At 45.5% G+C, this 70,809-nt stretch overlaps 2 protein-coding genes and 1 pseudogene across 8 annotated transcripts; 2 read left to right on the top strand and 1 right to left on the bottom strand.

Moving 5' to 3' along the window:
• Positions 1-2,500: 2,500 nt before the first annotated feature.
• NSDHL (NAD(P) dependent steroid dehydrogenase-like) lies at positions 2,501-27,550 on the bottom strand. Of its 6 annotated transcripts, none has more exons than XM_036305152.1 (10): positions 27,366-27,550; positions 25,665-25,775; positions 23,775-23,912; positions 21,618-21,753; positions 15,800-16,036; positions 12,548-12,694; positions 10,630-10,758; positions 7,794-7,936; positions 5,617-5,719; positions 2,501-3,865 (listed from the first exon to the last, which is right to left on the bottom strand). In XM_036305152.1, the coding sequence occupies exons 4-10, from the start codon at positions 21,687-21,689 to the stop codon at positions 3,533-3,535; spliced, it is 1,164 nt and encodes a 387-aa protein (XP_036161045.1). In that variant the 5' UTR covers positions 21,690-21,753; positions 23,775-23,912; positions 25,665-25,775; positions 27,366-27,550; the 3' UTR covers positions 2,501-3,532. The 6 variants fall into 6 exon arrangements, with proteins under 6 accessions (XP_036161045.1, XP_036161048.1, XP_036161043.1 ...); XM_036305155.1 differs by having other exon boundaries at positions 15,878-16,036; positions 25,665-25,778; XM_036305150.1 differs by having other exon boundaries at positions 25,665-25,778.
• Positions 27,551-27,704: 154 nt separating this feature from the next.
• Positions 27,705-30,993, top strand: CETN2 (centrin 2). Of its 2 annotated transcripts, XM_036305813.1 has the most exons (6): positions 27,705-27,777; positions 27,911-28,051; positions 28,815-28,976; positions 29,240-29,368; positions 29,872-30,009; positions 30,414-30,993. In XM_036305813.1, the coding sequence occupies exons 1-6, from the start codon at positions 27,775-27,777 to the stop codon at positions 30,501-30,503; spliced, it is 663 nt and encodes a 220-aa protein (XP_036161706.1). In that variant the 5' UTR covers positions 27,705-27,774; the 3' UTR covers positions 30,504-30,993. The 2 variants fall into 2 exon arrangements, with proteins under 2 accessions (XP_036161706.1, XP_036161707.1); XM_036305814.1 differs by lacking the exon at positions 27,705-27,777 and having other exon boundaries at positions 27,827-28,051.
• A 27,685-nt stretch (positions 30,994-58,678) lies between these two features.
• Positions 58,679-59,580, top strand: LOC118653280 (annotated as a pseudogene).
• The last annotated feature ends 11,229 nt before the right edge of the window (positions 59,581-70,809 follow it).

The raw sequence follows: 70,809 nt of genomic DNA on the forward strand, positions 1-70,809 counted from the left end.
ACTGGCCCCCACTCCACTGGCTCAAATGTTGATTGGGCCACATGTCTGAAAAGCAGATGACAGCTATGTGCCTTTCTTTTCCTGCCAAAAGAAACACACTCACAGGTGACTCAAGGGCTGCATCCAATTTATGTGGTTCACAGACCTCCCAAACCACACATGAATGCCGGGCCCAGAACCTCTGCTCCAACCAGTCCCACTGGCTGCTCCATTCCCCAGGCCTTGCATTGTTTCCTTCTGTTGCTGTGGTTACTCTAGGATTCCAGGCCAGTAGGTGGTTGCACGTGTTTCCTAAATGCCCATTCTGTGCTGTGGGGACATTGGTTGGCTCTGCCATAAGAGCTCCTGGGCTGGTGGGGGTGGGAGAAAGTACACAGAGGGAATACACTAAATGAGGCAAACCAGGACAACCTGAGTAAAGGGATGTATGACAGGGTATGAGCAGTTTGGGTGGAGCACAGCAGGTGTGAAGCCCAATAGAAGAGGCTGGAAAGGTGTGCTGAGCACAGGCCATGATGGATTGGCTGTGGAATGTGTTCAGGAGAAAATCAGGAACCTTTTCAGTAGAAGAGAGGGAGGGTCTAGGTCTGTTTTAGGAAGGACTCCTGGATGTGCATAGAGGCTGGATCAGAGGAGACAGACAGATCAGCTGGGCTGTCCCAGTACACCTGACCCAGGTGCGGACAGAGCCAGGTGCTAAATGAACTAGGTCGACTGTCAATGAGGTGGAGAGATGACTGAAATGAGAGATCTCCCCAATGAATGCGCAGAACTGGGCATGGACTTTCTTTCAGCTGTCTCCTTTCCCTTGGCCCTGATTTTACAGATGGATGTGCCACAGGAGGGGCACAGGCCCTTGTAGGTTCTCCAGGAAGTCATTTTAGGGAGGTGTGCTTCAAGGCTATTGTCCTTCAGCAAAGGAACAGGTCGGGTGGCCCAGGGACTTGGGCCTGTGAGGGGGCAAGTTCAGTCTTGCAGTGGCTGAGGCAAGGTTCTAGTTAGACTCAATGACCTGGTGGGAGGCCACTTCAGTGGTTCAGACTATTGGCAGGGCTTGGGAACAATGTGCCAGGCCCACCCCCAGAGTGTCGGTTCAGTAGGTATGGGGTGGGGCGCCACAGTTTCTAACAAGCTCTCAGGGGGAGGGACTGGAGGCTGTGGTTTCCTGGCAGTCAGACTTTCTACACACAGGTTGGGGGGCAGATTACTTGGGTCTGGGTCAGGGCTGCAGGGCAGAGCAAGGAAGGGCAGCAAAAGCCCTCACCAGGTGGGGAGGGCAGCCCTTTGCCCACTTGGGGCTCAGGGTCTGTCTGGAGGGCTCTCTCAGCCACTTAATGATCTGTCTCACCTTTCTGATCTGCATGGACAATGCTTCCTTCGGAAACCTTTGATGGCAGTTCTGCCCCATTTCCAACCTGGCCATGTTCACTTTCAGTCACTCCCACACCTTTCCTTCTTGGAACTTTCAAGTTTCCAATTATGTATTGATTTGTACGAGGCCACTAGAATGTCAGCTGTGGGCTGTGTCTATTTATTCACTCACCACTGAAGCCCAGACAGCGCCCAACAAACATGTGGAAACATGTACAGTTCAAGTTTGACGAGGGACATCTTTGGTCAAGGCGGCTGCTAGCATTTCCCCAGGGAAGCGGAGAGGACAAAGCTGAGGACACTTTGGCCCTAGATGCTTCTTGGTGAGGCCTGCCAGCCTCAGTCTTCCAAGCAGAGACCCTCCTCCCGGCAGCTCTGAAAGCGGAGTCCTCCCATTCCATGCCTCAGTCTCCTCACTCCCTCTCATCTCCCCGAGGAAATCAGGTAGGGAGCTCTGATTCTTTTCTAGTTGCTTCCATGAAGGCTTCATTTCTATTTCCAGGGCTGCATCACTTCCTAATCTGACCTCCCAGGCTCCATGCAGAGTGGCTAAAATGAATTTCTTGATTTTAGCCCGCCATGGTTAAACTGGCAATGGTTTCCCCTGCCTACAGGGTAAATAAAGTTCAGTCCCCTTGGCTTTGCATCTGAGGCCCTACCTACCTCTCCAGCCTGACTGACCGACCTCCCACTGCTCCACACCTCCCACCCCAATCCAGGCTGGTCACTTCTGTACTTCACTAAATCTGAGGAAGACCACACACTACTAATGAAACTATGACAAGCCAATGACTGTGAACCTGACCTTTAAGCCTGAAATGCCACCTACTGGCCTCTACCTACTGACTCTTATCCATCCTTCAAGGTCCAACTCAATACTGTTCCCTCCTTCACAAAGGTGTTTTGGATGGTCTTGGCTAGAAGCCATGTCTCCTTCCTCTGAATTTACACCACCTTGTCTCCAGTGTATCATTTCCTGCCGGGTATTACACAGGATTGTATCTTAACTCCCCTATTTTTAAAGTGCCTTTGGGTAAAGACTGTCTTATTTCTGTTTATACTCCCCCTACTCTTTCGGCTTAGCAGTTTCTCCACAGGTGGGTGTCATGCTCATATTACACAAACCAAATGGCACGTGCAATGTCTTTATTCCAGCCTCCCCAACTTTGGACAAAAGGAGAAAAGAAAATAGGTCTTGAAGATTACATGTCAATTAGTCTTAGAAGAAACCAGGTTCTGTAAGCAGAACATCACCAGGAAAGAGAGAACGCTGAGTCATTATGTGTGCTAGGCCTTCTGGAAATTGGCCGGAAGGGTTCTGCGTGAGGGGTTCTATGAGTGAAGTGCCCTTTCTGCCCAAACTCCAAGCAGATAAAGGAGACTCTTTTCTGTCTGACCTTTCCCATACCACACTATCAAGCAGTCTGATGTCAGGAGATTCGCTAAACAGCTGAAAGAGCATGCCACGGGTCAGGCCACTGCTGTGTCACTAAGGACAACAGGAATCTGTTGATAAAGTGAAATGTGACCATGACAGAATGTTTTATGAAGAAAAAAACAAAACAATGCAGACAGGCACTGCAACTGGGCCTTGGAGAACTTGGAAGCATGTAAGGAGGGAAACCATGAGGGATGGAGGGGGAGGGTTACAGTTGCTTAAGCTTTTTGGAAGTGTTTGCTTGCTCTAAACTCTATTTAAAATGTACACTTGCAGTCTCACCATGTGTTTCTGTTTCTCCTCTAGGATGTTTGTAATATGTGGCTCCTTGAACAGTCTGTGGCTTCTACTCTTGTATTGGTTTGCATGGAAATGAATCTAGTTCTCCATCCTCAATTAGCAAAGGGATCGGTTCTTTGCTACAGCTTCCTTGATTATGTACAAGGACAGTGGGATGATAAGGACCCCAGGATAGAGGGGGGGATGGGAGAGAGAACACAAAACAGAAGAATACAAAGCTGAATACAAAGCTAAAAGTCCAAGTCTGATCCCGTGCTTCCACTAAGGCTTTACTTGTGGTCATGGAAAGGCCGGGTGTGCTCCTATCTAACTGGCAGGAGGTACCTGAGCTCAGAAGAAAGTCACTTGAAGGAGGTTAGTTTCTTGATCCACGAGGAGAGGTATTGGAGGCGGAATGTGGTGAGAGGGCCCAGTCTCGGAGCCTCACTTGACCCTCCGCAGGTGGTGGAAGCTCTGCACAGTTCTTTCCACAGCGTCATCCATGGTGACCAGTGGCTGGTAGCCCAAGGCCTTTTTGGCTCTCTCACAGCTGTAGTAGTGGAATGTGCCAGCCAGCGCGACCCGCATCGGAGTGAATGTGGGCTGGAGCTGGATGACAGGACTGATCACCATCACCAGGAGGGATAGCAGGAGGGCCAGGTAGTAGGCCACCCAGTAGGGAATGTGGTACTTGGGGGCTTCGTAATTGAGGCCTATCAGGATGCGGGACAGGAATGTCCAGAAGGGGATGGGTTCGTCATTGGTGATGTGGAATGCCTGAAGACAGAACAAGAAGTTAGAGACTGCTCCGCAGCTGGAGGGGTGAGCGGGCCATGCTCAGAGCTCAGCCATAGCTGTTGGCTTAGCCTAGGACCAGTGGCCACTCCTTGTTCGCCTGCTCACCCCAGCTCCTTTGCAGGGCAGCTCAAAAGTGAGGTGAATATTAAGTGCATGCAGATTGCAGCATTTCCCTGGTCCTCTAATCCACAAGTGTCAGCCGCTGGCAGACAACCTTTGGATTCGCAGCTATGGGCCCCTTTAGGAGCAGAGGGAAGGCAGTGAAAATTTCCTCTGTAAGTCAGGTTTTTCAGTGAAGTTTAGATTGCATTCGGGAAGGCACGTTTGTTAATTTCATTTGGTAACTGTGTTAAGCATGGTGACACTCATCTTCTTATCTTCAGGCACAACAAATGGGTCATATTAAGTTTCTCAAATGTGCTGTGTTTGGTCTAAACCAAGCATGCCAAACTCACGGCCCGCGGGCCACATGCGGCCCACAACGAATATTTTTGCAGCCTAGCCAATGTAACGGTATGTAAGAAACGTTTTAATAAAAATTTCACCTTAATTTTTACAATATCCTTTATACATAATTATTAATAACGAACTACAATGTTCACTAATGACTGATTACTATAATCGTGTTGCATTCATTTCCCTTAGGTGCCTTACACGCAGGCGCACCATTTCTCTCCACTAATACTAGCAGTGAATATTTTAGCAGCAGGTTGCCAAGTTAGTCTTGTACTGACTTGTTTGGTGTGTGCAACAGGAAGTATTTCGCTTTAGGGGAACAAGAAAAATAGGTTTATTTGTGTTATGCTTATTAACGTGTGCAGTTATTCAGTGTCTGGTAAGTTAATGCTCAAGAAAAATATTACTTTTTATTAAAGTATTCTATTATTTTATGTGAATGATTGCTCATTTATTTTAGCCCTTTGTATTCAGCATGTCTCTACAGAAATAAACCAACGTTTCAATGAAAATTAAAGCTTTTGTTTTTTTGCGGCCCACATAAACTTAAATCTTGTTTATTTGGCCCGTGTTAGCTTTTGAGTTTGACTTGCTTGGTCTAAACCAAAAGCCACCCTAAGAGTTATATGAGTGGGAAAATGGAACAAGTCCAAGAGAAACAAATGAAGCCCAAATAGGAGGGATACCAAGGCAGGAATGAGAGGAAAGGATGAGGGGTCAAATGTGCTCTCCCATCTCCGGGTGAGTTCACCTCCCCCACATGCCCAGCCTGCCCACTGGATGCCAGACACCAGGAGATTCAGATACATCTGCACCTCAGGTCGGGTGAGAGGCATGAGCATGGCTGGACGATGAGAGGAAAATGGAGACACTTGGAATGAGTGGGAGGAAGGGTGAATAGCACACACTCTGGCCAATGTTCACGGGACCCTGCCTGGAGTAGCCACGTCCATGGTAGGTAGTCAGGTTACGTTCATGGAGAACCAGGCCCTAAAATCAGAGTACCAGGTCCTGAATCTCTCAACCACAGTCCACACCTCTGGACTTGGGCTGCCCTGTGCGATATGGTACTGTCATGACGCCATACACCTGACCATAGGGGCTTAATCTCAAGACCACGGGATCCTAAAGCAGGTCTACCAGGATACAGAATCACGGAGGGAACGTGCCAGTGCATCCAATCACACAGAGAAGAAATCTGAAGATGGGAAAACGTTCAGGGGGAGCATGTGGTGGGCCAGCCATTTCCGAGTTGAGAGAAGCAGGTGCCTTACCTTCCCACCCAAGGCCGTGTCTTGGGAGAGGTGCTCTGCAGCCAGAATGTGTCCGTGAACCACATTCTCCACGAAGGTGAAGTCCACCAAGTTCTCCCCGTTCCTGTGGGCATACAGATGTGGTTACACTGGGCTGGGAGCACTCAGCTGCACGCTGAGACACTGCACAGGGACCTGGGGTTGCTTCCAAGTCCCAGCACTTTATTTTATTTTATTTTAATGAATCCTTACCCCAGGGTATTTTCCCGTTGATTTTTAAAGAGTAGAAGGGAGGGGGAGAGACACAGAGAGAGAAACACGGATGTATGAGAGACATATTGATTGGTTGTCTCCTGACCAGGGCCGGGGATCGAGCCTGCAATCAAGGTACATGCCCTTGACCAGAATCAAATTCGGGACCTATCAGTCCACGAGCCAACACTCTTCCACTGAGCCAAACCGGCTAGTCTCAGCATTTTAAAAGACTGCTACCTGCCTTGGCAATGCCAGTCCCTGACACCTTGACATCTGTAACAGTTAAAGATGTGCAAGGGGCCAGGGCTCCTGGGGCCCTCAGGGATACTTAAGGGCCAACTAATGTATCAGAAAGCCTGGTGCCCTGCCTGCCCCATCCCAGCGTGGCCAACATCGGTGTTGTCTGCTCTCAGCTCCACTTTGGGCAGCAGCCCTTCACTCCTTCTGGGACACTCTGGGTTAATGCCTTGCTCTGGCCTCATGTGTTTCTACCATCTCTGTGTAATCCCTCAAAGCAATAGGACAGGGCAGCCAAGTGAAAGACAGGGAGGCAAGGTAGCAAGAAAAAGACAGGAAGAAAAGGGGAAAAAGGAAGGAAGGAAGGAAAAGTAAATGTATTGGGGAAGACAGCCAGCCACACTGCCACCACCTGCTAGGCCCCGCCACCAGCACCTTGCTCAGAAAGGTATGTTAAAGCCTCCTCCTATCTTCATGGATGCAAAAAAAGCTGAGGGCCTGCTTGGCCCCTGACCGTGGGTCAGGCTTTCCCCTCTGAGCCTGTTCCCTCAATTTCCAAACAGGGACACCAATATTTTCCCAGCCTGTCAGAGAGAGTGCATCAGGTTGAATAGTGTCCTCCCCAAATTCATGCCCACTTGGAACTTGTAGATGCGTCCTTATTTGGAAATAGGGTTTTGGCAGATGTAATCAAGGTTAGGTGAGGTCATACTGGAGTAGAATGGGCTCTAAATCCAATGGCTGCTGTTCTTTTTTAAAAATATATATATTTTATTGATCTTTTACAGAGAGGAAGGGAGAGGGATAGAAAGTTAGAAACATCCACGAGAGAGAAACATTGATCAGCTTCCTCCTGCACAACCCCTACTGGGTATGTGCCTGCAACCAAGGTACATGCCCTTGACTGGAATCGAACCTGGGACCCTTCAGTCTGCAGGCCAACGCTCTATCCACTGAGCCAAACCAGTCAGGGCGTGGCTGCTGGTCTTACAACCCAAGGGAAATCTGGACAAAGACACACAGAAAAAGAAGATCATGCAAAGACGGAGTCAGAGACTGCAGTGATGCATCTATCTAAGCCAAGAAATTCCAAGGACTGCCAGCCACCACCACCAGCTGGGAGAGAGGCCTGGATGAGACTGTCCCTCAGAATCTTCTGAAGGAACCAATCCTGCCCATGGCTGGATTTCAGACTTCTGGTCTCCAGAACTGGGAGAGGATTCCTTTCTGTTGCTGTAAGCCACCCGCCCGCCCCCTCCGCACGCCCCTCACCCCCTGCCCCCGGTCTGGGTCATTTGCTATGGGAGTCTCAGCAAATGAACGTAGAGGGCAGTAGAGAAGGCCACATAAGAAGAGAACTGGCCCTAGCCAGTCTGGCTCAGTGGATAGAGCATCCGGCCTATGGACTTAAGGGTCCTGGGTTCGATCCTGGTCAAGGGAATGTACCTCAGTTGTAGGCTCAATCCCCAGCCCTGGTCTGGGCATGTGCGGGAGGCAACCAATCGATGTGTCTCTCTCACATCGATGTTTCTCTCTCTGTGTCTCTCCCTCTCTCTTTCACTCTCTCTAAAAATCAATGGAAAAATATCCTTTGGTGAGGAATAACAAAAAAAAAAAACAACAAAAAAAGAAGAGAGCTGAATGTAACTGATCTTTGTTACATGGGTTCAGGGGATCTTGCAGAAAAGCAACATTGGCCGACTTACCCAATCATGAACTTCATCTTGCCTTTTCTGGCTGCCTCAATGAGGATGGGGACCAGCTGGGGGTCCCTCGGGCCGAAAATGCCATGGGGGCGGATGGCTGTGGTTAAGAAATTCCTCTCAGGATCATTGGCACCCAGGACTTCCTGAAGGAGAGCAGAAGGAGCAGTGGATATACCGTACTGGCTAAGCAGCACCTCCCACAGGGGACAAGGGTACTGTGTACTGCCCACTGCCCGCGGCTGAAGACCTGCATCAATGAGTGGTATAATTCTGGCTACTTCTCTACCCCTCCACCCCCACCATCCAAAGTGGAAAATGCAAGAGACAGCAGGGTCAAAACCAGTGAGATCAAACAGAAAGGCCTGGGTTTGGGTTCAAGACTAAAATGCACAAATGCATTTAGGGGAAGATGAGCCTTGGCAGCCTTTTGTGGGAAAGATCCGGGGGTTCCGGTGAGCCAGTCAACCCTGAGCCTCCCACGAGGCTGCTGCCACCTAAGGGGCTCTGGCTTTAATCTCTATGTGCTGACAGCACGTTTCTGCCAGTCGTGGGCTGCCCTGGCTAGTGCTGAGCACCACCTCCCAGTAAGGGGCTCTGATGAATCCACGTGGGTCACGAAGAAGGGCCTGAGAAGGTGAAGGGTATGGGAGAAACAGGGCAGCCAGTACAGGTCAAGTCCTCAGAGCAGTGCCTAGTACCTAGTAAGCACTCAAGAGGAGACAGCCACTATTCCTGTCATCCACTGTCAGCAGGAGAGGAAAGCTACATTCTGTGTGGCTTAACGGACAAACTAGAACTTAAGGGAATAAGTACAGAGAAACAGGTTTCGCCTCAAAAGTTACACAACTTCCTGAAGGATTTGTTATGTTATTGGTAAAAATAGGGAACGTGCCAGTGCCTACCCTGACAGGGCTGCGTGCTAATGAAATGGGATGCCCTGCCAATTGTTTCTGTAAGTATGCTTGGTAAGTATCGTTATCACCTCACCGAGGATCTCTACTCTGCAGTGGCAAAATTTTTGTATATATGTGGGTGCCAGAGAGTTGACGTGACTTATTGAGTTTAGAACCATTGTAGCTGCCCAACAGTGAAGAATTGGCCTCGCATCAGATTCCCAGAGCTGTCTCTCCTCTTCCCGCCAGGCCCCTAGTCCCCATGGCAATGGGGGAAATGACTAAATAAGCCTTCCAATGCCCTCTACCAAGGCTCATCTCTGTTACTAAAAAGAAGAGAGGTGAAGGGGTCCTAAATCAACACCACATTCATTTTCTATGTTGGGAGGTCTGAACACCGACAATGAGTTACTGTGCGCCAACAACGGCTGACAGGACGCTTTAGGGCAGTGATAGCGAACCTATGACATGCGTGTCAGAGGTGACATGCGAACTCTTTTGGTTGATTTTTGTTAAATGGCATTTAAATATATAAAATAAATATCAAAAACATAAGTCTTTGTTTTACTATGGTTGCAAATATAAAAAAATTTCTACATGTGACATGGCACCAGAGTTAAATTAGGGTTTTTCAAAATGCTGACACGCTGAGCTCAAAAGGTTCACCATCACTGCTTTAGGGGGTTACTTCTGGGCGTTTTCAGGCTTTGCTTTTTCCCAATAAGCACCAAAAGTCAGTGCAAGTGACACACCAAAGGTCTGGGCCATAGCTGCGGCTTGCAGCTCCTGAGCACAAAGGGTGGGAGTCCCAGGCACCTTGGGTGAGTGCACAGGGCCCATTGGATGCTTCAGTGCTCTCTCGGTCAAGTCCAAGAAGGTGGGAGTTCTTTGAGGCTCTCTATGCTTAAGGGGCAGGGACAGGACTCCAGCTTGCAAAAGGCTAGGCCTCTACTCCCTGGAGAGGGGAGGACCTTGTGTCTCTCTGAAGATGAGTTCTCCTGGGACTTTCTGAGCTGGAGTAATAGCAAACAGGCAGCAGGCCCTCAGGTAGTGTGGGGGCACTCATACCAATTGGACAATAAACTCTGGTTTAGTGGCGGTGGTGTGCTACAAACTCCTGGGAGAGGTAAACCCCCAGCACCCCAGCTAAGGCAAGCTGTCTGTGGCTGATGAGCATTCGTGGCCTTCAGCCGAGGCTGTCCTCACGGCAGTGCCCTCCCTGGACATTAACCCTGGAACTAGCTGCTGTCAGGGTCCCCGGAGCTTGGGAGTCTGAAGGCTTGGTGCTTGTTACTCAACTCAGACTTCTGCTAAATCTGGGTTCTCACAGAAACCAGGCTGTCAAGTAGAAAAGTACTTTTCCTTAAAATAAAGCAAGATCCTTCTGCTGTTTAATTTCACAAAGTGAGGGGAACAAGAGTGCCACCAGGAAGGTGTTTCAAATGCAAACACACTCCTTGTGTGTGAAGCCCAAGTTCTGCCTGCATACTTTGGATCGCCATAAATTGCCTACTTTCTGATTTCTATAGCAACTGAGTAACCAACCCTTCATAGTGTGAGCTGGAGTGCAGGCTCTGGAGCTAAACTGCCTTGGTTCCACCACCTACCAGCTGCATGGCCTCGGGGACCTTCTGAATCTCTGGGCATCAACTGTCCTCACCTGTAATCTGGTGAAGATAATAGTACCTACCTTAGGGCGTCTTCATGACGTTGAAATGAGGCAGTTCCTGTAAAAGACTCAGAACAGTGTCTGGCCACCTTAAGCTATTTTGTTATGATTTTTTAAACTGAATTTCATCCACAAATTTTACTTCCCAAGTTAGGCACTTAGGCCTCAGAATACTAACTTCACATGTTCACAGATATTTCTCTTAGGAATCTAAGCCCTTCAGATGTTCCTGGCACTTGCTCGTCACTCACTCAACCAGCTCTCAGGTACGTACTCTCTCCTGCAAGATCTTTGTCTCCGTGTAGTAGTCAATGGGTTTCATGGCATAAGGGAAGTCCTCAGTTCCATTCTTGATGTCAACGCCCTCAAAAATGACACTAGCACTGCTGGTTAAAATGAGTTTCTGGCAGAGGAGAAAGGAAGATGAAAAAAAAAAATACAGTCAGGAACGATCCCTAATTAAACACACCAATGGTCGTGAATGAAAGAGGATCAAATGGTACCTGTTCATGACCCTTGTATGCAAGGCACTATACAAATTATTGACTGTAGTGCCTTCACTTTTCAGGCTTTCTTAAAATAATCCAAAGATCACCGTCTTTTGCAGCTACGAGGATCCCAGGCACATTATGACATTACATTCTAATATAGTAGATTTCACATTTTTTCTCTCCTATCACAACTGAGGGATAGAATAGACTTCCATTATTCATGGTATCTCACTGTGGGAATGATTCTCCATGGCGGAAGGATAGCCCACAAACTCTGAGGGAGATCTGTCTGAAGAAGACCGCTGCTGATTCTGACATAAACCTTGGCATGTCAGCACATGCAGGCACACACCCATGCCCACTTGAGAAATACTATTCAAAAGGAAGATGCTCTCTTATGAGGATCTCCAGCTCCCAGCCCATCTGGTTAAAGGAATCTCATCCAACACTGAATATCATTAGCTTGTATCATATCTTTTTTTTTTTTTAGAGTATCTTGATATATATATGTGTGTGTGTGTGTGTGTGTGTGTATGTGTGTGTGTGTATTAATTTCAGAGAGAGAGAGAGAGGGGGAGAGATAGAAATATCAATTTTGAGAGAGAATCACTGAACTGCTGACTCCGGCATGCCCCCTATTGAGGATCGAGCCCGCAACCCAGGCATGTGCCCTGACTGCTAATGGAATGTGACCTTCTGGTTCATAGGTTGATGCTCAACCACTGCGTCACAATGGCCAGGCTTGAATAATATCTTAACCACCTTTGTTCAACACTGTCCTGGAGTCCTAGGATAAGACAAACAACAAAGTATAATAATTTGAAAAGAAGAAACAAAACTATCACCATTCACAGATATGGGAAATGTGGACACAGAAAACACGATGAATAGACAGAGAATATTGAAGTTAAGGGTTCAGCAAAATTGCTGAGTACAAAATCAATACACAAAAATCAACTGTGTTCCTATACACTAGCAATTGAAAATGTGATGTAAAAGATATTTCAATAACCATAATGAGTCACATAGGGATAAATTTGACAAAAGATGTAAAAAACCACTATGAAGTATAAAACTCTACTGAAAGGCATTAAAGAGAGAGATAAAGGGAGATCACATGTATTTATGAATAGGAAGACTCAATATTGAAAGCATGTCAATTCTCTCCCAAATGACCTTAAAGTTTGATGCAATTACAATAACAATTCCAGTAGGCTTTATCAACTCAACAAGCTGATCCTAAAAAGTGTATGGATTAACCCTGGCCAGTATGGCTCAGTTGGTTGGAGCATCGTCCCGTATACCGAAAGGGGGCGGGTTTGATTCCCAATCAGGGCACATACCCAGTTTGTGGGTTTGATCCTCGGTTGGGGCATGTATGGGAGGTAACTGATGGAAGTTTCTCTCTCACATCAATGTTTTTTTTCTCTCTTTCTCCCTTCCTCTCTAAAATCAATTTTAAAAACATTAAAAAAAAACATATGGACGAGGAAAGGGCTAAGATTAACCAAGCAAATTCTGAAGAACGTGGTTGGGGGTGACTTGTCCTACCACACACTGAGATTCATCCTTAGACTCACTGAATTAAGGCAGAGCACAGTGGCCTGAGCACAGACAGAGGCCAACGGAGTGGAAGAGAGAGCCAGGGACAGACCCATGCACAGAAATGTGTGACAGCACTCACTCCAGCCTTCCCCTTACCTGAACCCCAGCCTTTTTGCAAGTTTCAATGACGTTCCTGGTGCCAATGTAATTCACTCTATAAAAGAGTTCCTTGTTGTTACTGGATGGTGGGGGTGATGCGCAGTGGAAAACTGTGCTTACACCTTTCAGAGCTGGGTACAAGTCCTGGAAAAGCAAACAAAGACAAAACAAATCACTCCCGCCTTACACAAGTAAACAGCCTCCTCACATTCCCACTCTCCAATCTGTGGAGCATAGGTGTCTTGCCCTTTTAGAATTCTACAATTAACAAAGAAATGCATTCTCATTGTAAAAGATTCAAACAGTGCAGCAGTACATGCGAAAGAAACAATGCTGTCCCTTTAATCGCCCCCTCCCCATTAACTGGTCCCTAAAGAAGCCGGAGGGACTCGGCCAGAGGCAACATCTTTGCCATGGGGTAAGGGCATGATTCAGGACACCTGAGGGTAAAACTTCTGGGGAAGATGAGCTTATAGACACAAATTATAAATCATATGAAAAAGTCCCACAACATGACAGTGTAAATGGCCAATATACAGGAGTATTCTTTTCTGTGAAACTAGACATAAAACAACAACCTTAACACATTAAGCACCTAGCCTGTTTTGTCTTCCGGATGGAAAGTATAGTGTTAAAGGGGTTGAAAACAGGTATGTTTAATTTACTGCTAAGAGGAACCAGAGCTCCCCAGAGCAATGCCTGATTGCAGATCTAGGGCAGGAAATAGATGAGATAAGCCAGCAACACCTTGCCATACTGGAAAGCGAGAAAGCTCGCCAAGACTCCTGGGGTCCTGCTAAAAGGACTAAGAGCCAATTTATAAAGGCTCCCACTGGCCAAAGAAGGGACAATTTGATCACCAGTAAAATACGAATTCCTTCTGCAAACTGGTAAATAAAGGGAAGGAGTCACACATTTAATCTGCATAAGTTACAAAGATCTGAGGTAAGAAACAAAGTAAGAATGATAGCATGTCACCATTTGGCAAAGCCTTAAATAAGTAATAAGATCTAAGAATGACCATCAATAGATGCTAACATTACCAAGACAAAGACGCCCATGATTTATGTGCCTAGATTCACTGATTATTAATATTGTGTCGCAATGCCCTCTATGTAGATACATATAGACATATGATTTTTTTTTCTGAAACCATTAGAGAGTAAGTTGCAGACATCAGATTACTTTGCCTCTAAACTCTTCACCTAGCATCTCCTAAGAACAAAGCCATTTTCCTAAATAACCAGAAAACAATGATCACATGCAGAAATGTAACAGATAGGACACTCTTGTCCAATAATTAGTCTATATCTAAATTTCCCCAATGGTCCCAATAATGTCCTTTATAGCCATTTTCATATTTGGATCTAGGATCCAATCATAGATTGATCACACATTGTATTTAGTCCTCGTACCTCTTCTAGGTCTTTGAATATGGAACAATCTCCCTATCTTATTATTTTTTTGTCTTTTGGAACACTGTCACTTTTCAAGCCAGTTATTTCAGAGTGTCCCTCAATTTGGATTAGTCTGTTTCCTCATGATTAGATTCAGGCCTAATACTTTTGGCATGTTGGCTTTGATCACTTGGTTAAGGTGATGGCTGTCAGATTCTGGCCATCAAAAAGGTCCCTCTTTCTTTGTGTAATTAACAAGTAATCTGTGGGCACTGGCTGGCGTGCCTCAGTGGTTAGAGCAGGGGGTCCTCAAACTACGGCCCGCGGGCCACATGCAAATACAAATATTGTATTTGTTCCCGTTTTGTTTTTTTACTTCAAAATAAGATATGTGCAGTGTGCATAGGAATTTGTTCATAGTTTTTTTTTAAACTATAGTCCGGCCCTCCAATGGTCTGAGGGACAGTGAACTGGCACCCTGTTTAAGAAGTTTGAGGACCCCTGGGTTAGAGCGTCGGCCTGCACACTGAAGGGTCAAGGATTCAATCCCAGTAGAGAGCACATACCGGGGTTGCAGGTTTCATCCCCGGCCCCAGTCGGGGCATATGTGGGAGGCAATTATGTTTCTCTTTCTCTATCCCCTTCCCCCTTCCTTTCCACTCTCTCTGAAAAGCAACTGAAAAAATATCCTCATGTGAAGATTAAAAACAATTTTTAAAAGTGATTCAGTGGGGTGATCATTTGAGACTGTGTGAATAGCTTCCTCCCCAGCAACCTTCTACCAACTGATTTCAGCATTCAGTGATGATCTCATTCTCACTCCCAAACAGGGAGGACATGTGATTAAGCATTGCCTAACAGTGACACCAAAAAGACTAACTGTACCAAGTGTTGGCAAGGATATGCAGCAATGGGAGTACTCCCACACTGCTGGTGGGGATGAAAAATTGATGTAGCAGCTTTGTCAAGCAGTTTGGCAAAAATCTAACAAAATCCAAAATATTAATACTTTGTTGACATGGGTAAAGCTTGAAAACATTATGTTCAGTGAAAGAAGCTAGTCATAAAAGGACAAACACTGTATAATTACACGTGTATGAAATGTCCAGAATAGGCACATCCACAGAGACGGGAGATGAGTGGCTGGGTGAGTAGGAGAGAAAATGGGAAGCTAATGTGCCTGGGGTTTTTCTTCTGGGGCGATGAAAATGTTCTGGAATTAGTAGTGATGGCCGCCCAACTTTATAAATATACTAACAACCACTGAATTGAATACTTAAAAAATAGAAAATTTATGGAATGTGAGTTATATCTGAATAAAAATTTAAACAATCCCTGGCAGCCCACTGGTATGGCTCAGTGGTTGAGCATCAACCTATGAACCAAAAGGTCATGGTTCAATTATGGTCAGGGCACATGCCCTGGTTGCAGGCTCAATCCCTAGTGTGGGACATGCAGGAGGCAGCTGATCAATGATTCTCTCTCATCATTGATGTTTCTCTCTCGCTCCCTCTCCCATCCTCTCTGAAATCAATAAAAACGTTTTTTAAAAATAGAAAAATTAAAAACCCCAGAATTGTACTTTTGGGTACACACTCTGGAGTAGCAGCTTACCAGCTACACTACAGTCCATGGTCAACTTTGTTTGTAAATAAAGTTTAATTGGCACATGGCCATGCCCATTCATGTATGTATTGCCCAGGCTGCTTTTGCACTACCACGGCAGAGTGAAGTAGTAGGGACAGAAAAGACAGTTATTTATTCTGAGGAGTAAGAATGTGGGTGTGTGTCAAATTCTTTCCTCTAACTTTAATATTTTTCAAAATAAAAATTTTTTGGAACAACAATTTGCCTGGCTTCTGAGCAGGGGAAGTCCACCGCTTTCCATTTGGGGCCGACGGGAAATAGGTAAGGCTGGTTGGCCCATTACCTGTTGGCTGCAGAGGTCCCCCAGAAAGAACTGCACCTGTGGGTTGTCAAAACCCTGCCGCATATCGAACACATTGACAGTGTAGCCTCTTGCCAGCAACTGCTCCACCATGTGCTGCCCCAGGAACCCAGAGCCTCCAATCACCGTGCACTTCTTGGCCTGTGGAGAGAGAGGGAGGGCAGGGGGCACAGATGCGGTGAGAACTGGAACCTACAAAGAGCCTGAACTCACATGTCATGAGCCACTGAGAGGGCAGGTCCATCTCTTTGTTTGAAACCCTTCTTGAACCAAGTTAGAAGCTTTATAGAATTCTGGTATTCTATCCCCGGTGGCAACCTCCTCTCCTGGGATCAGTGAGGAGGGAAGAGCGAGAGCAAATGAGACTGAGAAAGACTTTGGCTGCACTGATGACCCAATATCTGCTGTGTGTTCAGTGAAAGGCAAAGGAAGCAGCTCTGAAAGAACGTAAACGCCTTATGATCAAAACTGAACAATATGGCCCAGGTGGTATGCCTCAGTGGTTGAGCATTGACTCATGAACCAGGTAGTAGCAGTTCGATTCCTGGTCAGGGCACATGCCTGGGTTGCGGGCTCAATCTCCAGTGGGGGTCCTGCAGGTGGCAGCCTATCCATGATTCTCTCTCATCCTTGATGTTTCTATCCTTTTTTCCTTCCCCCTTCCTCTCTGAAATCAATAAAAAAATGTTAAAAAACACACACACATAAAACACTGGACAATATGAAAAAAACCCAAAAGTGACATCTTTTGCTTCTGGTAGCTGATTTCTGGGCACTTATAAGGCAAAACAAACAACAAAAACAAAACATGCTCCCACTCAACATCAGAGTGCACTTAAAACATGAGAAAGAGGAGAGCCCAGGCTTCATACTTGTAAAAGAAAGTCAGGCCCTTTTTCTCCCTGATCCTATCGGGCTGAGCTGGGTGGCACTGGGCTCACTGTCTAACCACTTCTCGCCTTAGTATGTCCAAGACTGTTACAATCCAATGGCATTTGCTGGTGGGGGTTCCGTGAAGATGGGTGATCTGTTAGCCAGGCCTAGGGCTTTGCTTTCCTTTCTCTGAGCTCTGAGGTTAATGAATCCGGGATAGCTCTAGTATTTTTTTTTAAATATATTTTTATTGATTTCAGAGAGGAAGGGAAAGGGAGAGAGATAGAAACATAAATGATGAGAGAGAATCATTGATCGGCTGCCTCCTGCATGCCTTGCACTGGGGATCAAGCCCACAACCCAGGCATGTGCCCCGCCTGGGAATTGAACTGTGACCTCTTGGTTCATAGGTTGATGCTCAACCAGGGAGCCACCACGGTCGGGCAAAAGAGCTCTATTTAATCTTTACATCTCAGCTCCTGCAACATGGACACTTTCTTAGCTAAATTCCAACTCTGGTAAATAATGGAAGGACAGAGTACGACGTGTAAGCACTTAAATATTCTCACTCCATGGAGTCAATGCAAAATTGTGGCTGCTGCATGTTTATTATGCTGGCTACAAGCGTCCCCAAAGGAGGACCTGTGATATCCTTCCTCTCTCTCAGGTCTTTCTAAAACCAAATCTGGGCTTCCTTAAGATGACAAACCCCCATTTTCCCTAAACTAATGTATAATAAATCAAAGTGGGGTCTAGAAAGTAAAAATCTTAAAGAAATTCTGTTCCTGATTAAGTACAAACAAGCAAACTCACCTACTTATTCCTTACATACCTATACAACTGAGATGCAGGAAACTCCAGGGGTGCCAGGGCCCCTTCTATAGACCCACCCCTGCCACCCTGGTGTCCCATTAGGAATGACATTTTTATTGGGGTCCACTGGGCATCTGCAGACGGTTCTGGAGCTTTGGCATCATTTGTCCAGGTCTCACTATGCCACTCCCACCAAATGATCTTTTCAACTCAGTCTTGCCTACACTGTTTTGATTACTCCCACATACATGTAATCATATCATGCTCAATAACTTGCACCTTGACTGAAATTTCTAAGATATTCCCAGGGCGTAGGCAAATTAAACACTAATCCCATTCAGTCCTGTTTTTGGCAATCCTCTCTCGTCCCCTCCTCCCAAGTTCAGTTTTTGTTTTTTTTTTCAAATAACTCTGACCCTCCCCACTTCTCTAATTGATTTCTCTAGGTTTCTGCAAAGTCTGCCTGGGTCTAAAGCGGGGCTGATGTCTTTCATCACACTATAATGCCACGCAGTTAGAGATCAGGTGAAATAACCCCTCTTCATGGCCATGAGAAACGATGCAGGGGAAGTGGGCACAATGGACAAGGAACATGTATTAGAAGGAAGAATAAAACTCCAGACTGGAAACAGGTAACGAAACTCAAGAATGGGTTACTGAGGGGAGTTATAAAATCAACATCTTAGAGAGTATTTTTTTCTGATTCACTGTGATATATATTCTCAAACATTCTTAAAAAACGTAAGCAAATCCAGGTACATATCTTTTAAATTTACAAAAAGAAAGGTTAAATGTAATAAGGCAAACCAAGAAGGGACCCATTTTATATATATATACCATATTTTCTTTACTCATTTGTCTATTGATGGACACTTAGTTTGCTTCCATATCTCAGCTATTATAGATAACTAGGGGCCCGGTGCACGAAATTCGTGCACTGTGTGTGTGTGGGGGGGGGGGGGGGTGGGGGGGGAGTGTCCCTCAGCCCAGCCTGCCCCCTCTCACATACTGGGAGCCCTCAGGCGTTGACCCCCATCACCCTCCAATCGCAGGATCGGCCCCTTGCCCAGGCTTGACGCCTCTGTCAGAGGCGTCAGGCCTGGGCAGAGGACCCTCATTTCCCCCCATCACTGGTTCTGCCCCCAACCCAGGCCTGATGCCTCTGGCCCAGGCGTCAGGCCTGGGCAGGGGACCCCCAGACCCCTCTGATTGCTGGCTCTGCCCCTTGCCCAGGCCTGATGCTTCGGCCAGAGGCGTAGACCCCCATCACCCTCCGATCACCTGATCGGCCCCTTGCCCAGGCCTGATGCCTCCGCCAGAGGTGTCAGGCTTGGACAGGGGACCCCCATCTCCCCCCGATCACTGGCTCTGGCCCCCGCCCAGGCCTGAGGCCTCTGGCCCAGGAATCATGCCTGGGCAGGGGACCCCCATCTCCCTCTGTTCACTTGCTCCACCCCCCGCCCAAGCCTGACGCCTCTGACCCAGGCTTCAGGCCTGGGCAAGGGGACCATCATATCCCCCCAATCCCCGGCTCCGCCCCCCACCCAGGCCTGATGCCTCTGGCCCAGGCATCAGGCCTGGGCAGGGGACCCCCAGCCCCCCGCCCACGCCTGATGCCTCGGCCAGAGGAGTTGACCCTCATCACCCTCCGATCACCAATCACCGGATCAGCCCCTTGACCAGGCCTGAGGCCTCCGGCAGAGGTGTCAGGCCTGGGCAGGGGACCCCCAGCTCCCCGCGGTTGCAGGCTCCGCCCCTGCCCAGGCTTAACGCCTCTGGCCTAGGCGTCCGGCCCGGGCAGTGGGGACCCGCAGTGGCAGTGGCCCCGCGATCGTGGGCTTCGCTTTAGGCCCAGGCAAGGGACCCCTAGCTCCTGGGACTGCCAGCTTCGACCGTGCCCAGCTCCCATCGCTGGCTCCACCCCTACTTCCTGCTATCACTGGCCAGGGCGGAAAAGGCACCTGATTCTCCGATCATGGCTGGGGGGCAGGGCAAAGGCGGCCCTGGGGCCGCCTTTGCCCTGCCCCCCAGCTCTTAGCTCCCCCCTGGGTTTCCGATCACTGTCAGTGGCAGGGGGCTTCTTCCTGCTTTCCCTTTCGCCTCCCTGCATTGTGCCTACATATGCAAATTAACCACCATCTTGTTGGCAGCTAACTGCCAATCTTAGTTGGCAGTTAACTGCCAATCTTAGTTGGCAGTTAACTGCCAATCTTAGTTGGCAGTTAACTGCCAATCTTAGTTGGCAGTTAACTGCCAATCTTAGTTGGCAGTTAACTGCCAATCTTAGTTGGCAGTTAACTGCCAATCTTAGTTGGCAGTTAACTGCCAATCTTAGTTGGCAGTTAACTGCCAATCTTAGTTGGCAGTTAATTTGCATATAGCCCTGATTAGCCAATGAAAAGGGTAGCATCGTACGCCAATTACCATTTTTCTCTTTTATTAGTGTAGATACTGGCTACAGCATAGGGAATACAGTCAACAACATTGCAATACTTGCGCATGGTGCCAGATGGGCACTTATTGGGGTGATCCCCCCACAAGTCATATAAATGTCCAATAACCATGCTGTAGACCCACAACCAACAGAATATTGTATGTCAATTGTAATTGAAAAAAAATATATAAAAGTGCCCAATATTTATCTGTCCATCTATATATCTATATCTATCTACTGCTTCCAACTACTTAAGTATAAATTTCATATTTCAAAAGATATTCCTAACCTAAAGTTATCTAGTTCAGGATCACAAGTGATTTAAGGATTTCCAATTTGTATTTCAAAAACAAAACTCTTGCTCTAGAGAGAGTGTTAATAGGAAAGGAATTCATCTAGACAAGCTATTTTAATTGCAGTATGATCTTGAGATAAGAGAATGTCTAGGCCAGCCGTGGGCAAACTACGGCCCGTGGGCCGGATCTGGCCCGTTTGAAATGAATAAAACTAAAAAAAAAAAAAGACCATACCCTTTTATGTAATGATGTTTACTTTGAATTTATATTAGTTCACACAAACACTCCATCCATGCATTTGTTCCGGCCCTCTGGTCCAGTTTAAGAACCCATTGTGGCCCTCGAGTCAAAAAGTGTGCCCACTCCTGGTCTAGGCCAATGGGTTCCTTCCAACCTTTTGTTTTCCTGTTTTTTAGAGATGTCTCACACAGAACGTATAAATAAGTTCAGATGAAAGTGTTCTTTTGATCTTAGTAGTTTAAATGTATTGGAACAACCTTTGATAGAACCATTGGAATCTAGGCTTTTTTTTTTTTGGTTGCTGAGTATCAGTAAAATCCTAATTTATTCAAATGAGGAAGTCCAGCTGGCACGTGACTCTTCTAGTTCATCTGAACACAGAATCTCAGATGAACCTTAAACTCCAGGGGCGCAGAGGAGGCTTCACTCTGAGCTCGACCCCCCAACCAGGGGGATGCGGTGGCTCAGGGGAATTCTCCTTTATTAACATTTGATATAAACACATTTTAGTTTGGCATGATTACCTTTCTGAAGCATCAGCATTCATTAAAAGTGAATGGAAAAATCTCTGAGAGGCCTTGCTATTGCCCCTGTTGCCCCTGAGGAAGGCCTCTGCCATTCTACCCAGAAGCCTAGTCTAGCCTGCTGGGCCCACATGAAGGCAAACTGAGGCACCCAGCTGACAGCCAGCAGTTCCTGCCAGGCATGTGAGGCCACCTGGAACATACACCTTAGGAAGTTCCTATGACTGCAGCTTTGGGAGTGAGCCCAGGGGAGACCAGCCATGGACTCCCCGCTAGGCCCAGCCCAAACCATAGAATCGTGAACAAAGAAATGGGTGTTGTTTTAAACCACTATGTTCTGACACTGGTACACAGCAGTAGCTGGTACCTTAAATAAAGATATCTATCTTATCTAGAAAAACAATATTCAACATTAATTGATTTAATAAATGTACCAAATGTAATGTTTAACCCACAGCTAATTATCAATGGCTTACTGGTATGTATGTGCTTGACTTTGCCCTTATCTGGTTTGGGCTAACCTATTTTGTGCCAGTACTCACTTTTGGAATGTCTTCTGTCAAATGTGTCCCTGTAACCTGGTCTTTCTTTGGTTCGCCAACTGCTTGTTCCATTTCAGCTCCAAATATGGTCCTGTTTGTGATGAAGCCTTCTTTTCTTTTTTTTTTTTTAAATATGCTTTTATTGATTTCAGAGAGGAAGGGAGAGGGAAAGAGAGAGAGAAACATAAATGATGAGAGAGAATCATCGATTGGCTGCCTCCTGCGTGCCCCCTACTGGGGATTGAGCTCACAACCAGGGCATGTATCCTGACCAGGAATGCAACTGTGACCTTCTGGTTCTTAGGTCAACGTGCAGCCACCGAGCTATGCCTGCCAGGCAGAAATGTCTGTTGTTTTAAGCCCCACAGTATGTGGTCATTTGTTACAGCAGGAAATCCACACAAGTATTCTTCACAGTCCTGCAATTCAAATAGCACAGTTGCCAATTCCATAGCCCACCTTCCCTACTAGGAAAGCAAGAAGTCTTAAAGCTGTCTCCCCTCCATCTCTAGGGGGGATCTTAGAGGGAAAAGAAGAAACTCATCCTGCTCACATGGATCCACACCATTCAAACAAGTCTCATGCGATGCTTAGCAAACCAGCCTCTTGTGAAAACAAGAACAAAATCAAATCTATGTTGTATCAAATTATATACAAATTATTTTAAAGTGTATAAATACTATGAGCCAGGTAAGAACTTTGGTGATACTTTAGTTGTCTCTACGGGCTGGGGTACCCAAGACTATCCTGGGGAATGAGCCAGGTCCCACTGACAACCCATCCCCCTTAATCTCCTAATTGCTAATATGCTCAGGTTAAAATGAACACCAAGAATAGGTCTGATTGAATAGACATTTTTCTGAAAAAGACATTTCATTGCAGATGGCCAACGAGCACATGAAAAGATGGTCAACATCACTAACCATTAAGGAAATGCCAATCAAAACCACAATGAGATACTACCTCACACCCAGTGGGATGGCTATTATAAAAACAAACAAACAAACCCAAAACAGAAAATAACATGCTGATGAGAATGTGAAAAAAATGGAATCCTTGTGCACTATTGGTGGGAATATAAAATGGTGCCGCTGCTATGGTAAACAGTATGGAGGTTCCTCGAAAAGTTAAAAACGGAATTTTCATATTATCCAGGAATTCCACCTCTGTGTATATGCCCAAAAGAATTGAAATCAGGATCTCAAAGAGATGAGCCCTCCTAAGCTTTACTGCAGCATTATTCACAATAGCCAAGATGGAAAATAACCTAAATATCATCGACAGATAAATGAAGAAAATGTGCTATATATATAAAATGACATACTACTCAGCCTTAGAACGAAGGTAATTCTGTAATATGTGATAGCTTGGGTGAACTTTGAGGACATTATGCTAAGTGAATAAGCCAGTCACAGAAAGACAAGTACTGCACAATTTTACTTATCTAAGGTATCTAAAATAGTCAAATGCAACAACAACAAAATAGTCAAATTCATAGAATCAAAGAGTTACCAGGGGCTAGGGGAGGAGGAAATGGGGAGTTGCTAATCAGTGGGCAGAAAGTCTCAGTTAAGCAAGAGCAATAAGTTCTAGCAATTCGCTGAACAGCATTGTACCCATAGCCAACAATATTGTAGTGTACACTTACATATTTGTTAAGAGGATAGATCTCATGTTCAGTATTCTTTCCACAATAACATAAACTTCAAAAAAGGAGACATTCTGACATTCAGAAAGTAGAATGTTGGGTGCCAGGGGCTGGGGGAGGAGGGAATTGGGGAGCGACTGCTTAGTAGATATAATAGAGTTTCAGTTCTACAAGATGAAAAGAATTCTGGGAGATGGAATGTAGTGATGGCTGCACAACAATGTGAATCTACTAAATGCCACTGAACTGTTCACTTGAGAATGGTGAAAATGGTAAATTTTCAGTTCTACTTTACTGCACATTCACTCAGAACAGTTCTGAATGGGAAAATAAGTCCCCAAAGAGCAACGTGTGAGAGGCTGATTGTTAAAATTCACAAATCAGAAGCCTGAAGTCTTTCTCCTTTAACATGGCAGATCTCTGAATACATTAAAAACCAGTATATGTGTGCTCTTCTACACACTGGGACAAAGTGTTAGGCTGCAAAGAATCTAGGAAAAGAGAGCTACCTTCTATTGGTGAAGTCCAAGTGCTTCACTCAACTTCTGGGCAAGAGGAGGAGGGCTGCTGACAGGATCCAATGAAGAGAGGAGTGAGTGAAGCCTATTTTCTCCTTTCTGCTGGGACAAGTTCCACACGGCTGAGTCCTGGAGAGAAAAGGAAGGGATAGTCTGTCCATGTCAAACCAGACAGAGAAAGATGAATATTCCTTGTCCTTTCACAGGCCTGAGGTATCTGTATGTTTCTGTCAGTCATCCATCTCTCTGCTTATCTATTTACTTTTAGGACACAGAAAGGCCCTGGCTTTGAATATACGGTGGCCACTAGAAAAGCCAACAGCATGCCTGTGAGCTTTAGCATATGTGGTCTCCTCTCTGCTCCATGGTGAGTTCCTCCTCATCCTTCAAGGCCTAGCTCAACTGTCACCGCTGTGAAACCCTGTCTCCCTCCCTAAGAAAGGTTAGCAGCTTCCTTAGCACCATTCTATCACTTTGCACACTGGTTTATACCTTTCCTCCTCATCGGTCTTGGCCCACTAGGCTGTGAGCCCCTGGAGGTCCAGCAAAGAGCCTGGAATGGAGTCTGGGTTGATCTGCGCTGCTGTGGCTGGTCTAAGAGACTTCACCTGTAGGGAAGCCAATCTCTCCTGCTGACCCCGGAGCTACGGTGGGGCCCAAACAAGCCCCAGGGATAAAAGGGAGCTGCAGCTTGTAAAAGAGCACCCAGGTGTGTCAGCTCACTTGTTCCTACATTCTCTCCCTCACAAGACACCACATGCTGGCCACTGCTAAGCAGAACCTGCATAAGAAGGAGCCCACCACCTAGTGTGAGAGACAGACCTAGGAGAGTATTGCCGAAGTGCCTTTGAGCTCTGCCGAGGATAACCCCAGAGCAGGAAGCCTAATCCAGAAGGCAATCCCTGAGCTGAGCTCTCAAGGCCGGAAGGAGTGAGTCAAGTGGACCGGGTGGGTGTCCTAAAAGACATTCCATGGCTCAGGGTGAGAATGATGAGGTGATGGCACAGAGCCAGAATGCTGTGGCAATTATGACAAATGTCATGGTGAGTGTGAAGCAAGATTGGGAGCAAAGTCCTGGCTGGGTGACTCAGTTGGTTGGAGCATCATCCTGTACACCAAAAAGGTTGTGGGTTCAATCCCCAGTCGGGGAGCATATGGAAGGCAACTGCACGATCTCTCTCTCTCTGTCCCTCCCTTCCCCTCTCTCTAAAAACAAACAAACAAAAAGCAACAACAAGACAAAGCACATCCTTGACTTAGGATTGTAAAAGATAATAAAAAGATTGGGAGCAAAATGGAGAGCATGCAAGGTTAAGAAGTTACTTGAGGAAATGGGGTAGCCCTTGGAAGTTGTAAGCCGGGGTGAGTGTTAAGATCAAAAAGATCACTCTGGCTGCAGTATGGAGAAGGGATTTTAGCCAAGTCTAAGGCTCCAGGCATGCTAGGTAGGTGGAATGACAAGAGCAAATCAGAGAAAAGAACTAATATTGCCTGAAAACCTGTATCCAGTTAGGGAGACAGTACTGGTCTCATTCAACAGAGGACAAACTGAGGCTCAGAGAGGTCAAGCGACTTGCCTAAAGTCACACAGCTGGTGCACAGTCAAGACAGAACGTGTAGTTGTTTCTTGTCAGTCTGCCACCTACAGACTGACTGGGAAGTAGGGTGTGGAGGGACACGAAATAAGAAAGACTAGCAGGGGCAAAACTGGGCAGGAGGCTCAGATGCTAGGCTGAGTCTGGACTTTACTCTGTACCCAGGGGAACCACTGAAGGTGTAAAAGTATGGGGGTGACCTGACCAGAGCTGTTCACTGGGAAGATTAACCTGATAGAACCGGGTAGACTAAACAGGTAAGAAGCAGGAAACGGGGATTACTCACCAGTTTTTCAATCAAGATTTATTGAGCACCTAGTATGTGTCCCCTCTCACTGTTGCAGGTACTGGTGTGGTGGTAGTGAACAAAGGTTCCTGCCTTCAAAGAGCTAACCTTCTGCTGGATGGGCAATAAAGACAAAATAAATAAGTAAAAGGTACCATAGGTTAGAAGGTGATAAGCACTGTGGGGAAAAAAGTAGAGCAAGATGTGGGGCTTGGGTGTGCTGGGGCTTCAGGGCTAAATAAGGAGCTTAGGGTTGCTCACTGAGACGGTAATAGTGAAGCAAAGTCTGGGGGGTGGGGGGAGAAGTGGACCAAGCAGGCAGAAGTGACTGTTGTAGCAAAAGTTCTAAGGTAGGGGTGTGCCTGTGCTTTTGAGGCCCAATAAGGAAGCCAGTGTCCCAGGGCTGAGGGGGCTGGGGAAAGGAGGGGGTGTGTCATGCCAGGCCTTGCAGACCAAGGTGAGAACTTGGACTTAGACTAGTTGGGAGGCTGATGCTGAAGGCCCACATTGGGAGTGGAGCAGCAGAGGTGGAAAAGAAAAAAAGAAATAAATGGCACTTAAGGGTGGAACTGAGAAGCTGGTTAATTTGAAGGGAACAGAAAAAAAAAGGAATCATATGTAACCTGACCAAAAGGTCTGGACCCAGTTCATGTTCAAAGCGGAAGAGGGCAAAGGACAGGTGTGTAAACATTCTCACTTAAGGAATGCTAATAAACCTCAGGCCTTTCTCAGTCTGAAAAACTTTTGCTCTGGGCCCTGCCTCCCTAAATACTGCCCCAATGTCCAGAGGGGAAGCAGGTAAGGGCTCAAAGCTAAGTGGAGCCCTAGAGCTCTTAACCCAGGGCTGGTTGAGGAGGGTGGACCCCGCACTTGCAGCTCCTCCGCTACAGCTCCCTTTGCATACACCCGCCCCCTTATACACCTCCAAGCATGCCTCACACTTCTGAAATTCCTCTGCGACTTGACTCAGGAGAATGTCTCCCCTGGAATGCTCCTCCCTATCTGCCTTCAAGTGTCTGGGTGGCAAAAAGAGTGTATTGTGATGCCCTCTCCCTCTCATGCTCGCTCATATCTCCTTCATTCCCAAGTCCGTTCCCAGGCTCCCAACCACCTTCCTGGGCTGCTTTAGCCAGGGAAGTGATTCTCACTTGGAACCTGGTCTGGGTGTGTGTGTGTGTGAAGCGGGGGGGCGGGGGGGGGGGATACTCTCAAGAGAACACCTTCAAAGAAAGCCTCAACTGAATTCAGCTTCTAAGCCCCAGTCGTTCGAACCTGTGCGACAATGCTCGGCAGTCCCTTCCCTTCTTTGGGTCTCCTCGTGAATAACCTGCACTCCAACACATAAGGTGTGAGGCCCTCTGACCCCAATTCAGCCTTAGGCAGTGGTTCTCAATCTCCTGGCCCTTTAAATACAGTTCCTCATGTTGTGACCCAACCATAAAATTATTTTCGTTGCTACTTCATAACTGTCATGTTGCTACTGTTATGAATCGTCATGTAAATATCTGATATGCAGGATGGTCTTAGGCGAACCCTGTGAAAGGGTCGTTCGACCGCCAAAGGGGTCGCGACCCACAGGTTGAGAACCGCTGGTTAGGCCAGACTATAAAGCCCGGACCTGGACCGCCGCACCCAGCCTCTTGCCTTCCCGCCCAGTCGCCAACACAAGGCAGCCTCCAAGGGAGAGGTCGTGACCCTTACCCGTCCGTAAACGTCCCCCTTGAAAGTTCCAGCACGGCTGCAGCCGGCACCTACAGAGCTGCGGTCGCTGGCCGCCACCCTTTTCTTGCAGCCCGCAAAGAACAGGCGGAGGCTCCTTTAAGACCGGGACCTGCTCGGCTAGGCCCGGGCTCCCCCAATATACGCACGAGGCGTGGCCCTGCCCAATGAGGTCAGCGATGCGCCAAGAGCGCGCCGCTCCTAGACTTGGACGGGGCCTTTGTCGGTTGGTCCCGCCCATTCAAGCTCTACGCCAATGGTGAGCGGCGGCGGTGGCGAGCGTGTTACCAATGGGGAGCGGGGCTGCGCGCGTGGCACGACGGGAACTACTCCCAGTTAGTGAGCGTACATTGGCTACCTTAACGAGAGCGGGAGCGGGAGTCGGTTGGAAATGGTGAGTGCCGCCCTCTGCCGCGCCCCTTTTCTAGAGGCCCAGCCCTTAACCTGGTCTAGGCCGTCCCTCTGTCTTTTCCGTGCGGTTCTTGGCTTCAGCATGTCCCTCCTTACTCTGTTATCTTTCTCCGAAGGATCCGAAGAAACCCCAGCTTCCTCGCGGGGCCTTTTCGCTGCCTCCTCTTAACCCTCAGCCGGCCCGCAGCCGCCCCCCGGTCATGCGTGGCCCTCTGGCCAAACTGTTCCAGGCCAAAGAAGACTCGGAACCTCCGAAGGTCTGACCCCTCATAGACCCACAGTGTTTGGGGGGAGGTTTATGATATTTATTAACGCTCATTTTGAAATTTAAATGTAGGGCCATTCGGGAGACGCTCTGACCTACTTGGGGAAGGCAGAGAGAGATATGCCCAATGGATTGAGTTTTATTATTTGATATTGACAGAATGTACATCTTAATAATATTTGGCCAAATCTAGAAGTAATCAAAACTGATACTTAGAGGGAAACGGAGTACCGCGAGTGGCCGTTGTAAGGACATTCTAGTGGGCAAACTACGACCCGCGGGCCGGATCCGGCCCGTTTGAAATGAATAAAACTAAAAAAAAAAAAGACCGTACCCTTTTACGTAATAATGTTTACTTTGAATTTATATTAGTTCACACAAACACTCCATCCATGCTTTTGTTCCGGCCCTCCGGTCCAGTTTAAGACCCCATTGTGGCCCTCGAGTCAAAAAGTTTGCCCACCCCTCTAGAATTAGAATTCAGGAAATGTTTATCATCTGTACAGTTATCCACACTCTGGTTCTTAGCTAGCTTTTGGTCCTTGCTTCTAGAAACAATAGTAAACAGAGGGAGGGATAGAGGTGCATGGAAAGATTGTTATTCCCAATAAACCCTATTATCCCTCCAATTAAGCAAAGCTTTGGGATTGGTTGGTATAAAGTATTTTAAAAGCATATATGGTTGTGTTTATTTTATGTAATATATGGACTACGTTACATAATATTGTGCTTATGTGTTTGTAAACCATCTAAAGGCTTCTTCTAGCCATAAGAAGGCAAACGTGGCATCATCTTCCCAGCCAAAAAGAGTGAATCCTAAGCTGGAGCTTAATCCACAGCAGATACAGGAGCTACGCCAAGCTTTTGATCTCTTCGATACTAATTCAACTGGGACCATTGATGTTAGAGAGCTCAAGGCAAGATCTGTACATTCCTGCTCTGCCTCCTTTCCTTTCCTGTGCCTCTTTGTCTTCTTTCCTTGTCACCACTCTACTCCCATTGTCCTCTTCTCCCTGAAAAAAGTAACAAGGGAAGAATACATTGTGCTGTTGTCCTATCTTTACTTCAAGTGTGATTCAATAAAATGAGTGCAGATGCTGGCTTAATGCTCCCAATACTGTCATTTTTGCTCTTGCTATATTTACATGTGTATATTGAGATATTCCTGTTTTCATTGTAGGTGGTGTTGAGAGCAATGGGCTTTGAACCAAAGAAAGAAGAGATTATGAAGATGATAAATCAAGTGGATCCAGAAGGTACAGGAAAAATGAATTTCAATGACTTCTTGACTTTGATGACTCAAAAAATGGTAAGTTAGCTCTTCAAGACCACAAAGTCACAGGAAAAGTCATGTTACCCTCTGTAGTGAAGGTACTACTGCTATCACTTTTTTTGCTATTGTCTTTCTTTAACTGGTATATCAATATGATAACCACAAGCAATAAAGCCTATAAACACCAACAATATTACAGTATCTCACATTTTGACAAGGTGCAGTCCCTATATTTCCCCTAATTTTAACTGCACCCCTCCTACTGTTTTTTAAAAACAAGTCCAGTTTCTCTTTGGTTTGTATAGAAAGAATGCGGTAAGTGCAGTGCCTTATTAAGTTCCTTTTTAGCTTCTAGGGTTTGTAATGTCATTGAGTTTGTCCTCTTTTTCTACCCTGAATGATGTTTGATCTCCTAGGACCTATGTCACAAAGGCTGTCACCAAGACCAAGCAATGATGTAGGGGAGGGCAGAGGGGTTATACAGTAATGAATAACTGCAGTGTTTCATTACTCATGTATTTTATGTTCTACTTGTTAAGTGCGAGAAAGATTCCAAAGAAGACATCCTGAAAGCTTTCAAGCTCTTTGATGATGATGAAACTGGGACCATATCGTTTGAGAATCTCAAACGCGTATCCAAGGAGTTGGGCGAGGACATAACTGATGAAGAGCTTCAGGTTTGTAATGCACCCGCCTGGAACCCAGAATTCCTGGTTAGAGCTCTGGGTGACTCTTCTGAGTTACATTTTGTCTGATGTGAGCACCACTTTGAAGGAAAACTAGTGTTTTTTCTTGTCCCTCTGTTGACCACTTAATTTCCCTTTTGTAGTGTGACAAACCTATGCACCCTGCTCTCAGAAAAATACACACATGGACAGTTTTACTTTCAGTGTTAGGCTTTAGGAATCCACTCAAGCTCCCTTCTAGGTGATATATATGACAAAGTATGACTTAGATTTCAGATAACTTTTCAGGAACCTTGGACAGTTGTCTATTCATGTAGTATTAGAAAAGCCTGTTGCTTGGTCACATTTTAGCTTCATTATGAATTAATCTAACCTGAATCCTTACTGTCATGCAGGAAATGATTGAAAAAGCTGATCGAGATGGAGATGGGAAAGTCGATGAGGAAGATTTCCTGCGTATGATGAAAAGGACCAGCCTTCATTAAGAGTATTCTCTCCTGTTGCAAGCACACACAACTAGTTTTACTGCCTGTTATTGTGTGAAACCTGGTTTTTGAGAACACAAGTGTTTTTTTCCCACTAACCTCCCTATATACCTTTAGTAACAACCTCACATCCATTTTCAACTTTTGTGTTTTTGACAATATTGTTCTTTGTGAGGTGAACTGCTGCTTTCTTTAATTCGCCAAAACAGAACAAGAGCACATTAGTGCATTTACCCACTTGCCATTCTACCTTGCATTGCTTCACTCTTGTCATGCAGTCCCACATTTATGCCACCATAGAAAGACTTCTCAGGGAAACATGTGTTGTAACTTTGTCACCACAAACAGCAGGCATCTCTACAATGGTTCTGGTTTTAATTGACACCTAAGTGCAGCTTTCTCTTTTAAAAAATACAGTGAACTCTCACTTGCATTTGGATGTCTTTTTCCTGTTTGTTTTGTGTTAAAATAAAGCATTTATTTGAGCTTTTGTTCTCTAAGAGTGAGTTCTTTGGCCTTGACGGAGTTAATCTTCTAAACCAGCGGTTCTCAACCTGTGGGTCTCGACCCCTTTGGGAGTCGAACAACCCTTTCACAGGGGTTGCCTAAGACCATCGGAAAACACATATATAATTACATATTTTTTTTGTGATTAATCACTATGCTTTAATTATGTTCAATTTGTAACAATGAAAATACATCCTGCATATCAGATATTTACATTACAATTCATAACAGTAGCAAAATTATAGTTATGAAGTAGCAACGAAAATAATTTTATGGTGGGTGGTCACCACAATATGAGGAACTGTATTACAGGGTCGCGGCATTGGGAAGGTTGAGAACCACTGTTCTAAACCATTGTGTTGAAGGCAGTCTGGTAGATCCCAAACTCCTTACCAGCCTGTGCGCAGAAAATGAAATAATCCTTTGCTATTGGCATGAGTTGTTTCTTTGCCTTGGAAACCTGTCAGTGGTCAAAACTAGAAGAATCCACTTCATGTAACCCTAAATGATGCCCTAAAAATGGTTTTGATAAAGTGTAAGGCAAAAAAAGAGTTCTTGGCAATTCATGTTTGGACAAATCAGGGAAATCCAGGTTCTTATGACAGTAGGTTTAATTCAGCCAACTTCTGGTCAGTTTATTTGCTGGATGGTTTCTTAGAATATTGGCATCAGGTTGCACTGGGTGACTTTGTTCAGTTCCCTTTTGGTCTCACAAGGGATGACCTGTAAGAGAATTCCTGGCAAATGGCATTAAGCCTCTGCTCTAGGCTGAGGGTGGGAGGATGAAGGGCTGGAATGGAAAATGAGTAAGGATGTAATGTTCCTTTACCCACACAGGGTGGGGAGAGAATGAATTTCAGACTGCTGAGGGCATCCTAGTTCCAAGATAGGGTTGCCTGATTTAGCTAATTAAAAAAAAGAAACATCTAGGTCAATTTGAATTTCAAATCAAGAAATTGTTTTTAGTACAGGTTTGTCCCATTCAGACTTTGTTGTTGTTTCTTTATTCATTGTTGATCTGAAATTCCATTTTACCTGGGTGCCCTATATTTCACCTAGCAACCCTAGGTGGGGAGCATGTTAAGAAGCATGGCTGTGGGTTTCAGTCCCTGGACACTGGCATCCTGGTGGACTTGACCCCCAACCCCCTGAGTCTCCTGTGCCAAGCAGCCATTGTAAGATAGGTTGTCAGTTACTCAAAGGAGGGAATAGGGACAGAATAAATGGATGAGGGACTAGAGCAGAGAGTTGCAGGGGATTCAGGAAGATGGAGACAGGGAGCTGGGGCCAGTTCATGTGGAGGCATAAAATAAAGCTGCAAGGGGATGGGAGGATGTGGATGGAGAGAGGGCTGGGGTCAGTTTGTGTGGGACAGGACCAAATGGATGGAGAGAGTGAGAAGGATGGGGAGGAAATGGTTGGAGAGGTCAGTGCAGGTGCAGATGATGCAGAAAGTTGTTGTGCAGTGGTTCCCAATGTGGGGGTACACGCCCCACAGGGGGGCAATTTAAGAATGAGTTATTAACTGAATTTTTTGCATTTCTTATGGTTCTAAGGGCCTCATATACAGTATATAAACATATACTGTGACATTTATGCATTTCACTTCTTTATTATATGTTTTGAAACTTATTTGCTATTTTTTCATATCACTTCATATTATTATTATTTTTAACAATTTCTTAATGATTTCTTCCTCAGTACTTCAACTCTCCTTTTGTTCCTTTATTTTTCTCTTTCATGGTTGCCATGTTTTTTAGAAACTGTTTAGACCAAGTTAATGGCCTTTTAGGCTTCCTCCACATGGATAGGAGTTCACTTTTTTAATAATAAGAATTATATGTCATGGCGGGGGGGGGCAATCAGGATTTTAGAGATGCTTAGGTGGGGCATGGCCAAAGAAAGGTTGGGGACCACTGTTGTAGAGTGAGTGGAGGGTGATGGTGAGGGAAGGGAGCAGAGGTCATTTCATGTGGGACTGGACAAGAGATGTCGGGGAGATGGGGGACAGAAAAAATAGAAGAGGTTAGTTTCTGTGCAGCTGGACCAGGGAGTTGTAAGGGGAGTAGTTGGGTAAAATCTGGATGTGTGTGTGTGGGGGGTGGGGTGGGGGGGTGAATAGGGAGGGAAAGGCAGGGTAGATCAGCTCATGGGGATTGTTCACAGAGCTGAAGGGGGTGGATGTGATGAGCACAGAGGGGGAGGGGATAGGGGTCAGCACTTGTGGTTGGACTAGAGAGATGTAGGGGGTGTAGGGTGGAGTGAGGTGGGAAGGTAGCAGAGTTCAGTTCAATTAGGGATGGATCAGCAAGATATTGGAGAGTGAGATGGGACTGGGAAGTAGAGGGACTGAAGTCATCTATGTGAGCAGAGAAGAGTGATTGGGGGGAGGGGGAGGAAAAGAGGGCAAAAGTTAGTTCATGTGCAGAACTAACTAAAGTTAGTTCAGGCTTTAGGGACTTTGGGGGTGATGGGGAGGAGAAGAGAGCAGTTTTTAATTCACTCAGCCTGAGCAGAGAGCTTCTGTGGGATGGGGATGATGGGAGGGTAAGGATACAGAGGTCAGTTCATGTTGGACTGCACCAGAGAGCTTTAGGGCAGTGGAAGTGGGATTTTGACACAGAGAGCACAGACATCTGTTTATGGGAGGATGAACCAGAGAGCTCTATGGGAGTTGTGGGTAGGGGGAGAGGAAGGAGGAAAGGTGCCTTCATATGGGGCTTGACCAGAGAGATATGCAGGTGTAATTGAGGGGAATGAGAGTAGAAGTTAGTTCTTGTGGGTGGGATAGAGAAGTATATGCACATGGGGGATATGGAGAGCAAGAGGGGGGCATTTTATGTTAGGCTGGGTATTGGGAAGGAGAGGGAGCCAAAGTTAGTTGATATAACACGAACCAGAAAGAGTCATAGTGAGATGACAGGAATGTGGATGGAGAAGTTCCTTCATATAAAGCTGGAGTAGGGAGGTGTAGGGGGTGGAGAGGTGGGGATGGAGAAGGAGATGGAGTCAGTTCCTATGAGGATGTGGACAGATACTGGGAGATGGAGGGAATGGGAGTTTTAGGGGAAGAAAGGTGAGAGAAATGAGGAGGGATAAGAAGTCAGTTCCTGTGGGGCCTGTTGGTCCTCCCTAGTAACTCAGGGACATATCAGGCTTCCTTGAATGAACTCTTTGGTGGATTAGTCTTTTCTTTGCTCTAAACTGTTTCACTTGCTAGGAACATCTGGATTCATTGGTAGCTATATTCAGGCTTTGAGTTAAGTAGATTCTATCTAAGGAAGTGTTTAAAGAAGGGGGGTAGCTCAGATCCTGTCCTTACAGACATAGAATTGCTGCTGGACCCAGACCACTGACTGGACACTAAAGAGTGGAAATGCACATTGACTGACCTAGGGGACACTCTTGAGGTCCTTCCACCTTCAGATTTTAAATTCTTGGTTTTGTTACAGTTTAAAATACTAGGATTTTTGGCAGCACACTCAAAGGGGTAAGACATTCCAAACAACACTTTACTGATGGTTACAACTCAGTCACACCTCCATAGAAAATAGCCATTAGTCATCCCTCTACACAGTCACTCTTTGGTTTGATTAGAACTGCTTGCTCCCAAATCGCCCTCCTTCATGATGCCAAGTTTCCCCAAAGTCCAGGAACTACCTTTTCTTTGAGCCCTTCAGGACCATTGTGATAGTATCTTACAGCAAGTAGCTCTCTCCATTCCATGTCTCATGACCAGCTCAGCTCACCACCCTATATTCTAGAAGCTGCTGGGATATTGTGCATCTTCAATTGTAGCAGAAGTAAGCAGTCTGCATTGATTGCAATTGTGAACAGTGACAGCACCCTAGTAATGGTATCAGCGGTGCCTGAAACTCTCACAGGGACTAGGGGCAATTTCTTAAAACATCACCATGGGAACTTGATGTATCTGGAAGCCAAGTTACCTCTTCCCTAGCTTTTATATGATGATCCCCAGTATTTTCTTCTGAGCCTCCCCCTTTTCTTTCTGGTTGCTATAGTTTTGAAGCCTATCATATTCATTTCCTTTCTCCTCTTTGCCCTGAACATCTGGTATGTCACCAAGATTTCCCTATAGTAATTGCTCTGATCAGCCCCTTTTTCATTTCTGAAGCTACTACCTCAAACCAAATTTGGATTGCTGTAATGTTTTCTTATCTGCTTTCTCTGTCCTGTCTTTTCCCAAGATGATCTGTGGTACTATCTTCCTCATGCCATTACCTTGCTCAGGAAGGAGCCTGGCCTTCAGATTAAGTCATACCTGGTCCAAATTTCACTTTTCTGTTCAGCAGCTATGGGCTTGGGGGACATGACTTAACTGCCCTGAACCTCAGTTTCCTCGTTTAGAAAACAGGGGTGCTGTGCATAGGGAGCTAACAAATATCAGGTGCATAGGGTAGTGCCAGACACTTGGTGGACATGCAATGGGTGATGCTCCCATCACAGCCTCATTTAGAGGCCATCCACCTTCTTGGTTACCAATTATCACTGTCCATTTGCCTGCTTTTCTTTTTCCTTAGTGTAAGAACAGGGAAAAAGTCTTTCTTTTTCTTATATGTGGCCTTCCACAATCTATGAGAAGCACCTGATAATTAAACTCCACAGTTTGTTGGCTCCTCTGTTTGAACTGTGGAATAAAATAAGTTACTCTTAAGGCAACATTCTTTTTTTTTTTAATGGAAATTTTTTTATTACAACTTTTATTTTATTTTATTTTATTTATTGCTTAAAGTATTACAAAAAGTATTACATATGTCTCCTTTTTTTTTCCCTCGCCCTTGACAATCCCCTGGCCTCCCCTACCCCCCAGTGTCTTATGTCCATTGGTTATGCTTATATGCATGCATACAAGTCTTAAGGCAACATTCTTGCATCCCCATCCTCCCTGCTATTTTCACAACTCAGGGATAATTCGAACCAAGGAGTTTCTAGTTGGTAGAAAGTTCCTTTCTCCCCTATCCTTCAAACAAGCCTCTTTTGAACTTTTCATAACTTTTGCTCCAGTCTGTTTTACAGGCTTGGGAAAAATACTTATAAGACACCTCCTTAGGACCTCTGCCTGCCTGTCTCCTGGGAAGCAAACAAACTAACACTTTTCAAGACAACTCCAGATATCTCTGCTCAGTCTCGACAGAATTCCACTCCCTTCCTGTTGCCTAGCAACAATGTCTGCTTAAAAGACCAGGCCACTCTTTGTTGTCTTCCCTGTATTGACTAGCAGTATTTGGCCCTCTTCCTTTGTGGAAAGTAAAATAAACTTCCCCTCTGCATCTCTTCTTTTAGTTGTGAATTCTTTCACAGCCTGCATCACCTGCCAAACCCTAACACTTAACTTAGACTTTTCTGTCCTTAAAAAGTGCCTATGTGTGTTACCCTTGATATAGAGTTCATACATGTACTTATGCCTCTGCTATTGTCCCTAATGAAGTATTATGTCCATATTTTCCCCAAATCTGTATTCTTCTCTTCTTATAAAACTCTCCCCCACCCCTGAGCTCCCTCCTTCCAGAAAAAGACTTTGGTTATAGAGTAGAGAGTACTTGTGGGCTACTTTCCAGCTGGAATTCTGAGACAGCAGCTTTGAGATATGTCCCTTCCTATGAGGTGGAGTGCCAGGACAGAGAAGCTCCAAGGCACCCAATCATCTGGAATCTAACAGTGGGTTCAAACTGGAGCTTCTTGGTGCCTCAAGAGAGCTATGGCCCCAAATAGCCTTGGATTGCAATGGAAAGGATGCCATAGTGGAGACATTCCTGGAGGGGCTGTGGACCCTTCAGAAAAGGCACTAGGTGTGGACAATGATGGAATGACAGCTTGTCTGATTGGAAGCTCAACTGGGTCTAATTAAAAGATAACTAAATGATATGTTTGCATTTCTGTGTTTGGTGCAGGGAAAATTATTTACGTGCTACATGGTCTTACTGAGACTCGCAAACTACACTGAAAATTTCTCAAGGGCAGAGCACAGATGTGCCTTTTATTTCTTCATAGCTGTGCTTTGTGCCTGGTATAATGTTCTGTTCACAGGCAGTCTCACTCGCTTACCAACTTTGTTGATCAAATATCAATGATTTATTACCTCATTAAAAAAATCTAGCATTCTGTGGCTCTTTTTTTCTGACCATTATCTTTTGTTATGATTTGAATTGTGCTCCCTTAAAAGATATGTTGAAGTCTTAACCCCCATACCCCAGAATGTGACTATTTGGGGACAGGATCTTTACCAGGTGATACTGAGGTCATTTGGGTGGGCCCTGATTCAAATTGACTGGTGTTATTATTATAAAGAGGCAATTTGGACACAGAGACATGCATAGAGGGGAGGCAATGTGAGGGCACAGGGAGAAGACAGTCTTCTGCAAGCCAAGAAGAGAGGCCTGGAACAGATTCTTCCTCACAGCCTCAGAAGGAACCTATCCTGCTGACACCTTGATCTTGGACTTCTAGCCTCCAGAATGAAGAGACAATACATTTCTGTTGTTTTAAGTCACCAGTTGGGGTACTGTGTTTTGGCAGCCCCAGCAAACTCATTCATCCTGCTCTCTTACTGAAAACTTTCTTTGTTCCTTAAGTGTCCTGACCAGAAGTACACATGGCCCTGTTGGGGAAACAAAGTTTGGCCTTGGACTCTCTGCTGTAGAACTCCTCACTCCATGCATGCTGGATGTGGCTTCTTCTGGAACACATGAGGGTGGGCAGCATTCTTCCTGAAAGCTTGTACATTGATGTGAAGCTATATCCTTGTGAGATCATGTATGTGGGAAAATATTTGTGCAAATCCTACTACAAAGTGGTCTATCAGGTACTCTGATGACTACAGAGCGAGTCAGAAAAGCATGGGAATGATGAGTGAAACGAAGCAGGTGACAGAGCTTCGGATGGTGATGGTGGTGGTTTCTTGTTTCTGCTCTATACAGTTGAAAAGAAGTGTTTTGGGGATGAACCTGGCTATATGAAAGAACTGAAACCAACCTCATGAAGGGAACCATGAGTAGCAATCAAATATCTCTGGAGTTGGACTAGTGAAGTTCCTCTATGTTACCTCTGGCAAATTACCTCATTGGTTTTTTATTAATAGCACTCACCTCAAGGGTATCTATGAGGATTAATAAGCTAATATATCAGAACAGAGTCTGGCACATAGTAGACATTCAATAAACACTTGTTGAATGAATAAATTCAAAATTAGGCTGCAATCTTTAACTATGGGGTTGCATCATTTTTCCCAGTGGTGCAATTTAGGGGTAGACTAGTAGAAAAGGAATTCCTTGCCTGGAACACTTACACTTCAGTGGAGGTTCTTAAATTTCCTGAAACAACATGCACAATTTGTGTGTACAGGAAAATGGGCAATTTTCATCAGATTTGTTCAAAGAGTTCATGAAACAAAAAAGATTTAGACCTATTGCCCTGGATTTGGACATTGCCTTTTGGGACATGAAGAGAACTATGCAAAACCATAGAATTGTGTCATCGAGTGTGTGTGTGTGTGTGTGTGTTCACAGGTACTGGCTGAGGTCTGTCTGTTTCCTGGGCCAGCCTGTTGTACCTCATACAAAGAGGTCCAATAGGTACACTGATGACTGCAAACCGAATAAAGCAGCTGCTGCTTCCCTGCTGCTCTGGGGATTGGGGAAACTCTACCAAGCTGTCTCTGTGGCTGTTTAGACTTCCTGGCAATCGTAAGCTCCTTGGAACCTCCGGGATCCAGCAACCTCACCATTCTCCTGGATTTCCCCCATCTCCTTCCCTTCCCTCCAGTCTTTCTTAGCTTGAAAATCAATTTTCTTGAAGAAAAAATCCAACAAGGTGGAATTTATTTTCTTCTTAAAAGTTTTTCTTACCTCTCCTTACATTGCCTGAAAGAACTTTTACTTCTCTGTCTTTAGTTTTCTTTGAAAACCTCAATCCATTTTTGGTGTTAGCCTCACTGAAATTATTCTTTGGGATCTACACCATTGCTTTTTAAAAAAACACACGTTTTTATTGATTTTTTAGAGAGAGAGGAAGGGAGAGGGATAGAGAGATAGAAACATCAATGAGAGAGGAACATCATGGATTAGCTGCCTCCTGAACACACCCCCGCTGGGGATGGAGCCCGTAACTGGGGCATGTGCCCTGACTGGCAACCACTTGGTTCCTGGGTTGATGCTCAACCACTGAGCCACACCAGTCAGATGACACCATTGCTTTTTTTAAAATTCATAATTAGATCAGTTCTCTATTCATTCATTCATTCATTCATTCAGCAATACTTAATGAGCACCTATTCTGATCCAGGCTTTGAAGTGAATATATACAGCCTCATGGGATTTACATTCTAGTGAAGGAGACACTGAGAAAAACATCTCAAGAAAATAAAGCAGGATACGGAGATATAAAAAGATGAAAGGGGTACTATTTGGTCGGGGAAGGCCTCTGTGGAGATAACATTCAAGCAAAGACCCAAAGCTGTGCAAGGATCTGGGGAAAGACAACCAAGGCAGAGGGAACATCAAGTGGGAAGGCCTTGAGGCACCAGTGGGTTTGGTGTGAGTGAGGAACAATGAGGAGGCCCATGTGGTTGGGGCAAAGTGAACAAAGTGAAAAATGGCAGGTTGCAGAGTAGGCAGAGGTATGGTAAGGGGTTTTATAAACCCCATGGGTAAGGGTTAATGTTCTGTGGGCAATGGGAAGCCATCACTGCGACTTGAGCAGAAAAGTAACATGCCTTGCACTGGAAAGGACTGTACTGGCAGCTGTGCTGAGAATGTTAAGAATTACCTATGGAAGCAAAGGTGGAAGCATATATCTTTTCACATATGAGCTCATTTAGAGATCTCCCTGCATAACCACATGGCTGACTTTTTTAAAAAATCACATTTGGCCTGGCCAGTGTTGCTCAGTGCTTGAGCATTGACCTATGAACCAGGAGGTCACAGTTTGATTCCTGGTCAGGGCACATGCCAGATTGTGAGCTCGATCCCCCAGTGTGGGGTGTGCAGGAGGCAGCCAATCAATGATTCTCTCTAATCATTGCTGTTTCTAGCTCTCTCTCCCTCTCCCTTCCTCTCTGAAATAAATAAAATATATTTTTTTAAAAATCGCATTTGGATTATTTGAGATTGGGAAATTTTTGATCTGGAATTTGAAGCGACAGAAGACAATTTCCCCTTCTTAGAATCATCAGCTTTCAGTAGCCACCTTACCTTCTAGAGCAGCGGTTCTCAACCTGTGGGTCACGACCCCTTTGACGGTTGAACGACCCATTCACAGAGGTCGCCTAAGACCATCGGAAAACACATATGTAATTACATATTGTTTTGTGATTAATCACTATGCTTTATGTTCAATTTGTAACAATGAAAATACATCCTGCATATCAGATATTTACATTACGATTCATAACAGTAGCAACATTATAGTTATGAAGCAGCAACGAAAATAATTTTATGGTTGGGTCACAACATGAGGAACTGTATTTAAAGGGCCAGAAGGTTGAGAACCACTGTTCTAGAGCCTCTAGCAGTGGGACCACAGATGTGTTGTGTGCTCTTTTGTTTTCTGCCTTTTTCTTCCTGGAGTCTTCCTTCTCACTTCCTCTAGCCCAGTGGTTGGCAGACTGCGGCTCGCGAGGCACATGTGGCTCTTTCACAAAATACCGACTTCTGCGCATGGGCCACGAAGTTTCAATCGCACTGTATGTGCACGCCCACATGTGGTATTTTGTGGAAGAGCCACACTTAAGGGGCCAAAGAGCCGCATGTGGCTCGTGAGCCACAGTTTGCCAACCACTACTCTAGCCTAAGCTCGTGGCTGATGTTCACCTAAGCTTCTGCATTATTATTATTCACTTCAAAATGTCATTATTATTTCCCCCAAGTTTTGATCATTTCCTCACTCACAGTCAATTTAATAGATCATTCCAGAGACAGGGGCCTACAGCTCCCAGGGCTGGGATTTCCCAAACTCTTTATGATTTAGAAAGGACTTTATCCTTGCAATCTTCCTCAGCGAGGTTAAGCATGGAAGCCAAGGCTCAAGCTCAGAGTTTCTGACTCGAGAACTCATGCCCATTGTACTCTATCACTCTGCTGTCTAAGTAAGACAATGTGCTCCTTGTTTTAATTAGTTTAAATATTTTTAAGTGAAAACTAAATGATTTATCCTATGCTCTTTCTCTTTGGTTTGGTTTGCATGGTTTCTATTATTAATGTCTTACTTAGAATTTTGATTGCCTACAACACCCATCAGGGCAATTACTTAAGTGCTATGGGTTTAGGCCCCCCAAAGAGGCTCACATGACCAGTGCGATGGTTAATTTTATGTGTCAACTTGACTAGGCCATGGAGTGTCAAACATTATTCTGGGTGTTTCAGTGAGAGGTTGTTAGCAGATGAGATTAACATTTAAATCCATAGGCCGAGGAACACAAATTATGGGTACCCTCCTTCAAAATGGGACCTGGCTTTTTTTCTGCCTTGGAAACATGGGCTCTTTTCTGGGTCTTGAGCCTGTCAGCCTTCAGACTGGAATGACAGCTTGCTGACTCACCCTGGTTCTCTCCTTATCTCCAGCCTGCTGACTCACCCTGCGGATATTGAAAAATTTGTCAGCCTTCATAATCTTGTGAGCCAATTTCTTATACATCAATCTCCCCTCCCTCTTCTCATCTCCTATTGCTGCTGTGTCTCTGGAGAACCCCGACTGACACAGCCAGCAGAGGGCGATCTCCTACCACACGCTGCCAGTTTCCATTTGGAACTGTTGGACAGTTTTCTTCAAAAGGGAGAAAATCATTCTAATTATTTTCTTTTTCCAGACAAAAATGGTAATTTCGGAGAGAGAGAGAGAGAGAGAGAGAGAGAGAGAGAGAGAGAGAGAGAGAGAGAGAGAGAGAGAGTCATTCCATAACAGGCTTGAGACAGTGCAGGAAATGCATTCTGCATGAGATGAACAGCAAAATTACCCAACACAGCTTACTCTTCCTGGAAATCAAAGACTGCATTCTAACTAGTGGATAGATTTCAGAGATGGAACTTCTCTAACAGAAAGTACAGTGGAATGAGTAGAAAGAAGAGTGGAAACTGATATAGTAGTATGCGTACATTATGCCAGTAATGTAATCTTACAATTATACTTATGTAAAACTATAAATGCAGAGAACAAGATCTGGAAGGATGCACACTAAACTTTTAACAGTGTTTTTTTTCTGGAGATAGGAAGGCTCTTGGAGGGAGCTACACTGAAATGGACTTCCTGCTTTTATTCTGTTGTGGGTTTGAATTTCTTAAAACAAGATTGCATTCATGTATGAATATATATATATATATATATATATATATATATATATATATATATACTTATTATTATTATTAAATAACATTTCACACATAGTAGGATGGCTATAATTTTTATGACCCCAGAAAATAACAAATGTTGGCAAGGATGTGAAGACATAGGAATATTGATGCATTGCTGGTGGGAATATAAAATGGTACAGCCACTTTGGGAAACAGTTTGATGGTTTCTCAGAAGGTTAAGCATTGAACTGCCATATGACCCAACAATTTCACTTTTAGGTATATTTTAACCAAAAATTAAAAGTAAGGACTTGAAAAGATATTTATGTAACCATGTTCATAACAACATTATCCATGATAGCCAAAAGGTGAAAACTCAAGTGTCTGTTGACAGATGAATGAACAAAATGTGGTATATGTACACAATGGAATATTATTCAGCTATAAAAAGGAATTAAATTTTTATATATGCTAAATAGAAAGACAAATATTGTATGAGTCTACCTATATGATGTACCTAGAATGGGCAAATACATAGAGACAGAAGGTAGAATAGAGTTTACCAGGGGTTGGTGGAAGGGGGAAAGGGGTGCTATTATTTAATGAGCTTTTGATGAGTATAATAAAAAAGTTTTGAGCCTAGATAATGGTGATGGTTATTCAACATTGTGAATATATTTAATGCCACTGAATTGTACATGTATGAATCATTAAAATGATAAATATTATGTATATTTTATCAAAAGTAAAAAAAAAAACTTGAAGAATTGTTGAGAAAGGGCTACTGTAGTATTAGATCCAGTTGTACCCTTTTATAAAGGGGAAAAGAGTGGCTTCTAGGGACTATAGAGATGCAGCTTCAGTTTTATGGATAGGGTGTTTGTGTGAAGTAGCAAGTGCTGAGGAAGTTTCTGACAGTTGGAATATCATAAGGAGACCCGAGGATCTGCTGTTATCCAGTTCACACTAAACTCTGTCAGAGGGAGAACTGGATCTATCTTTGCTCATCATTGCAACCTCAGAGACTAGAACAGAGTCTGGTGCAGAGTAGGCACTCAAATATTTATTGAATGAATTAATAAATTTCTGTTACTTGAAAGTAAAAAACATTCTCTAGTTTATCATTTTGGGAACTATTATCAATGATTTAATGCACAATAAATACAGGCCTAGAATTCATATATTTGATTATCATTACCATAGGGGTAGTGTATTAGTTGGAATGGGCTAACTGCTATATCAAACAATCTCTGTATCTTAGTGAGTTAACTTAATAAAATTCCTTTTCACTTATGTTACAGTTCAAAGTCAGCGGGGTTAGGTTGAAGTGGGGGTTGAGCTCTGCTCCACATAGGTTATTAGAGACCCAGCTTCTTCTGTCCAGAGGCCCCTAAGCACTCGGAGGTCTCCACTGGCTTCTTTGTATCTCTCTCTCCACTGGCTGGCAGATGAGTGAAGAGAGAGATCTTGGAGGACCATCAGCGAGATTTGAGTGGCCAGACCTGCAAGTGTCATTGCCCCCGCCACACTCCCATTGATCTGAACTCAGTCACATGACTACATTGAATCACAAGGATTCTGGGAAATGTGGCCTAGCTTCAAGTAAAGGAGGAAAAGGAAATGGTGTTTGATAAATATGTAGCATTGCTTATGTTATAAATATGATATGTGTGGGGAGAATTCCTAGGGTAACTGTGGGCTTGCTAAAAGAAGGCTGCCCAGGACTGAAGTCCCAGGAGCTTCAGTGTTTAAGAAATGGGAAAGGAAAAGAGGCAAAGCAAAGAAAATGAAAATAAGGAAAGAGACAACGGGAAACCCAAGGAAACAGAATGTCACAGAAGCAAGGGGAGAATGTGTCAAGAGACAGACCCTAGCAAGAGCAATTTCTGTGGAAATCAGATTGTGTGGTACTTGGGGGTAAAATGTGGGTGAGGAAGTAGAGGATTATATGTAAAACATTTTAAGAAATTTAACTGTAGAAGTGTAAGAAGAGAAAGATGGTAGCTTAGTGGTCATGTGGAAGTGGCATGTGGGAGAATTTTTTAAATGAGGTACTTCAGAATGAATGTCTAAAGGGAAGGAATCACAGTAAATAAAAACAATGTGGTATAGATCAGAAACAAATGACTATTGGAACTGAAGAAATTATCTTGAAACAGACTTAGGTGTATATAGCAATTTGGTTTTGTCAGGGATGGTGTGAAATGATGGACTGTTTCTCATGCATATATGTACCTAGTAATCTATTTGTATATTTTGCTTTTATTCCCCAAAGGATTTAAGGAAGTTTAAAAAGATACAATCTGGTGACAAAGTAAAACAAATATTTAAAGAGGGAGAAAATGACAGGTTGGGACAATGAAGTGAAATATGCATTTAGGGCCCTAGTAGATAGAGCGTTGGCCTGTGGACTGAAAGGTCCCGGGTTCGATTCTGGTCAAGGGCACATGCCTGGGTTGTGGGCTCGATCCCCTGTAGGGGGCATGCAGAAGGCAGCCAGTCAATGAGTTTCTCTCATCATTGATGTTTCCATCTCTCTCTCCCTCTCCCTTCCTCTCTGAAATCAATAAAAATATTTTTTTTTTAAAAAAATATGCATTTAGGTTTTATAACCCTAAACATCTCTTTGATATTCAGTGGTTTAAACATCAGTGCTATGCTGGTCGTAGGTACGTGGATCAATTTGTGCTGGGATCTGTTAGATAATTCTGTCTATGTAACTTGTTCTGCAATGTCACTTTTCAGGCAGAGACTTGCATTAACTCTCGATATTGCTATGAGAATTATGCCATCCCTGCGCTTTGTCCCATGTATTGTGCAGCAGTAGCCTTTGACCACAAGCAATAAAGCATGACATGCCCATTAGACAGGAACAGACTGTTCTGGCCTCAGAGACAGCTTCTAAGTCAGAAAGAAAGCTCAGTTTCATTTCTCTATAACCATATCTTGTCCCTGACCCAAATGACCCCTATGAGCCATCTATGCTGTATTTACTCTGAAATCTTTTTCCTAAGCTATATGATACCCCTGAACCTTTGCACATCCTTATGTCCACAATGTTCTCTTACGTTTCCTCTCCCCCTACCATATTCATTCTTATCCCTCAGCCCCTGTCCTCTCCATCATAGCTCTGGTGCTGCTGGGTTAGCAAGGCCATCTACTCCACTGACCTTCTGCCTCAACTCTGCATCCTCAGGCTCAAAACTTGACATGGCCAAAATTGGCACACTGTGCTTGGGAACCTTCCAGCAGAGTGGTGGGGGTTTCTATTTAAAACCACAACTATTATTTTGACCTGGATGATTACATGGGAGTGTACATTTGTTAAATTTCACATCAAGCTTTACACTTAGGATCTGTGCAGCTTATTGTATGTATATTATACCTCACAAAAGCTGTTAACTTAATTTGAAAAAAAAAAGAATCAAGCTCCCCCTTAACTACCTGCAGTTTCTTTTGCTTTCCAGGGTGAGTGACATGGTTTTCTTTGGCTAAATAGCTGTTGTCAAACTAAGCTTAGGGAGATAGTTGGCTGCCTCAGGGATAAAACGAAGGTTAGAGAGAGTGCTAAATTACTCCTTCACATGAGGAGAGCAGAATCTGGGATTTCATGAGGCAGCCATTTTAACCTTAAAAGACAGTGTCTCCCTAGTGCTAAAGGGTTTAGGGACCCCATGCAGCTGAGACTTTGCTGTGTGACATTTTTCAAAGTTCTTTCATAACCACTCTTTTGTTTTGTCTTTGGGACAATAAATGTCAACATGGCCTGAGTCCTTCAGTGAAAGAATATAGCCAGGGCAATGATTTCAGCCTGGGGCACAGGAGCCAACCACCAGAAAGCTTTGAGACCTGGAATCTCAGACAGAAATGTGCTTGTCATGGGCCTTGGGGACAAGTGAGCTGTACCAGAAATACCTGAGCCCACAGGACAGCAGAGGTACAAGCTTACCCGGGAAAGGCCTCTGGTTATTCCGAGTAGGGTGAGCTGGGTTACAAATCACCCAGGCTAGCTGACTTGTAAACACAGGCTTGGGGGTCAAACTAAGCTGAGTCTGTGTCTTGGCTTGGTTATGTGGTGGCTTGTGTGGCCCTAAGCAAGATACCTAACCCTTGTATTCTCAGGTCTCTCCTTTGTGAGATACTCATAGTCTATGCCATAGGAGTAAGAGCAGAGAAGGATATTATACTAGTCTGCTGGGGCCGCCATAACAAAGTACCACACACTGGGGTGGGGTGGGGGCTTAAACAACAGAAATGTATTGGAATGCTGAGGAATCTGAGATCAAGGTGTTGGCAGCATTGGTTTCTCCTAAGGCCTCCTTCCTCTTGCAGATGGCTGTCTTCTCCCTGTGTCCTCACAGAGTTTCCCTCTATGTGTGTCAGTGTGCTCTAATCTTTACTTCTTCTTATTTTTATTATTATTGTCTAAAGTTTTACATATGTCTCCTTTTTCCCCAATTTGACCCAGCCATTCCCACCCCAGGCAAGCCCCCACCACCCTAAGGTCTGTGCCCATTGGTTATGCTAATATGCATGCATACAAGTTCTTTGGTTGCTCTGTAACCCCCTCTCCACTGCCATTTGTCTCTAGGTCTATTCTTTTTTTTTTCTTCTAGATCTATTCTTGTTCATCAAATTATGTTGATCATCATAGCCCACATATGAGTGAGATCATGTGATATTTCTTTTTCTCTGACTGGCTTATTTCACTTAGCATAATGCTCTCCAGTTCCTTCCATGCTGTTGCAAAAGATAAAAGTTCCTTCTTTTTTATAGTGGTGTAGTATTCCATTGTGTAGATGTACCACAGTTTTTTAATCCACTGATGGGCACTTAGGTTATTTCTAAATCTTAGCTATTGTAAATTGTGCTGCTATGAACATAGGAATACATATATCCTTTCTGACTGGTGTTTCTGGTTTCTTGGGATATTGTCTTAGAAGTGGGATACTGGGTCAAATGGGAGTTCCATTTTTAATTTTTTGAGGAAACTCCATACTGTTTTCCACAGTTGCTGCACCAGTCTGCATTCCCACCAGCAGTTCACGAGGGTTCCTTTTCCTCCACATCCTTGCCAGCATTTGTCGTTTTTTGATTTGTTGATGATAGCCATACTGGCAGGTGTGAGATGGTATCTCGTTGTTTTGATTTGCATCTTTCAGATGCTTAGTGACTGAGCATGTTTTGATATGTCTCTTGGCCTTCTATATGTCCTCTTTCGAAAAGTGTCTATTTAGGTCCTTTGCCCATTTTTTTGACTGAATCATTTATCTTCTTTTTGTTAAGTTGTATGAGTTCTCTGTAAATTTTGGAGAATAAACTTGAAATATCATTGGCAAATATATTCTCTTATGCATTGGGCTTTCTTGTGGTTTTGTTGATGGTTTGTTTTCCTGTGCAGAAGCTTTTTATTTTGATGTAATTTTGATGATCATTTTGATGTCACATTTGTTTATTTTCTTCTTAGTCTCCATTGCCCTAGGATCTGTGTCTGTAAAGATATTGTTACGACATATGTCTGCTATTTTGCTGCCTATGGAGTCTTGTAGGATTTTTATGGTTTCCCATCTTACATTTAAGTCCTTTAGCCATTTTGAGTTTGTTTTCGTGTATGGTGTAAGTTGGTGATCTAGTTTCATTTTTTTTTTTTTTGCATGTATCTGACCAAATTTCCCAGCACCATTTATTGAAGAGATTGTCTTGACTCCATTGTATGCTCTTGCCTCCTTTGTCAAATATTAATTGAGCATAATGGCTTGGGTTGATTTCTGGGTTCTCTGTTCTGTTCCATTGGTCTATATGTATGTTCTTGTGCCAGTACCAGGCAGTTTTGAGAACCGTGGCTTGGTAATATAGATTGGTATCTGGTATTGTGATTCCTCCTACATTCTTCTTCTTTCTCAGGATTGCTGTGGTTATTCAGGGTCATTTTTAATTCCAGATGAATTGTTGGAGAGTTTGTTCTAGGCCTGTGAAATATGCAATTGGTATTTTAATGGGAAGTGCATTGAATCTGTAGATTGCTTTGGGTAGTATGGACATTTTAATGATGTTGATTCTACCAACCCATGAACATGGTTAATTTTTACTTCTTATAAGGACACCAGTCATATTGGATTTAGGTCCACCCTAAGGACCCCATTTAACTTTAATACTTTCTTAAAGACCCTATATCCAATATAGTCACATTCTGAGGTACTGGTATTTGTACTTAAGCATATGAGTTTTTTGGGGGGGTGAAGGGAGAACAATTCAGCCCATGCCAGGTTCTGGCATGCAGGAAGTCTCACTAAATATAATGTTGCATGGAGCTTTTTCTGTTGCCATAGAATTAGTACCCAGGGGACAAAGAGATGGGAATCATCTATTTTCTAAAGGATCCAGGGCAGTAGGAAGCAGACATCTTCTTCAGGGCTTTCTAAGACATGAGTAGAACCAGAGCGGCTACCACCTGCCATGGACTCACTGCTGCCTCAGCCCTAATTCCAATTGTATCTACTTAATGCTAGCAGTTTCCTCTACTAAACTTGGAGTTCCCAAAGCCTTACTCTCTTTAGTTCTCTGTTCAACCCCTAGAACAAGTGAGAGGACCATGGCTCTGGCTATCCCTATCTTCCTGCCATGAAGATCCAAGGAGTGCTTTCCCATGCTGAAGGCTTGTTTGGGTCAAGCCCCTACAGCTGCTGGTGTCTGAAAGAAGCTAAGGGCAAATACAGTGACCCCTAAAGTATGCTTTCCTCCATGTGGACTTGGGCTAATTACATCTGCTCCCTGTGGGTCAGTTTTCTCCTTTGTGAAATGAGGGTTGTAACTAAGACTGGCTACATGATTTGCAGAGCCCAATGCAAAATAAAAATGCAGGGCTTCTTGTTTAAAAATTGAATTTCAAGATGGTGACAGCAGAGCACCATATCAAACTTGCAAAGCCATACTAAGCATGGGGCCCTGTGGGACTGCCTAGTTTGCCCAGCCATGAGGCTGTCCTTAGTTGTAACTTTGGGCCTTCTCTTGAAACCAAACAGGTGTGTGCTATGTGAGATTCTTATAAAAACAGTCAAGTGCTGGACCTGAAGATTGAAAAGCTTCCTGAAACCCAGTGACTTCCACTTCCTGACATCTGTTGGGTTCATTTGGGCTTTTCTAATTAGTTTTCTTTCTCCATAGCACTCCCTTCTCGTCCCCCTCTCAAGACTTCTCATCCATTGTGCATCCCACTTTCACTTGGCTATGGGCCAGGGTTCCCTTAAAGCATCAGGGTCCAAAGAGGACCATCCATTTCTTGGAGGCTCAGGCCCACAACTGTGCTCAAACCTCTGCCCAAGGGCTAGAGCAGTGTTGCTCATGCAGCAGTCTGGGAAATCCCAAGCGTTCCCTAGCAACAAGGCTGAACCAGAGCTGTTGCTGGGGAAACTCTGGGATTTCCATAGCTACCAGAGTACAGTGAGTATCTCCCAACTGCAGCTGAATATATCTGGTGTCACTAGTAGAGAGGAAAGGGAAGCTGATGTTCAGTTGCGAAGGGAAGAGGTCTGTATCCTCTGAATCTCATTACCTGCACAAAGAGGGGCAGGCCACTGGGAGCAGGACCACTTCTCAAGGCTGATGAGTGGATGGTCTCTCCTCATATGTAGACCTCCAAGAAATGACTGGTCAACTTGGAGTTGTATAGCCTGATGGGCTCCCATAGTACCTGGTACCCTGGCACAGAAATCACCATACTATATTGTCTCAATGCATCTGTATTCCTTCTCACTCCCTATAGCTGGGATCTTACCAAGGCTGTGTCTACAGCGACCAACATAAGGCATGTTAACCTTTTCCTTGATCATTTGGGAAAGTCTGTAGAGTCCTTCTTAGAATAATATTCTCAAGGTGTGAAATAAAATAGGTATAATTACAAAAGAAACTTTTAATTGAAATACAGTGATCAAAAACATGTTAAAAATCATGATTCTGCCGGAACCGGTTTGGCTCAGTGGATAGAGCGTCGGCCTGCGGACTGAAGGGTCCCGGGTTCGATTCTGGTCAAGGGCATGTACCTGGGTTGCGGGCACATCCCCAGTGGGGGGTGTGCAGGAGGCAGCTGATCGATGTTTCTCTCTCATTGATGTTTCCAACTCTCTATCCCTCACCCTTCCTCTCTGTAAAAAATCAATAAAATACATTTTAAAAAAAATAGTGATGTAATGGCCCACCTCATTGGAGAGTGGGTATCTATCTGCATGATTGATTTAGAATGCAGATACTCCAAGGGAGATTTTTCTACTCTTCCACATTTATGGATTTACTCAAACCCTGATTTATCTCAGTAGGATATTTGCTTTTTGCTTTGTATGACAATCAATACTACTTTATTTTTTTGTTCAACTTTTTCCATTTTTGGCCATTTGAAGTTCTTTCCATTGGTTCTTATGTCCCCTTGACCTACTTCCAGTATTGTATTTTTTAGCACCACCTCACTTTCTGCCACTACAAGATGTTGTAGGCTGTCTTGTCTGTTCCCTGCTCTAGTCATAGCATAAGCCATCTCCCCATGGATTTCTGCTTCCTTCTATTACAGAATGGTATTAGAAACCTAGAAGTGGGAACTTGGTGGGATCATGATTCCTGGAGTGTTTTTGTTCTAGCTGTCTCAGTTGAGAGTGAACGTAAACATAAGTGTGTATATAAGCCTATGTATACACATATATCTATAAATATGTATGTCACCATAGGTGTCTGTGTTAAGCTTAACACAAATTCATACTGATGTCTCCAGCTCTAACCCATTATTACCACAGGGGACCTCTGGTCTGCTCCCTTGGATTATCTCTAACCCTTTACTCGGTCAGTGAGAATTCTGGCTCCCAACATCCACAATCCTTATAATTCCTTGGCCACCTCCAGGATATATGTATAGTGGTTTCAGATTGAAAAGTAATACCCCTGTGGGAAATACATCTACATTTATGATTCATGTATGCTTCTACTCATTAAGCAGTGACAGAGAGAATTAAGGGACATGAAAAATGCAATGTATAACCTAATTTGGTTTCATTACAAACAAAGAAATATGTGGGAGAATTGCAGCCATCTGACTGTGAAAGGAATATAAAGAAGATACACTGGATTGTTGGTTTGTCTGGATGATAAAAATTATGTTTTAAAGTCCTTATGTTTTCAGAGTTTTCACCCTCAGGTATGTAGGATTGAGCTGACTTGGTATCTGAGATTTGGTTCAAAGAGCTTCAGCAAGAAAATTAAAAATGAAGGAAGGAAGGAAGTAAAGGAGGAAGGGATAAAGGGAGAAAGGAAGGAGTGGAGTGGGTAAGCAAGGAAGAGGAAAAAGAAAAGGAGGAAGCAAAACAAGAAAAAATGAATGGAGCACATAAGGCACCATATCAATGCTCCTGGGTGATAGGAAAACTGGAGTTTTTATTGTTTTCTTTAGTGTTGAGTATGTTTGACAGTTTATGGTAACAGTTAAACGTGGAGACTTAGCGCCATATCATGAAATAGAGTAGTTAATTACACATATAAATGGGCAACGATAAGGAGGTTATTTAGGTCCTAATTGGAGCCAATCATCAGAGTTTAGGGACATTCTGGTGGCTCCTTCTGTCTTCCAATATGGCTTGTCCCTGTGGCCTGGCCTATTTTAATAAGAAAAACCCTTTTAAAACCTTATCAGAGAAACACATGGAAATGCTTTTCATCTAGAAGGCATTAAATGCATGCAGGCTGAATTGTATTTGCACTGAAAAAGAACCGGCTTTCATGGTGAGAGCACAATGGGCCAAGTCAGAGGGAGTCTTGTAGAGAAGTATATGTGATGTGCAGACTACCTGAGGGGGAAGTGCAAACTAGCCTGTAGGAGTTGAGGGTGTGGTCGTGAGCAAGGCCTCCAGGGACCTCACCATGGCCTTGAGCCATTGATGGACACAGAAAGGCTCTGCCTCCAAGACATGGACAGTGCTGTTCAGAGGCACAGGTTCAAAAGCTGCCCAGAAAATCGTGTCAATATTGAAAGAGAAAGCCTTGGGCAGGAACACAGTGTGGGCCACAGCAAAGATGCAAAGCAGGTGAGGATGCACTCTGAGCTGCCATGAATAACTCACATCTTTCATATGGTGACTCTAACATCTGCACCACCCAATGAACACACTAGCTTTGATTAAGGGGTAGGGACACATGGCAGCTCAAGAGGGCACAGGGAGGCTTTGAGGAGATGATCCCTGTGTCCTGCTGGGCATAGTACGTGGTCTTTGGTGAGCTGGCAACTGACATTAATTTGGATTGCAAAGACTCTGTGTTGCGATTCCATTCTCCAGAGAATATCTCAACTAAAAAGCATCTTGGCCCCCTTAGGGGAATGTCCTTTCCTCCTTCCATAAACCATCAATTTCTAGCTCCAGAGCCAGGATCTGCAGGTGTTTGGAGTCCTAGGCCACAGATTCAGCAAACAGAGGGTCATCACAGCTAGATATGGATTTCTGGAATGTTCTCCCATTGACATCCAGGACACAAACCCCTTTGGAGTAGACACTGCCTTCTCCAAGCCCTGCAATCCCTCTCTTGCACCCAGTGTGAGGCTTTGGCATCCTGCATACACAGCCTATAATACATGGGGCAGCACTTGTTTGAAATGACCTTGCTGCTCAGCAAAGACTTGTGGTCAGCACTGTCATAGAACCACCAGATGTCATCAGACAGGCCTCTGTTGTGTTCTGGATCCATTCAGTGAGGCAGGAACCTTCCTCCTGCCCTCTACAGTGCTGCTATACTGTAGACCAAGAGTCTTGCCCATTCCAGGACAACCTTGCCTTACCTTCCCTTTATCTCAGAAAAGGGTCACTGGACTTCTGCACCTGCACTCCGGCCCAACCTTGCCAAGTCAAGTCAGAAACCTGGTGGTGGGGCCTCTCTTCCTATTGTCTTTCCCTCCACAGGTTCCAGTTCTTCCAGTCTACCTCCATTTCCAGTCCAAGTCCAGAGTGTCCCAATAGTCCCTATAAAACTACCATCCCTCTGGATGATGACAGCAGATTCCCTGTGGGTCTCTTGGTCCCTCCTATGGGTTTCCCACTCTCTTCTGCACCCACTAGTCAGATAAATCTTTTAAACATGCAAGATGAATGTGCTGCCTTGGCTGCTTTTCTCATAGAGTCGTTCAGGCATATTTTTGATGCAGAAAGTGGAAGTGGGGAGCTTGTTTGGATCATGGGCACTTGCAATGTGTATACGGTCATGGGTGGGCAGGAAGGGAGGGGGGCAACTAGGACTTGGGAGCAATTCATGTGGAGCAGTCAAGTGATGAAGGTCCCTGAGTGCAGGGTAATAGAGTGAAGATGGGAGTGCTTGAGTTTTCCCGGCTTTTCTCCACCTGCCTGGGCCTCCCGGAATCCAGCGATACCTTCCCCTTCCCTAATACAAAAGGCAAATCCTGATCAGGAGGACAAGAGTGTCAGGGAGGGTGGATGATTCTCCCTTCTTTGGGAAACTGAACCCAACCATGGAAACATAGAGTTCTAATAAGGAATTGTCTCACGTGGTTATGGAGGCTCAAGATGCTTTGGGTAAAACTCTCAAAAGGCTTACTTGTGCTTTTTCTGCACTTGACAACAGCCATCTGAAGGTTTGGGCTGTCTCTTAATAATGTCACACACCCAATAAATAAACACTTAGGACAATGGCCAATATTTGGTACAGTGACAACACCAAATGCTGTCAAGGATATGGAATGGCAGGAACTTGCATTCATTACCTGTGGGAAAGTGAAATAGTACAGCCGCATTGGAAGCTGTTTGGGCAGTTTCTTAGAATAGTAAGCATAATTTTAACATATGATTCAGCAACTCCATAAGTATTTACCCCAAGTTGATGATGCTGTATCTGTGTAGGCACATCTATTTTTAAAAATGTACCACTCTGGTTGGGGACATTGATAATGGCGGAGGGGCATTATACATGTGAGGGAGTAATGACTTACTAGGATATCTGTATACCATCATATTTATTTTTCTCTGCCATCTAAAAGCATTGTAAAAAAATAACTCTTAAAATAAACACAATATGAACCATAGTATCCGAACAACAAAATTTGAGCAGGCCCTAAGTGAGACTGAAAATTGTGATGAGCTGGCACTTGTGTCTGGGGTGGGAGTAGGGGGAGTGGGGAAGTTGGGAGGGGCTATAGGCTGTATGAGACAGATGACAGGGAAAATAGGAAGAAGGATTTTAAACTTATGCTCTATATCTTGGCACAAATGTTGGGCATTCAGACCACAAATGTCAGTAACCTTAAGGGTATACCACTGCCTTGGGAAAGCTGGGACAGTTGAGGTATGTTATTCAGAGTCTATGCTAATAACCACCTGACAACCATCTTGGTGGGTTAGTGCTGGCTTTTCAAAAATTATTATCTGAATAGTATGTAAAGAACAGACTAATTAGAATAGTGAGTAGCAGAATAAATCATGTATGTTAAGAGTAAGTATTCTCTTGTAAAATACCTGGGATAGTATATCATATAGAAATAAACACGTAAGTGCATGTGTTCCATCCTATACTAATGAAAGACAAACACGCAAATTGACCATACTTTCCCTATGCCTTAAGCCACGCCCACCAGCCAATCATAGCGACTATATGCAAATTAACCCAACGAAGATGGCGGCCCCGCAGCCACGGAGCTGGAGCGAGCAGGAGGCTTGCTTGCTCCAGTGATGGAGGAAGCCAAGGTTCCCCGCCTGCCACAGCCCGGCTCTGAGATCCACCGAAAGCAACAAAGTTTCAATTATAGAAAGTAAACAAACCCCAGATACCTGCTTTCAGCCAGCCATGGCCACGGAGCTGGAGCAAGCAGGAATGAGTTGCCCCTAGCGATGGAGGAAGCCAAGCTTTCTGCGGGCCTCTGCTAAAGGCAACAAAGTTTCAATTATAGAAGGAAATGAATCCCAGAATTAAAAAAAAAAAAGAAAGAAAGAAAGAAAGAAAGAAAGAAAGAAAGAAAGAAAGAAAGAAAGAGAGAAAGAAAGAAAGAAAGAGAGAGAGAGAGAGAGAGAAAGAAAGAAAGAAAGAAAGAAAGGAGAGGCTGGGACTTACGCTGCCAGGGTGCTTGGTCAGCCTGAAAATGGCCCTCAGCCCCTCACCCAGACTGGCTTCTCTACTGCTCCTCCAAATCCTGGGCGCAACAGCGCACCCTGCAGCATCAGTCGTGCTACTGCAGCGATCTTTGCAAGGGGTGTGAGGCCCTCCTGGGTGAGGACTTTGGGGTCCACTGGCTTCAGCACAGAGGGCACTACAGCATCCATCTCCTGGTGCTCCTGTCAGCTCTAGGGACCCAGGGAGGCCCTCCTGACAGCACTGAGAGTCCTCCGTGGGGCGTCTTAATGAGAACTACTTCCTGCCCCCCTCGCCCACCTCTTCAGAGAATGGGGGAGGGGCGGCAGGACAGGCGCTGAGGGGGTGCAATCTCAGGTCGGCACCAGCGGGCCCAGGCTCTGCCTGGAATCAGGGTGAGGACCAGGTGGAGGTCCCCGGGAGCTAGTTCAGCCCGTGCCGGGAGCCCTGGGGAGGGAGGCCCACAGGCCTCCCCTGGGGTCTCGGCGTGAGGGCCTCCATGTGGGGGTCTGGCCTCCCGGTTCACAGAGGGAGGGTCCCAGGACCTGCAGGCCTCACGGTGAGGCCGTGGGGGGGACAAGGTGACTCTGGGCCCAGAGCAGTCAGTCCCGGGAGCCCCAAGGCGCGGGGGGACCACGAGCGGCGAGGCCTGACTTCCGGGTCCTCCGGGTCTGAGACCCTCGGGCGGCTCCGTGTCACGGCGGCGTCTCAGGGGGTCCGGGTCCTGCCCGGGGTCAGTGTGGGGACCCTGAGGGAGACTGGGGGCCTGGCCCCAGAACAGTGTCCATCGGGCAGGCCTCCTGGGGGTGGGGGAGGGCTGAGCTCACGCATTGTGCTTTGTGATTTCTGCATTGGGTCTGAGAGACACGGGGGTTTGGTAGAAGGAGCAGGGCTTCAGGCAGCACAGGGGGGACCCCAGGTCCTGCTGCTGTCAAGTTGAGGACCCTGAGGGAGATTGGGGGCCTGGACCCCAGAATCCTCAGTCCGGGGAGGCCTCCTGGGGTGGGGGAGGGGTGCTTTCACGTATTGTGCTTTGTGATTTCTGCATTGGGTCTGAGAGACACGGGGGATGTTGATAGAAGGAGCAGGGCTTCAGGCGGAGTGGAGGTGGGGCAGCCCGTGCTGCTGTGAAGTTGAGGACACTGGGGGAGAAAAAAAAGGGGATGTCTCCAGTTCTCTGAGGGCATTTGCACCACAGACAGTGTTCCCACTGAAAGCAGCCCTGCCTCTGTCATCCCTGAAGTCCGTAGGCAGGGGTAGCCTCAGGTGGGGCACCCTTCCTTCTGCCTTGGACTCTCAGGGCAGTGAGGCTTGAGGGCCAATTGCATGTCAGTAGAGGGGCCCACATCTGGTCAGCATAGCAGAGTCCCAGGATCTGGGCAGATCTCAAGAAAAGGTCCACCCGAGAGGGGGGAAGGTGTGCAGCTTCCCCTCTCCAAAGGGGAGGAACGTTACAGTGTCTAGCTTGCCCTGTTCTCAGACCCAGGAAGGCCCTGGCAGAAAGGACTGGATGTTGCCAACTCCTGCTTTGCCACATGGGTGTGGATGGGGGGATCTTGGGGATGTGAGGACGTAGGTCTCAGAGATAACCTGAGATCAGCAGAGGGACTAGTCCCAGGATCTGCCCGGTGTGAAAGTGCTGATCATCCGTGAAGCCTCAAGGCACACCCCCTTCTCAGAAAGGAGGGGTGGTACAAAGGCCAGCTGTCCCCAGTCCTTAACCCTGAAAGGAACAACAGTGGACCTAAGTGGCACGCTCCTTTCTATCATGGGTGGGAAAGTGGGAAGCCTTCGGTGAGGTGGGGTCTTTCTGTAAGGGGGCGAGATAGAGTATCCCAGGTGTGAGGCATGGAGGTAGGAGAGGCCCTGACAGGAGTGAAAATGAATAGCCAAATGGGCACCGGGAATGCACCCAGGACAGAGGGCCCAGTCCCTGCTGCCAGCATTTTGAGATGATGTTAGGGATTCCGCTGGGGTGGGATGCGGGGCGCTTGTGGCGGCATTTAGGGGAGATGGTAGCCACCTGAGGCTTCCCCTGGAGTCTGTGCAATGTGGTGCCTCCTAATTTGTCTCTTGGGGCTCTGAGGTAGGTGAGGACCTCGGTCTGAGTGGACAAAGTCTGGTCATCTGAGGAGGGGTATCCGCTCAACAGTGACAAGAGTCCTGGGTGTTGCCAAAGTTAAGTTGAGGACCCCAAAGGAGGAGTGAGTGTACTCCAAACCCCGAAAAGAAGACAGGACCCAACACAAATCCAGCCTGCCCTTACTCTGAGCCCTAGAAACCCTGTGCGAGGCTGTCAGGCTGAGCCCCTTCTCATTTCCAGATTGGTGCTTTCCAGGAGGGCTTTGTCTTGGGGTCTGGACAAAGGTCAGCTGAGGCAGGATCCCACAAGTTGACAGGATAGTCACAGTGAAGAATGAGGGGATCTCTGACACCAGGATCCCAGGCCTGCCAAGCCTTATTGGTCAGGAATGGGAAGACCTGGAATCAGTGGGTGCACTGGCTCCCCTCACTTTCACCTCAATTATCTATGGAGGTGAGACCTTTCCTTTAGGAGGGCAGCCTCAGGACAACACATGGAGTTTTTTCAGTTCCTGCAGGGTGACAAGGTAAGGACTGAGTGGGACATCATCCCAGGACAGATGAACTCAATAGAGTATAGTTATGGTTCCTTGGGGACCCCTGTTAGACTCTGGGCAGGTGTTGCCAGATGTGGGGCCACCCCAAATCCTTCTGGCTAGTCTCAGGGGTGTGTAACCTTGTTCTGAGTGTTTTGTTTCAGGCCAGCATAAGGGGAGGAGAAGGTCCTGGAGTGGACAGGTGAAGACCCTGAGTGAGCATGGATGGGATCCCCCATCCAGAACAGAGGAGACCCTGCAGCACCCAATACCACCTCACCACACTGTCTTTCCAGAACCTTGGGTTGTGCCAGCTGCACCCTGAGGAGCCTTCTCACTTCCTCCTTCAGGATCCTCCTGGACAGGTCGCTGAGCAGAGACACCTGTGATGCCGAAAAGCACGTCTGAAAAAGAGACTTGTAAGTAGCCTTTGTCAGAGCTCCCTAGGGTGCATTTCCCAACTGAGGCCCCTCACATTCCCTCTCTCTCACAGGCCCATGCGTCCCCAGTACCCACTTTCTGCCCAACTACTGTCACGGTCCCAGCACACATCATCATGCGTCACCATCAGAGGAATGAGCTCCACAAGCCTGAGGAAGACAATCAGGACTCAAGGGAGAACCTCGACCTGGTGGTGGTGCAGCTGCTTGGGCCTGAGGAGGTAGAGGAGGAGGAGGCTATATCTCCCTCCTCCTCTGTCTCTTCCTCCCTCTCAGGACTATTCCAAGACAGCCCGGAGGAGGCAGCTGCTGCTGAGACATCAAGTCCTCCCCACAGCCCTCAGGATGCCTGCCTTCCCCCCTCTGCCATGGCAGCCCCTCCATGTATCCAACCTGAAGATGAGGGCTCCAGCAGCCGAGATAAGGAGGGGGCAAGCAGCAGGGAGGCTCTGAAGAGGCCAAGTCCTCTCTGCAAGGCACCCTACGTTTAAAGAAGGCTTGCCTGGTGGCATTCCTGCTCCTCAAGTATCGCACCTGGGAGCCGACCACAAAGGCAGAAATGCTGAGTGGTGCCATCAAAGAGCACCAGGACCACTTCCCTGAGATCTTCAGCGCAGCCTCTGAGTGCATGCAGCTGGTCTTTGGCATTGATGTGAAGGAAGTGGACCCCAGCACCCACACCTATGTCCTGGTGACCACCTTGGGCCTCACCTATGATGGGATGGTACGTGATGAGCCCACATTTCCCATCACTGGCCTCCTGTTCACGGTTCTATGAGTGATTGCCTCAGAGGGTGGCTGTGCCCCTGAGGAGGAAGTTTGGAAAGCCCTGCATGTAAGGTGCTTGCATGATGGGAAAGAGCATTGGCTCTATGGGACGCCTAGAGAGCTCCTCACTAAAGTTTGGGTGCAAGAAAAGTACCTGGAGTACCGGCAGGTGCCCAACAGCAATCCCACACTCTATGACATCCTGTAGGGTCCCAGGGCCCATGCTGAGACCACCAAGATGAAGGTCCTCGAGTTTTTGCTCAGGGATTATAGAAGGGATCCAAGTTCTGGCCCATCCCTGTTTGAAGAGGTTCTGAGTGATGAGGAAGTGCAGGCCTGAGTCAAGATTCATTCAGGCACACTTCAGGCCCATGTCTGACATGATGGGACACCAATTCTTTAGTCTGTTTGAGAAGAGGACAGTCAATGTTCTAGGTCGTGAGGCCCAGGGCTATTTGGGGAAATAAGGGCTGTAGCATCTTTGGGTTTCTGTGATGACTGAGAAATGTATCCTTGTTTCCTTTAGGAATTTTCAAATGTGTCTCTTTTCCTAGAAGGTTCCATAAGCTTCAGAACCTAATTTTGTGAATGATATTGACCATACATGTGTTTGTAATATCCAGTTTGAAAGTAAGAGTTGTGTTATTGTGTAACACAAAATGGGATGCTTTTCAGCTTAGTTTGTGATTCTCAGATAGATAACATGGCATTAGAAGAAGATTTTCATGAAAATGTGAAAGAACTCAGCAGTATAATCGATGGAGTCAAGAAATAGAGAAATAAAAGTAAAAGCTTATTAATTCTTACTTAATATCCCTTCTCAGCTGTCATTCTATGAAAGGAACTACATAAGGATCCTAGGATTTGCTTGGTTCATTCAAGAAAATGGAGGCATTTCATCTGAATAAATACAACCCCTGCTCAGTGGTTCGTATATTCTCCAGACATTTACTGAGCCTCTGTCCTCTGAAATGCCCTGTGTTAGTAGTTGGCACCAACATAAGTAGGACCTACCCACCCACAGGATGACAGTGGGAGCCAAAAACATATATTGATGGTGTCAAGGTATCCCCTAAGTGCTATAGAACAAGCAAAAGAATGGGAGAGGCGGTGGGGCTCCAGGGGACAGCACTCCAATGTAAAAGACATGACCAGGACAGTTTGGGGCTTTGGGAAACTGTGATCCCCTCTGTGGGGGTTGATTGTAATGAAGCTGAGTAGTGGCAGTGGCCAGATCTTGCTGAGAGTGTGTTTTGGGCTTAAGGGGAGAGCATGAAAAGAGAAATTTCTTGGAAATTCCTTCTGGATCATGTATAAACCAGAGAGAAATGTTCACCCGAGGCAGGTGGAAGGGTGTCTTCCCTGTACTTCTATCCCATTGTAGGATTACACAGTGAAGAGACCGGTGTTTTATCCACATTACCTGCAAGGATTCCAGAGAAGTAAGGGTCCTGCTCCTTGGAGCAATGCCCCCAAGGTACTGGACAGGCACTCTTCTCCTTTCTGGCCTGGGAAAGCCAGGTCTGACTCCATTGAAAAAATATACTATTTCGGTTTCTGCTGGGGCTGACCAGCAGCCCCTGAGTGATGGATGAATGATTACTCTGACACACGTTTCTGTGAAAGACAGGGCTAAGGGACTGCTTGTCTTGAGAAACCAAACAGCCCTTTTGCCTGCCTCCTTAGGCTGTTATTGTAACAACCGCTTGAACAAAACTATCAGATACTATCAGTAGGGTAAGTATCCTTGAGAAGACACATGAGTCTGCAGTGTCCTTTAAGCAAGGACTTCTAAAGTCTCCACATAAAGATTCCAGTGAAACACCTGGGGGCTCAGACTTCTTTGGAAAAGTCAAGGCAGGGCGGCAGAGATTCCTCCTTATAAATTTTCCAACCAAGTCCTGTGCTCTCCCACATCTCCCCATTTTTTGTTTTGCTGGCTGCAGAAAACTGAAGGAGGCAGCGAACTTTCTGCTTTGGAATGTCGGGGTCCATGAAGTGTGTTCACTGCTTGAGTTCTGATCTTTTTTTAATATTTAAAGTATTACATATGTCTCCTTTTTCCCTGATAGACCCCCTCCCGCCACTCCCACACCCCAGGACAAGCCCCCACCACCCCAGTGTCTGTGTCCACTGCTTATGCTAATATGCATTCATGCACGTCCTTTGATTGATCTTTAACCCCCTTCCTCTGCCTTCTCTCTGAGGTTGGCCAGGCCTCACAGCCCCTCGCAGCCCCAGACAGCCCATGCAGCCCCTCCCTGCCTCAACTGGCCCTTACAGCACTGGCTTCATCCCAGAGGGTTGTCTGGACTGTTGTTCTGCTGTTTGGACTAACTCCTTTGTCAAATTAGCATATTAGCTCTTTATTATATAGGATAGTATTCTATTGTGTAAATGTACCACAGTTCTTTAATACACTCATCTGCTGATGGTACTAAGGCTGTTTCCAAATCTTAGCTATTGTAAATTTTGCTGCTATGAACATAGGGGTGCATATATCCTTTCTGATTGGTGTTTCTGGTTTATTTGAATATAGTCCTAAAAATGGGATTACTGAGTCAAATGCAAGTTCCATTTTTAACCTTTTGAGGAAACTCCATACTGTTTTCCACAGTGGCCGCCCCAGTCTGCATCCCCACCAGCAGTGCATGAGGGTTCCTTTTTTCTCCACATTCTCGCCAGCACTTGTTGTTTGTTGATTTGTTGATGATACCCATTCTGACAGGTGTGAGATGGTACCTCATTATTGTTTTGATTTGCATCTCTCAGTTGAATAGTGACTGAGCATGTTTTCATATGTCTCTTGGCCTTCTGTATGTCCTCTTCCGAAAAATTTATTTAGGTTCTTTGCCTATCCCATTTTTTGATTGGATTGCTTATCTTCCTTTTGTTAAGTTGTGTGAGTTCCTTGTAAATTTTGGAGATTAAACCCTTTTCTGAGATTGCATTGGCAAATATGTATTCCCATGCAGTGGGCTTGCTTTTTATTTAGTTGATGGTTTCTTTTGATGTGCAATATCAAAGATATTGCTATGACATATGTCTGATATTTTGCTGCCTATGGAGTCTTCTAAGATTTTTATGGTTTCCCATCTTACATTTAAGTCCTTTAGCTATTTGGAGTTTATTTTTTTTATGTTGTAAGTTGATGATCTAGTTTCTTTATTTTTCCTTTTTTTTTTTTTTTTTTTTTGCATGTATCTGTCCCACTTTCCCAACACCATTTATTGAAAAGACTGTCTTGACTCCATTGTATGCTCTTGCCTCCTTTGTCAAATATTAATTGAACATAATGGCTTAAGTCTATTTCTGTGTTCTCTGCTCTGTTCCATTGGTCTATATGTCTGTTCTTGTGCCAGTTCCAGGCAGTTTTAAGAATCGTGGCTTTGTAATATAGCTTGATATCTTACAAATATCAAGCTATATTATGGAATATATATTATGGAATAATATTATGGAAGTACTAGCCATAGCAATCAGACAATAAGAAGAAATAAAAGGCATACAAATTAGAAAAGAAGACGAAAAACTGTCATTATTCACAGATGACATGATATTGTACATAGAAAACCCCAAAGACTTTGTTCCTCCAACTTTGTTCTTCTTTCTCAAGATTGCTGTGACTATTCAGGGTCTTTTTTTTATTACAGACAAATTTTTGGATAGTTCTTTCTAGGTCTCTGATGTATGCTGTTGGTATTTAAATGGGGAGTGTATTGAATCTATAGATTGCTTTGGGTAGTATGGTCATTTTAATGATGTTGATTCTACCAATCCATGACTACAGTATGTTCTTCCATTTGTTTATGTCTTCCTCTATCTCTTCAATGTCCTGTAGTTTTCTGAGTACAGGTCTTTTACCTCCTTAGTTAAGTTACTTCCTAGGTAGCTTAATTTTTAGTGCAATGGTAAATGGAATTTATTTTTAGTTTCTCTTTCTGTGAGTTCATTATTGGTGTATAAAAAGCCATAGATTTTTGGGTGTTAATTTTGTATCCTGCTATATTGTCAAATTCATTTATTAAGTCTAGTAGGTTTTTGATGGAGTCTTTGGGGTTTTCTATGTACAATATCATGTCATCTGTGAATAATGACAGTTTTTCGTCTTCTTTTCTAATTTGTATGCCTTTTATTTCTTTTTATTGTCTGATTGCTATGGCTAGTACTTCCAGTAATATGTGGAACAGGAGTGTTGAAAGTGGGCATCCCTGTCTTGTTCCTGTTCTTAGGGGAAATGGTTTTAGTTTTGCCAATTGAGTATGATGTTTGCTAAAGCCAACAACTTAAAGGTTTGTCATATAGCACTTTTATTATGTTGAGGTATGATCCCTCTATTCCCACTTTGCTGAGAGTTTTTATCAAGAAAGTGTGTTGGATTTTGTCAAATGCTTTTTCTGCATCGTTTGATATGATTATGTGATTTTTGTCTCTCAATTTGTTTATGTGCTGTATCACATTTATTGACTTGTGGATACTGTACCATCCAACAAAATTGCTGGAATTTTGTTGAGGATTTTAGCATCTATGTTCATCAAGAATAATGGCCTGTAGTTCTCTTTATTTGTGGAGTGTTTATCTGGTTTTGTAATTAGGGTAATGCTGGTTTCATAGAAGGACCTTGGAAGTGTGCCTTCCTCTTGAACTTTTTGGATTAGTCTGAGGAGGATAGGTTGTAGTTGTTCTTTGAATGCTTGGTAGATCTTCCCTGTAAAGCCATTCAGACAGGGCTTTTGTTTGCTGGAAGATTTTTGATTACTGCTTCAGTTTGTTCGGTAGTTATCAGCCTATTCAGGTTTTTTTATTCTTCCTGATTGAGTTTTGGAAGCTTGTATTTTTCTAAGAATATGTCCATTTCATCTATGTTGCCCAGTTTGTTGGAATAGAATTTTTTCATAATCGTTTGTATTTCTGTGGGATCATTTGTTATTCACCTCTTTCATTTCTGATTTTGTTTATTTGGGTCCTCTCTCTGCTTCTCGGTGAGCCTGGCTAGAGGTTCATCAATCTTGTTTATCCTTTCAAAGAACCAGCTCTTTGTTTTATTGATTTTTTGTATTTTTTTTGTCTGTATATCAATTATTTCTTCTCTGCTTACTCTGGGCTTTCCTTGTTGTTCTCTTTCTAATTTTGTGAGTTTTAGGGTTAGATAATTTATTACTATTTTTCTTGTTTGTTGAGGTAGGCCTGTCTCAGGACTGCTTTCCCTGTGTCCCATTGATTTTTGATTGTTGTGTTTTCATTGTCGTTTGTTACCAAGATGCTTTTTATTTCTTCTTTGATATCTTTGGTAACCCAATTATTGTTTAGTAGCATGCTATTTAGCCTCGATGTGCTTGTTTTTTTTCATAGTTTTTATTGTAGTTTATTTCTAATATTATGCCATTGTGATCCGAGATGATGCTTGATATGATTTCTATTTTCTTGAGTTTGAAGATACTTTGCCTGTGTCCCAATATGTGGACTATCTTTGAAAATGTTCCATGTGCACTTGAGAAGAATGTATATTCTGTAGTTTTGGGGTGAAATGTTCTGAAGATATCAATTAATTCCTTCTGATCTATTGAGTCATTTAGGATTGACGTTTCTTTGCTGAATTTTTGTTTAGAGGATTTATCCAGTGGTGTCAATGGGGTATTAAAGTCCCCTACACTGATTGTATTACTGTTGATCTCTCTGTTGATATTTTCCAGAAGTGTTTTTATGTATTTGGTTGCTCCTGTATTGGGTGCATATATGTTTACCAGAGTTATATCCTCTTGTTGAATTGCTCCATTTAGTATTATGAAGTGGCCTTCCTTATCCATTTTTATGGCCTTCACTTTGAGGTCTAATTTGTCAGATATAAGTATTGCTACCCCAGATTTTTTTTTTCATTTCCATTCACCTGAAATTTTTTTTCCACATCCCTTCACTACCAGTTTGTGTGAGTCCTTTGTTCTGAGGTGGGTTTCTTATAGACAGCAGATATATGGGTTATGTTTTCTTATCCATTAAGCTACCCTATGTCTTTTGATTGGAGCATTTTATCCAGAAACATTTATCGTTATTATTGATAGGTTCTTGGTTGTACATTTTTATTCTCTATGCCTGTGTTCCTTCTTCCCTTCCTATTTATTCTTTTTACAGAAGTCTCTTTAGCATATCTTGTATTGCTGGCTTGGTGGTAATAAACTCCCTTAGTCTTTTTTTTGTCTGTGATGCTCCTGATTTCACCTCAATTTTGAAGAATAGCCTTGCTGGGTATAGTATTTTTGGGTTCAGTCCCTTGCTTTGCATCATGTTGCATATTTCATTCCATTCTATTGTGGCCTGATGTGTTTCTGTTGAGAAATCAGTTGATAGTCTGATGGGAGATCCTTTATAGGTAACTTTCTGTCTCTCTGGCAGCCTTTAAGATTCTTACTTTATCATTGGTGTTAGCCAATTTAATTATGATGTTTCTTGGTGTGGGTCTTCTTGGGTTCAAATTTTTTGGGACTCCGTGAGCTTCTTAGGCTTCTTGTGAGCATTTTTCCTTCCCAATACTAGGGAAGTTTTCTGTCATTATTTCTTGAAACAGGTTTTGTATTCCTTGCTCAGTTTCCTCTTCTTCTGGCACCCTTATTATGCAGATATTGCTTCATTTCTTGGTCTGGCACCCCTATTATGAGGATTTTCTTTCGTTTTGTGTTGTCCCAAAGCTCCCTTAGGCTCTCCTCCTGCTGTTTAAGTTTTTTCTTCCAGTTACTGCTCTTCTTGGTTGTTTTTTCCTACCTTGTTTTCTAGCTCGCTGATGTGGTCTTCACCTCCTCCCAGTCTACTGTTGATGCTTTCTATTGTGTTCTTTATTGTAGCTATGCCATTCTCATTTATTCTTGGTTCTTCATTTCCTCTTGATTCTTACACATGTTGTTGAATTTGTCTTTCATCCTTTTCAGCATCCTTATGACCATTGCTCTGAATTTTTTTCTGTGGCAAATTTCTTGCCTCCATTTCATTTACTTCCTATTCTGGTGATTTTTCCTTTTCTTTTGTATGGGGGCTGTTTCTTTATCTCCACATTTTTGCTCCTCTCAGGGTGTCTGGTTATGTGGCTCACTCTCCACCGTTTTGATCACAAGGCACATAATAAAGCTCAACAAGACATGAGACATTGGGAACAAAAATGAATGTATTTATGACACCTATAATCCCAAATAAAGGTGACCACCAGAGAAAATGAAATTGGGGGGGGGGAGGAAGAGCACAAAAATGATATTGAGAAAAGGAAAAAAAGGTAAGAGAGAAAAGAAAAAGAAGAAAAAAGAGGGGAAGTTTTACATATATAGAGATATAACTCCACAAAACCAACAAATAAACCCCAAAATGCAAACAACAAACACCCAGAAAAAAAGGGGGGCAACTGAATCTGAAGAGGCAGAGCTTATTTCCAGAAACTAAGGTAAAGGAATTGAATGAATGAGCAAATGGCCATGAATGAGTATAGAGGAGGTAGAAAGAGAATGAGTGTATAAGAAGAAAAGTAAAAAAAACCCAAAATACTCATTATATATATATCATATATATGATATATATGATATGTACTAGAGGCCCGGTGCACAAAAATTTGTGCACTCAGGGGAAGGGGGGGTCCCTCAGCCCGGCCTGTGCCCTCTCACAGTCTGGGACCCCTCGGGAGATAACGCCCTGCTGGCTTAGGCCTGCTCCCGGGTGGCAGAGGGCAGGCCCAATCCCTAGGTAGGTGCAGCCCCTGGTTGGGCTCAGAGCAGGGCAGATTGGGGAGTTGGGGCGCCGCCCCCTGTCATGCACAGAGCAGGGTGATCGGGAGGTTGTGATGCCACCCTCAGTCACGCTCAGGGTAGGGCCCATCAGGGGGGTTGGGACTCCGTACCCTGTCATGCACAGAGCAGGGCCAATAAGGGGGTTAGGGCACTGCCCCCTGTCACACACAGAGCAGGGTCAATCAGGGGGGTGGGGAGCTCCCCCCTGCCATGCACAGAGCAGGGGCGATCAGGGGGTTGAGGAGCTCCCCCCTGTCACTCACAGAGTAGGGCCTATAGGGGAGTTGGGGCACTGCCCCCTGTCACACTCAGGGCAGGGCGGATCAGGGGGTTGGGGCGCCGCCCTCTATCACCCACAGAGCAGGGCCACCAGGTGGTTGGGGCGCCGCCACTCTCATACTCAGGGCAGGGCTAATGGGGAGGTTATGGCTCTACCCTGTCACACACAGAGCAGGGCCCGTGGGGGGTGTGGGGGTTGGGGCCCCACCCCCTCTCACACACAGAGCCTCAAGGCGATCAGGGGGTTTGGGCGCTGCCCCCTGTCACGCTGATCCTGGTGCCGGGAGACCTCGCAGCTCCACTGATCCCGGTGCTGGGAGGCATATTACCCTTTTACTATATAGGGTAGAGGCCTGGTGCATGGGTGGGGCTGGCTGGTTTGCCCTGAAGGGTGTCCTGGATCAGGGTGGGGGTCCCCACTGGGGTGCCTGGCCAGCCTGGGTGAGGGGATGATGGCTGTTTGCAGCTGGTCACACACCCTTCAGGGTGGGGGTCCCCACTGGGGTGCCTGGCCAGCCTGGGTGAGGGGATGATGGCTGTTTGCAGCTGGTCACACACCCTTCAGGGTGGGGGTCCCCACTGGGGTGCCTGGCCAGTCTGGGTGAGGGGCTGAGGGCTGTTTTCAGGCTGGGACTGAAGCTCCCAACCGCTCCTTTTTTTCTTTTTTTATTCTGGGCCAGCTTTAGCTCTGAGGCCTCGGCTGCTGAAAACAGGTTTCTGGCCTTTGTTTACCATCTTTATTTGATACAATGTTGTGGTCCAGCTGGCTGAATCCCGGCTGAGTAAAGCAGGTTTCTGTGTTTTTTTTTAGCTTCTATATTTGAAACATAGTTACTTAGAGTTGCAGCTGAGAGGCCAGCAAGTCAGGTGGGGAATGTTGTAGTCCTCCGTCACTGAAGCAAGCAAGCCTCCCTGTTCGCATCAGGTGCCTGGCTGCCGGCTGCCATCTTGGCTGACAGTTAATTTGCATATCTCCCTGATTAGCCAATGGGAAGGGTAGCAGTCATATGCCAATTACCATGTTTCTCTTTTATTAGTGTAGATATATGATGTTTTCATATATATATATATATATATATATATATATATATATTCTATATAATAAAAGAGAAACATGGTAATTAGCCATAACTTCGCTACCCTTCCCATTGGCTAATCAGGGCAATATGCAAATTAACTGCCAACCAAGATGGTGGCCGGCAGCCAGGCACTGAAGTGAACAGGAGGCTTGCTTACTCCAGTGACGGAGGAAGCCAAGGTTCCGCGCCTACTGCTGCCGGGCTCTGAGCTGCAACTCTAAGCAACTATGTTGCAATTATAGAAGGTAAACACTCCCCAGAAACCTGCTTTCAGCCAGCCAGGCTTCAGCCAGCAGGATCGCAACAGTGTTACAATTATAGAACCCAAACAAATCCAGATCCTTGCTTTCAGCAGCTGAGGTCTCAGAGTTGCAGCTGGGCCTCAGAGCTAAAACCCGCTCTCAGCTCCAATGACAGCCATAGAAGGTAAATAAATTCCAGAATAAAAAAAAAAGAAAAAAAGGAGTGGTTGGGAGCCTCAGTTGCCTGCCAGCCTGAAAACAGCCATCATCCCCTCACACAGACTGGCCAGGCACCCTAGTGGGGACCCCCACCCTGAAGCAACAAGATGGCGGCTAAATTGCATACTGAAGGCAGGCGGCAGTGGGAAAGGCTGTCCGTGGTCTGGGACCCAGATCTGTGACCCTGCTGGGCAGGGGGCAGTGCTTGAGGCTGTCCATGGTCTGGGACCTGGATCCGTGTCCTGGAGGGCGGAGGGCAGTGCTTGAGGCTGTCCGTGGTCTGGGACCTGGATCCGTGACCTGGCGGGCGGGGGGCAGTGCTTGAGGCTGTCCGTGGTCTGGGACCTGGATCCATGACCTGGCGGGTGGGGGGCAGTGCTTGAGGCTGTCCATGGGACCAAGACACGGATCTGTGACCCTGCTGGGCGGGGGGCAGTGCTTGAGACTGTCCATGGTCCCGGGACCCGGATCCGTGACCCTGCTGGGCGGGGGGCAGTGCTTGAGGCTGTCCGTGGTCCTGGGACCTGGATCTGTGACCCTGCCGGGCAGGGGGCAGTGCTTGAGGCTGTCCACGGGACCAAGACACGGATCTGTGACCCTGCCGGGTGGGGGGCAGCGCTTGAGACTGTCCGCGATCCCGGGACCCGGATCCGTGACCCTTCCTGGCGGGGCAGCAGCTCACACAGGGGCGGATTAGCCGGGGTTGGGCAGGGCAGAACGCCTGGCTTCCGCCCAGCCCCAGTCACTCTGGGCAGGTGAGCAGTGCAGAGAGCCTCTGGACAGGGGAGGCAGGCCGGCAGAGGGCGGCCTGTACTCCCCACATGGCGGTGGTGACAGCTGTGAGCACACCAAGTGGAGCCTGCAGGCTGAGCTGAAGTAGCGCCTGCAGGCCATCAGCGCCCAGGAGTGGCTGCGCAAGATCTGCCTGCTGGCCCAGAAGGTGCAGGATCGCAGGGACAGCCACTGTGGTGGGCCAGACTGATGTCCTCCTGGCCGCACCACGGGGGTTTGCAGATCTGCAAAGCCAGAGGCCTCTGGTGTGCACATCCCCTCTGGCATGCGAACATCCCCCAGCACACTGTCACCCTCCCGTGCCTGCAACAGTTGCAAACCAAGGCGTGCACAAGTCCCCCCCACCTCTCCACCGCACTTCCATCAACCTGGCATGCCTAACACCCCCACAAGATGTGCACACATCCCCTCTGATGTGCTCATGTCCTTTGGAGAGTGTCTGGGTGTTCTGGGTGCTGAGAGTGGGCGCCTGTGAGATGACAGTGAGAGGGCGGAGTGGTGATGTCCTGTTCCCACGGAGGCCAGTGCAGCTAAGAGATCACCTCTGGGGAGTTAATGCAGGTGCTGAGGCAGAAGCAAGTGGAGACAGACACACCTGGTGGGCACGGGTGGCCCTTGCTGAGGTGCCTTCGGTCAGTGTTCAAGATCAAGAACCCAGAGGCGGAGAGGAATTCCCTCCTCTCAGTGAAACAGTGGGATAGTCGGGGCGACTGTAGAGAAGGAATGTACACTTTGGGTGCCAGCACCCATGAGCGAAGGCTGCCCTGACTGAGTCTCGCTTGCTTGGTGCCTAGCGCACTCCTGCCAGGCAGCGGGTGACAGGACGTGCTTTTCCAAATTAATGAGAGAAAACGTTGATTCTCCTGCTGCCCACGAAGGTGGAAAGTGAAGTGGGGAGACATTTGGGGAGTGAGCGAGGTTCCCTGTCTGGGGGTTCCAAATCTGCTGTTGGTTTCTTTCACCGCTGACTAGAGATAGACAGGGTGTCCCCCCAAAATGTATACACACTTAGAATACCTACTAATTCCAAAGGTTTTAAGCATAAGAAAGAAACAACAATGGAGTTGTTATCTGTTAAAAGTGTGGGCACAAACAAGTAGTTGGACATTCCCTGAGGGGTCTCAGATTGGAGAGGGTGAAGGCCAGACTGAGGGGCCCCTTTCCGCCCCCCACCCCAGTGCACGAATTTCGTACA

This window comes from Myotis myotis, unplaced genomic scaffold, assembly GCF_014108235.1.
Source record: "Myotis myotis isolate mMyoMyo1 unplaced genomic scaffold, mMyoMyo1.p scaffold_m19_p_4, whole genome shotgun sequence".
Taxonomy (NCBI): Eukaryota; Metazoa; Chordata; class Mammalia; order Chiroptera; family Vespertilionidae; genus Myotis; species Myotis myotis.

Excerpts from the sequence above, each read along its gene's own strand:
- NSDHL (XM_036305154.1), bottom strand. The coding sequence starts at position 21,689 with ATGGAACAAGCAGTTGGCGAACCAAAGAAAGACCAGGTTACAGGGACA. Across the intron at positions 10,759-12,547 it reads GCAAAAAGGCTGGGGTTCAG|AAACTCATTTTAACCAGCAG; the intron begins GTAAGGGGAAGG and ends CTCCTCTGCCAG. Across the intron at positions 5,720-7,793 it reads AAGATGAAGTTCATGATTGG|GAACGGGGAGAACTTGGTGG; the intron begins GTAAGTCGGCCA and ends GTATGCCCACAG.
- CETN2 (XM_036305813.1), top strand. Across the intron at positions 28,052-28,814 it reads AAGACTCGGAACCTCCGAAG|GCTTCTTCTAGCCATAAGAA; the intron begins GTCTGACCCCTC and ends AACCATCTAAAG. Across the intron at positions 28,977-29,239 it reads TTGATGTTAGAGAGCTCAAG|GTGGTGTTGAGAGCAATGGG; the intron begins GCAAGATCTGTA and ends TTTTCATTGTAG.